This window comes from Cervus elaphus, chromosome 9 (genome assembly GCF_910594005.1).
Source record: "Cervus elaphus chromosome 9, mCerEla1.1, whole genome shotgun sequence".
Lineage (NCBI taxonomy): Eukaryota > Metazoa > Chordata > Mammalia > Artiodactyla > Cervidae > Cervus > Cervus elaphus.
In genome coordinates, this window is record NC_057823.1 from 43,667,407 (window position 1) to 43,739,495 (window position 72,089).

Below are 72,089 nucleotides of genomic sequence, written 5' to 3' on the forward strand. Positions count from 1 at the left end.
AGCCATTGTATTTGGCAATATGAAAAACATGTGTGAACTTAATAATAGTGATAAGGTCTACATGGGGGCTCATTGTTAAGATGGCTCATTATGTTGACCTCGGAAACAAAGAATAAAATCACAGTGATCCTTGAGACTGACCAAATTGCCCAAATGACATTTTGTTTTCTCACTGGTGCCTACCTTCTCACAGCTATGAGACCACTAGATTCCAGACCTCTGGCTACATGACCACAGACTCAACAACAGGCTAAAAATTAACCATTCCTTCAGAGAATTTTTCATTGGTGAGGTTTAAGAGAGACCCCGTCAGAAAGGGAGAATGCTAGTTCTCCTTAAGGGCCAGTCACCCTTTTGATTTCCCTCTAATAAATTTCCCTTTTCTTGCCTGACTACCTGGCTCACTCTCTTTTTCTCTGTACTCATCCACAAATAGCAAATTCAATATAACAGTGCTCAGGGAAAATTCAGAGTAAAATAGTAGGACTAGAAGTAGACAGCATGTGCTGTGCTGTGCTTTGTCACTCAGTCATGTCCTACTCTTTGCGACCACAAGGACTGTAGCCCACCGGGCTCCTCTGTCCATGGGTATGCTCCAGGCAAGAATACCAGTGTGAGTTGCTTTGCCCTCCAGGGGATCTCCCCTACCCAGGAGTCGAACCCAGGTCTCCCGCATTGTGGGCAGATTCTTTACCATCTGAGCCACTAGGGAAGCCCAAGAATACTGGCGTGGGTAGCCTATCCCTTCTTCAGGAGATCTTCCCAAGGAATCAAACCAAGGGGTCTCCTCCTTTGCAAGCAGATTCTTTACCAGCTGAGCTACCAGGAAAGCCTGAGACAACATGAGTAGTGTATAAATAAAGTTTGTCTCCTTTATTTTTTCTCGAAAATTTGATCCAAAAAATTGAGCAGTAGTTAGAAAGATAAAAAGCATATATGTGTTTTGTTAATGTTGTGAGATGTTTCAGGTATGTTTAAGGTAACAGTTATATACAAAAAGTAAATTGATGATAGACCAACAAAAAAAAAAAAAAAATAGAAGAAGCTTCTTCCAGAGTGATGGCTCTTTGAGATATTAAAGAGCATAGAAAGCTGTTTAAAAGTAGAGAGCCATTTTAATGGCTTTCATCTTCTGATATCTCTTCTGATAGCTTCTATTTTCTCAGTGTATTTAAAATCAGTGAGAACTTCTGTTTCACAAGAACAGAAGGATTGTTAAAAATTTGAGACGTGAAGAAGGCATTTTTGAAATGCAGCTCAGTAAATAAGAAAGGTAGAAATATTAAGATTGTAGTGTATGCTTAAGACCCTCAACTGGGATTGATTTATAGATTTATCATAAGTATGCTTGTCAGACAGTCCAATAAGTGTACCCCAAGGTAGTTCCAATAAGTGCAAGGTAATATGCAAATGGTAAGCATGCAATGTGCTACCTACAGTTAATTATGGCAACAATGACAAGGGAACAGAAAAAACAATTGCCATCACTATTTCTACAGACTTAGCAGTAACAATGTAAGTATTAATAAAACATATTGTACTCATCTATGTTGTTTAATGCTTAAATTTTGCAACATAGAATAGTGGTTCATAGTTTGTTTCACTGAATTGTTCTCTTTGTGACATTAAAGGCTTTATAACCAACATTTGTGTTCATCTAGAGCTTACTATAAAGCCTGTTGTGATTTGGAATTATTGAGTAACATCCTGTCCCATCAACATGACAATTATTTATCTTTAAGAGTTAACAACACACCTCAACACATCTAGGCATTAATCTGTTTCTTTTGTGATGGCCTCTCTAATGACAATTCGGATTCTCATTTGGTGCAAGATAGTGTCTCTACCATAAGCTCTAAGCTTTTTTTGCAGAACATTTTGTCCTGTTCAAAACATTAAGATGTTAATCTACACCAAAATGTTTATATTTGGTCCTTTCTAAAATATCCATTGGGATAATCAGTCCATGTCAAAAAGGTCCTTGAAATTGGATTCTGTCCAAAGCACCCATTGAGACATTTGGTCCATGATTTGCCAAATAATACATGAATTCCAGTTTATAAAAACTTTATTTACATTATTTTTATTATAATTCATGATAAATTTTACTTTTCACAGTTATTCTTGTTCTTCTTCCTCATGAAGTTTGGCAAGGCTTTTTCTAAGTTGATGAGGAATTGCTCGCAAGTATATGTAAAGCTGATTATTTGCTTTATATATTTGTTATATCTGTTAATAATTCCTGGTTCTGGTTACGCAAATTTAATTTTGTCAGTATCATCATAAAGTTGTAGGCTATATTTAAGTATGATCAACAAGAACATGAGTTATAATTTGTTTATCCTCTTGCTGTTTGTCTTACAATACTTTAAGAAATCTCCAAATTGAAGGGTGATTCATTATCATCCACTCTTAAAATTTTCTGTACCACCTTCCCCTGCATTGTTTATCCTGAGATTGCCACTCAGTGCCAGTATAATAATGATTCTAAGTTTCTGGTGGAAATCTTAGAGCTTCTGGTCATTTTTTGTTTATGCCATACCTGGCATAGACATATGCTTCCCCAAATCTTCAACATAATCCATTAGGTCATTGAAGTTTTCTTCTGCATTTTCCACAATGTACTCAAAGGTTTCATTGACATCTTCCAAAGGCACAAATGCAAAGACCAAACAGCAAGAATTCACACTTATTAGAGTTACTCTTTGTAACTCTAATTGTAACTTTTTACTCACATGTGTTGACTAAAATATATAGTCATAACCTGAAAGTAGAAAGTGTTTTATTTGGGGGCATTTTTGTTGTAGGAAGGAGGACCCCTTCCAGGGCCTGAAAACGGGCTCTTGTCTAGTACTCAGAAAAGAATTGTCCGAGGAGACACGTGCTGACAAAGCAAGAGATTTTATTGGGAAAGGGCACCCAGGTGGAGATTAGTAGAGTAAGGGAACCCAGGAGAACAGCTGTGTCCATGGCTTGCAGTCTCGGGTTTTATAGTGATGGGATTAGTTTCTGGGTTGTCTTTAGCCAATCATTCTGACTCAGAGTCCTTCCTGGTGGTGCAGGCCTTGTTCAGCCAAGATGGATGCCAGAGAGAAGGATTCTGGGAGGTAGTCAGACAGGTAGTGTCACCTTTTGACCTTTCCCGAACTCTTCTGGTTGGCAGAGGCTTATTAGTTCCCTGTTCCTTACCAGAACCTCCTGTCATAAAACAACTCATACAAATGATTACTATGGTGCCTGGCCAGGGTGGGAGGTTTCAATCAGTGTGTTTCCCCTAACAACTCCCCCCTAAGAGACTATATTCAAGATACTTCTTGGGAATTGGGGTGGAGGTCTCTTTCTTATGTAACTTCTTCCTGCTGTGCATGGGCATAGGCCTGACTAGTAGAGCAGAAGTCTCTCTCTACCTGATACAAGTCAAGGTATTTTTTTGCATTGACTGAAACCAGCATTCACCTTTGTAATAACAGCACTTTAGTTTGAAACTGTTGGCTCCTCTCAGAGATTAAATAGACAGGAGCCAAACAGGAGACCTAACAAATGGTCATCACTGGTCCCCAGAAACAGGAGGCAACATTTGGGGTGAGGGCTGCAGGGTGTGGGCATTATGAGTGACCCTGAGAGGCTTGTCTGAGGAGGGGTAGAAAGAAGTCAGGATACACAGAAGGTTGCAACAGGTGGGCGGGGTGGGGGGGGAGCAGTCTGTTAATTTAGAAAAACCAAATATCTCAAGGAATTCAGCACTCTTCTATGTATGAGAAGATTCAAGCACCTTAGCTCACCAAATTCATTCTTTTCATATGCATTTCAGCTACCTGGACCAAATCCTGCTTCTTGATTGTTCATAGCCTTAATTCCTTGCTTACTATAAGGGATGGCAGATGGGACAGATAGCTGCCTTTTGCCTTCTCACTATCGCCTGCCCTTCCACTCCTCAGACCTTACTGGGGGGAAGAGACTGATGGCTACTGGATAGTCAGTATTGCTTTCCCGAGCACAAAAATTTACATTTCTGTGCTGGAACCCCTAATGGCTGTGACATTCTTATTTACTGATATAGCAGGAAATATTTCATTTCATAGTCCCTCCCCATGGTCAGAAATTAAACCATATTTGGGAAACATTTCATGATTTTTTTTTTTTTTTTTTTTTTGTCTTTTAGTGCTTGCTGGGAGGTTCATCCCAGATCAGGCAAAAGTTCTTATTGATATGTCACTCCAGGTGTTAATCTCCAGATCAGGTCCATTGATAGTTAATAAAAGGTTCTCTGGATCCTCTATCTTCTAACCTATTAAGATCCAGGAGACAGTTCCCTTGTTGCTTCTTCCCATACCTAGAATTGTACTATTAAAATTATTGATAGCATACAGAAATATATTTTTTGATCAATTACTTCAAGTCACCTTGTCACCATTACATTACAACAAACAAAACCCAAAGTGAGCAGAAGGAAAAAAATCATAAAGATCAGAGTGGAAATAAATGAAATAGAGATGAAGAAAACAATAACAAAGATCAGTGAAACTAAAAGCTGTTCTTTTAGCAGATAAACAAAATCTATAAACTGTCAGCCAGACCCATTAATTTAAAAAAAGAGAGAGAGAAAGAGATAGAGAGGACTCAAATCAATAAAATTAGAAGTGAAAAAAGATTTTTATGATGGACATCGCAGAAGTTCAAAGCATCATGAAACTACTACAAGCAACTATACATCAATAAAATGGAAAACCTAAAAGAAATGGGCAAGTTTTGAGAAAGATACAACCTTTCAAGACAAAATCATGGAAGAAATCCAAAATATAGACAAATCAAAAGTACTGAAATTGAAACTGTGATTTAAAAATGCAAAAAAAAAGTCCAGGCTTCATAGGCTTCTATCAAATAGTTATGAAAGAGTTAGAACCTATCCTTCTGAAACTCTTCCAAAAAGTTTCAGAGAAAGGAATACTCCCAAGTACATTCCACAAAGACACCATCATCATGATACTAAAAATCAGACAAAGATATCAGAAAAAGAAAATTAAAGGTCAGTATCATTAATGAACATAGACACAGAAATCCTCAACAAAATACCAGCAAACTTAATCCAACAACACATTGAAAGGATCATACACCAAAACCAAATAGGATTTACCCCAGGCTTCCAAGGATTCTTCTAAAGATGCAAAGCAATTGATGTGATTGTTGCTGTTCCATTGCTCAGTCATGTCTGACTCTTTGCAACCTCATGGACTTCAGTACAACAGGCTTCCCTGTCCTTCACCATCTCCCAGAGCTTGCTCAAACTTATGTCCATTGAGTCAGTGATGCCATCCAACCATCTCGTCCTCTGTCGTCCCCTTCTCCTCCTGCCTTCCATCTTTCCCAGCATCAGGGTCTTTTTCAATGAGTTGACTATTCGCATCAGGTGTCCAAAGTACTAGAGCTTCAGCATCAGTCCTTCCAATGAATATTCAGGATTGATTTCCTTTAGGATTGACTGGTTTGATCTTGCAGCCCAAGGACTCTCAGGAGTCTTCTCCAACACCACAGTTCAAAAGCATCAACTCTTCAGCATTCAGCCTTCTTTATGGTTCAACTTCCACATCCATACACGACTACTGGAAAAACCACAGCTTTGACTAAATGGATCCTTGTTGACAAAGTAATGTCTCTGCTTTTTAATATGCTGTCTAGATTGATCAGAGATTTTCTTCCAAAAAGCAAGCATATTTTAATTTTATGGCTGCAATCACCATCTTCAGTGATTTTGGAGCGCAATAAAATAAAGTCTGTCACTGTTTCCATTGTTTCCCCACCTGTTTGCCATGAAGTGATGGGACCAGATGCCATGATCTTTGTTTTTTGAATGTTGAGTTTTAAGCCAAAAATAAAATCAAATAGGATCTAATGAAACTCAGAAGCTTTTACACAGCAGAGGGAACCATAACAAAAAACAAAAAAACAACCCACAAAATTGGAGAAAATATTTTCCCATTAAGCAACTAACAGGGAATTAATCTCCAAAATATGCAAACTGCTTATGCAGTTCCATATCAAAAAGTAAACGAACAACCCAATTTTAAAAAAGGGCAGAAGACCTAATTAGACATTTCTTTAAAGAAGACATACAGATGGCAATAAGCATATGAGAAGATGTTCAGCATCACTAATTATTAGCAAAACACACAGCAAAACTACAATGATGTATCACTATATAATCTAAAAACTATAAATGCTACAGAGGGCTTGAAGAAAAGGGAATCCTCCTACACTGTTGTTGGGAATGTTAAGTGGTACAGACAATATGGAGAATAGTGTGGTGGTTCCTTAAAAGACTAAAAATAGAGCTACCATGTTATTGAGCAATCCCATTCCTGGGCATGGACCTGGAGAAAACCATAATTCAAAAATATACGTGTACTTCAATATTTATTGCAACACTAGTGAGGACATAGAAGCAACCTAAATGTTCATCAACAGAAGAATGGATCAAGAAAATTTCTTACACATACACAATGGTATATGGCTTGGCCACAAAAAAATAATGAAATAATGCCATTTACAACAACTTAGATGTATCTAGAGATTGTCATACTAAGTGAGGTAATTCAGAGAAGGAGAAATATTGTAAGATATTGCTTTTAGGGATCCTAAAATAAATGGTAAATGAGCTTATTTACAAAATAGAAATAGATTTAAAGATATTGAAAACAATTTATGGTTACTAGGTGGAAAAGGTGGGGACTGATAAATTGGAAGATTGGAATTCACATATACACACTACTGTTAATAAAAATATATAACCTAAAAATTAGGACCTACTGTATAGCACAAGAAACTCTACTTAATATTAAGTAATGACCCTACACGGGAAAGAATCTAAAAGAGCTTGATATATGTATATGTATAACTGATTCACTTTTTATGCACAGAATATAACCCAATATTGTAAACCAACTGTATACCAATTTTTTTTTTTTTTCAATCAAGAAGAGGAAGAAGCTTCTTACACCTGAGGTTGTCTGAGTCTGTGACTTTTACCTAGTGAGATAATGGAACTCCTACCTTTGACTTCTGGTCCCAAAGCACTCTAGTGAGAGTTTCAGGTGGTGGTTTAGTCTCTAAGTTGTGTCCGACCCTTGCGACCCCATGGACTGTGGAGATCGCCAGGCTTCTCTGTCCATGGAATTTCTCCAGCAAAAATATTGGACTAGGTTGCCATTTCCTTCTTCAGGGGATCTTCCTGACCCATGGATCGAACTCATGTCTCCTGCATCACAGGTGAATTCTTTACTGCCAAGCCACCAGGGAAGCCAAGCATATCAGGAGGTTCTATTAATTTATTAAGTAGCTTATAGTCAGATAACAAACTAATTGTGTTACTTGCTCAGTTGTCTGACTCTTTGCAACTCCATGGACTGTAGCCCACCAGGTTCCTCTGTCATGGAATTCTCCAGGCAAGAATCCTGGATTGGGTTGCCATTTCCTTCTCCAGAAATAATAAACTAACAACTGTTTGTAATTGTATCAGACTTTTGTATGTCTCCCTGTTACATCTTGGCTTACTGATCTTTCTCAACAGGAAATAGATATAGATAATTTTTTTTTTAATTTCCAAGGAATTATTTTCAGATTCTATGGAGACCACCAAAAGGTGTTACTATGGGACCAATTTGGCATTATCTTTCTGCCACCTCATGGATAATTAACAACATGACATTATTCTAAAGCTACACCTTATATCCTTGATGTATTCCTTAAAGCAGGAAAATAAAATTTAAAAAAATAAAATAACACTAAGGGTATTTTTGGAAGATTGATACTGATTTTGCTTTACTTGTTTTATTAAATATTTTTCTGCATTAAGTAGATTTTTTGTTAACATCATCATTAGAAGAAGTAGTTTTCTGTCTTTCAGAGCATAGATAAGCATCTCAACCCCAACTTTACAGCTTGGGTATAGTAATACCCTATTTGTGATTCAGTTTCTTTATTTGCATAAGCATTAAATGTGTAATATAAGTAGATATTTTTCCTGGATCATAGTTCTTATTTGCATTGTTATCATCAGTGTCATCATCATTAGTAATGTCCCTAAGTCCCAGGGTTCATTTGAATTAAGGACTCAAGCTCTAGAGTGATATACAGAGTGTGAGTCCTAGGTGTTATGGACAGTGTACCATCCTCAGTGCCTGGATTCTTCACTGAAATAATTGACTCATTGTATGTCAACACACTGGGGAGAGGGAAAGATTAATTGGAATGATAATATTCTTAGTGGTTCTGAGTAAGAATCCTGAGCTGTGAGCTGTCAATAACCTATTAAAGTTATGGTCTAGCTGACCTCTCCACCAGGCTCTGGTCTGTTTCAATTTTGCTTCATATTACTCTAGAGGCAATTAGAAAGATACAATATATTTTTTTCTTTTCTCTTTTTTTCCAGATATATTTCTGTAATTATCAATGTAAGAGAAGTTTATTGGCTTAAATATATTTCTAAGGCAAGTTCCTTCTTTTTATTTTATTTAAAAGAAAGTTATGCAAAATACTACTTGGTAAAGGGATTTTTTTGGAGTAGATTTATTTGTGGCTCTGTTCTATAAAATGTTTGAGTGCTTCACATTTATTTTACCTGCATACAATTCCAGCATGCATATTTAAGACATCATTAAAAATTGCTTATAGTTTTAAAATGGAAGTATATGATTTCATTGCATGAATTCTATCTTGTTGTCACTAAATTTTTTTCTCATATGAACCTTTAAATTTACAAAATAATTTGCCAAAGTATGTTTTACTTGAACATACTACTTGATAAGCAAGTATCAGTGCCCCAATGTTTTATGCTCCTGATGCCAGGAAAGTCAGTGGCCTGGGATGAGGACTACGCTCTAGCTGATAACCAGTCTTGGAGAAAAAGATTAACAGAGCCAGCTGGAAACCTCTGCAGAGGTGGCATTGGGACAAGAGGGCTGAGAGACACAAATGCAGGCTGCATTTCCTCTAGCACACACTCAGATGGACAGATGGGTGTGTACAGAGCATATACCAAAGCTTAACACTTAGGAGAAAGCCAAGTTATAAGTCAATATCCTAATTACTTTTGATGACTCAATGGCACATGAGAAGAACTTCTGAGTGTTGGTAATATTTTCATTTTTTTTTTTAGTCAAGTGGTGAATAAATGAGAATATATACTTTGTGTTAATTTATGGTATAACCAACATTTTTGCATTTTTTCTATGCATTTTATATTTTGGTTAAACTTTACATATGAAAGGAAGTCCTTATATGAATGTATGTTTGATTGCTTAGTAAATTGTCTTGCATAAAGTGTGTAAGTATGTGTGTATGTGTATATGAATCAGGGAAAAGCAATAATAAGGGGTTCACTGGAATGAAGACATGATGGCAGGGATGAAAACGTATTTTTTTGACCAGAAAAAGGAATCCTCCACTCTAAAAATGTTTGGATAAAAGAAGGAATCAAATATTTTATATTAAATGATATCTGGACTACAAGAAGTAAGAGCTAAGAAATGACAACAGGAAACTAAGTGCTCTGGGAAGTCATAGAAATCTGAGACAAAGTACAGATCTCATTACAAATGTTGGGGATGCAGTGTTTTTAAGCCACCTGACCTAGATATCCAGAGTTGGTGTGGCATATGTTCTAACAATAGAAAAGATTCTCAGTTTCCAGGAGTTACTTTGTAGTAATCAGTCAATCTGTTGGTACAGGGTATTTTGAGGTTTTTATGAAAGCATTCAAAGAGTTTATGTATTAGTTGTATTAGTGCATTAGTCTGGGTTCTTTCAAGAAATAAAACCAATACAGGTTGGATAGATAGCTAGAGATAGAGATATTCTACACATATATACAGAAGTATTTCAAGTAAATATTCTCTTTATCTACTTGTCCAGAAAGAGAGAGGGAGGGAGAGAGCCAGATAAAGAAAGAGTTAGTTTAAGAAATTGGTTCACATGTCTACGGAGGCTGAGAACTCCCATAATCTCTCATCTACAAAGTAGAGGCCCAAGAGAGCTGCTGGTAAAAATCCTAATCCTAGCAGGTGAACACCAATGTCCCGCATCAAATATTCAGTCAGAGGGTGGGTTCTTCATTCCTTTGCCTTTCAGTTCTACTAAGGTCCTGAATGGATTGAATTATTCCCACTTTCATCATGGAAGGCAATATGTTTTACTCATCCACCAATTCAAATGCCAACCTCACGTAGAAAGACTCTCAGACAAACTCAGAAATATTTAACCTGGGCACCCCATGACCCAGTTAAGTTGACAAAAAAATTAAGTCATCACAATTGATTTCTATGCTTGCATTAATTTCACATAGAATTCTGTTCTTAAATCCTGAGGTTTATCAGAATTTCTAAAGCAGTGTTTACCCTGAAAGTCCATATGTATTCTCATTTCTGTGCCCAAATATTTATTCCTTCAACTAGAAATATGTGTAAAGAAATACATTCTAATACATTTAATCTCAATTAGATATCCATGCTATAATGATACACTCAAGAAATGACTTGATTATGTCATACTTAAAAGTAGATAGGTCCACATACACTAAATTTACAAATATTTATAAATCTACCTCATAAGATAAAACAGCAAGAAATGTAAACTTAGAGTGACAAAAATGTAAATGGTAACTTGGGATTTCTTATTTTATTGAAAAGCATGATTCATTTACTTGTCTTAAAGTTGTAATTAGCAATTATATACAGAAAGAGCATAATTATATATAATGTAATTAATAGTGATGAAACACTTTCTATGTTACTCTACAAAACCATTCATATAATTTTATTAACTATGAGGTACTGTACTGGGGGGTTACAGTACAGTGCAGAGAAAAAAAGTCTTTCCTTCACATGGCTTATAATTTAGTGTATACATAAACAATCTTTTTCAAAAAGAAGAAAATGGAATTGGTCATATAGGTGCTGAAGTGTTGAAAGAATAAGTTGGATGCAGAGATAACCACAGAACTTTCTTCCCTTGTCTTCTTTCCTTTTGATCTTTTTGGCACTATCTTTTGAGAGAATTTAATATGAAACCAGTAATGAATCCAGAGTAATGACAGTTGACCCTTGAACAATGCCCTTGTGAACTAACAGGTTCACTTATAAGTGGGTAATAATAGTAAATACTGCAGCACTGCAGGATTTACTGTTGTTGAAACAGAACTTACACACAGGTTGACTATAAATTATATTTGAATTTTCAGCTGCACAGAGGATCAGTGCTCCTATCTCCTGCATTGTTCAAGGATCAGCTATAATTCACTGAATCTCTGTCCCACCATCAAAGAGAAGAGTAAGCATGGTAGCTTTGAAGCTGTGTGTCCACAGACAAATAACTGGCACAAATTTGACTACTAGTGATATTGATTTAGGTGTCTTCCACTCATGACTGCTACACAGACATATGATTCTCCTATCAATAAAAATTATAACTCCACTTATTTCATTATATTAACATTCAATATTTATATTATTAAGATGGTATATGTATTGACATTAAAGTCATTTGTAGCACTGTGGTTATGTTTCCTTTCAATGCTGTTTTATTGCTTTTCTAACTTCTTTCCAGAATTAATCAAGTATCAGACTTGTTTATTTATTTTTCTGCCGTAAGTACCTTAATACTAATAAGTATTTTCTGGATATTGTGAATACTTTAGAATGCTTCTAATTTCTTCTTCCTAGGCCATCTGTTCTGTAGCCTCTCTCCTCCTGCTCTTCACCCAGACTGCTTGCCTGAGGCTCACCAGCACATAGCTCCTCCTGGGAGAATCCTCCACCGTTAATTCTCTCCCTTGGATCCCTTGATGTCTGTATGTTAAGCTATCCTCCTTTTTTTTTTTTTTTTTCAGCTCCCTCATTTTAGTTGAGCATATCCTTCAATAGGTTCCTAAACAAGGTGCATTGGATAAAATGTCATTGAATTTGCATGTCTGGAAATAACATAGTTTCATCTTCTTATGTGGCAGAAGTTTAGTTAAGTGTATACTTCTAGGATGAGAATCATTTCTCCTCATGATTAGGAGTGTATCCTTGCCCACTTTGTCTTTCAACATTCAGCATTACTACTGAGGGTTCCAGTGCTATCTCATTGTAAATATTTTGTGCTTAATGGACACTTAGGTTGTTGCCTTATCTGGGCTACTGTGAGAGATTTAATGAATATGGGCATACATATATCTCTTCAAACTTCCATTTTCATTTCCTTTTTACCCTAAAATAGAATTGATGGATCATATAGTAGTAGTTCCATTTTTAATTTTTTGAGGAACCTCAATACTGTTTTCCATGAATTTCCACCAATAGTATGTATTTTCCCATAGCTCTATATTTTTGCTAATTTTTTTTTCTCTTGTCTTCTTGATGATAGCCATTCTAATGGATGTGACATGATATCTCATTTGCATTTCCTTGATAACCAGTGATGTTAAGAGCTTTTTCATGGAATGGGGTCCATTCATATGCATTCCTTGGAAAAACTGTCTATTTAGTTCTTCTGCTCATTTTTAAATTAGATTGTTGGTTTTTTAAATGCTTGGGTTGCATGAAAATTTTATGTATTTTGGATATTATCTTCTTATCTGATATATGGATTAAAAATATTTTCTCCCATCCCATAGATTTGCATCTTGTTTTTTGTTATTTGCTGTGGAGAACATTTTATTTGCTAGTGTCCCACTTTTTATTATTACTTTTGTAGTTTTTACTTTTGGTGTTTTATATATGCATATATATGTGTATATATGTATATATAAATCATCACTTAGTCCAATGTAAAAAAGCTTTCTAAGTTTTTTTTCCAGAAGTTTTATTATCTCAGGACATTTAAGTCTATAATCAATTTTAAGTTAAATTTTGTGAGTTGTTAAATATAGGGATCCAATTTTCTTTTTCTGTTGTAGTTAACCAGGTTTTTTTCCAGCACTATTTGTTGAAGGGACTAATTTTTTTCCCTTTGAATGTTCTTGGCTATGCTGCAATATCAGTATCATGTTGAGGGGGTGGATTTATTTATCCTGGGCTCTTCATTCTATTTCTTTGCCCCACATATCTATTTTTATGTCAGTTTTTACTGTTTAATTACTATAGCTTTTCAATATAGAATAAAATAAGAAGCACGCTATTCTGTTTTTATTGTTTTTCTCTCTCATGATTCCTTTGGCTATTTGGATTGCTTTATGCTATGCTCAGTAGTTCAGTCATGTCTGATTCCTTACTACCTCATGGACTGAAGCCTGTTAGGTTCCTCTGCCCACGGGATTCTCCAGTCAAGAATACTGGAGTGGAAACCTATTCTCTTCTCCAGGGGATCTTCCTAAACCAGAGATGGAGCTCAGCTCTCCTGCATTGCTGGAAGATTCTTTACCATCTGAGCCAATTTTTTATGATTCTATATAAAATTTGGGATTATTTTCCCTATTCATCTGAATAATTTTGATAGGGATCATACTGAATATATAAATGAATTATAGTAGTATGAGCATTTTAACAATATTAATTCTTCCAGTGGATGGACATGCACAATTTTCTATTTTTGTATTCTTCAATTTTTTCATCAAGTTTCTATAGCTTTCACAGAGCCAGTCTTCCAATTACTTGGTTAAACTTAATTATAATTTTTTTAATTGCTTTTGACGCTATTGTAAATGGGTTAGTTTTATGTCTTTTTTCAGATTTTTCTTTTTTTAGTGTTTAGAAACACATCATATTTCTGTACATTGATTTAATATCTGTTAAGTTTACTGAATTAATTAAGTGCTCCTACCAATGTTTTGGTTGAATCTTTAGGATCTTCTCTATATAAATTCATATCAACTGTAAATAAGGATAATTTTTCTTCTCTTTTTCTGATTTGAATGTCATTTATTTCTTTGTGTTGCCTCATTGTTGTGGCTAGAACTTTCAGTATTATGCTGAATTAGATTTTTGAGAGTGGGCAGCCTTGCTTTTTTCCTGATCTTGAAGTAATTCTTCCAAGTGTTTACTGTTGAGTATGTCAGCTGCGGGTTTCTCATATATGATGTTTCACGTGTTGAGGTATATTTCTTCTACATATGATTTATTAAAGGTTTTAATTATGAAAGTGAAAGTGAAAGTTGCTCAGTTGTGTCTGACTCTTTGTGACCCCATGGACTATACTGTCCATGGAATTCTCCAGGCCAGAATACTGAGCTATCACATCTGTTGATTTGTCTATGTTAAACCATTCTTGTATCCCATGGATAAATCCCACTCATTATGTATAATCTTTTTCATATATTGTTGAACTTGGTTTGCTAATTTTTTTTTAATTATTTGCATGTATATTATTCAGGGGTATTGGTCTAGAGATTTCTTGTAGAGTCTTTATCTGGCTTTTGTTTCAGGGTAGTGCTAGTCTCATGAAATGGGTTTAAAAATGTTTCCTCCTCTTCAATTTTTTGTCCCGTTGGAAAATGTTGGTGTTTACACTAATTTTGCATAGTATTTTGTTACAGATTAGTGTCTTTTCATTTCAGCTCCAAGACTTCATTTCAAAATTTTTTGCCTGGTGGTTCTAGTGAATTTCTTAGCAGAAATCACAAAGGCCAAGAGAGAGTGGAATGTTTGTTTTGCCAAAAGTTTTACTTTTGTTTTAGGCTCTAAGGATTCACTAACAAAAGAAACCACTTGTTACACACAAAAAGCAACTTCAATATTTAATAGAGGATTATTTGACTTAATTTAAATATACAGTTATTTTTAAAAAGAAATAGAAGTAATAGAGTATACGTCACCAAGTTGGACTGAAATCTATATCCAGTCTTGAACAGTGCTGGGAAGTCCTGAGTAACAGCAGTCTGGAGTCCCAGTTGGAAAAAGGGTCCTGGGCTGTGTATCCATCCCATGAGTGAGACTTCAAATTACAGCCTTGGGAGCTCCTGCTACTAATCCCAGGTCACAGACTGATATCATCATCAGTTTGCATGCTTTCAAACTGTGGCATTGGAAAAGACTCTTGAGAGCCTATTTCTTCTTTTTATACTTGTATTTATTTACTTATTTATTGCTGTGCTGGGTCTTCATTGCTGCATGGACTTTTCTCTAGTTGCAGAGAATGGGGCTACTCTCTAACTGTGGTGTGCGGGCTTCTCAATGTGGTGACTTTAGTTGCAGAGCACAGACCCTAGGATGTGCAGGTGTTAGTAGCTGAGGTACATGGGCTCAGTAGTTGCAGATCCTGGGCTCTAGAGCCTGGGATCAGTAGTTGTGGTGCACAGATTTAACTGCTCTGCAGCATGTGGAATCTTCCTGGATCAAGGATCAAACCTGTGTCTTCTGCCTTGGCAGATGGATTCCTCACCTCTGAGCTATCCAGCAAGCCCTCAACTTTATTTATGTATTATTTATTATTTCTTTAAATAAATTTTCTGGTTCTTTCTCCTTCCCTTCTTATGGAATAGTATTTACTCTCATATTTACTTTTTGAGAGATTCCTATATAACACATAAGCATTATTCATTCCTTTCTATTCATTTGTATTTATTTGTTTTTCTCCACCTTGATAATTTCATTTTCTGTCATCTAACTCACTATTCTACTATTCATTTTCTGTACATTACTGTAGATGCTCCCTATTGCGTGTTTCATTTCATTCATTGAACTGTTTATTTTTTCAGAATTTCTGCTCTTTTTTTCTATGAGTTTTCCCTTTTTGGTAAAAATTTTATCCAGAAAATGCATTATTTTGTAATTTAATTAAATTGTCTTCTGAGTTTCCTTGTAACTCATTGAAAGTCTTCAAAAGAACAATTTTCAATGCTTTATCAGTAGATCTCAGATTCTGTTCTTTTTAGTTCAGTTATTACAGAGTTGCTGTCTTTCCCTTTGTGTTTTCTTTTTTTCTTTTTGGTCAGCAATGTGAAAATTATTTAGCATCCAAATTATATTTTACACAACAAAATAAGATCTATTTATTGTGACTAGTACTATTTACAGCATCAACAAAGATAAAAGCCAATGTGGTTTAGCATCACTTTATCACATTTGTTTCCTGAGAAAACCACAGGAAGCAAAAACCATTTATGTTAAACCATGCTTTCCCTTTGCCTTTTCAAAGATCTATTTCAGACTTGGGTAAAAAAAACAACCTAAGTACAAAAAAAAAAAAGAAGAAGAATTCTAATTTTCACTTAGCATATTCTGTTTTTTTAAATTCTTGTTTTCTTTCAGTATTTTATTTTTTTTAATCAACTTGTTTTAATTGGAGGATACTTTACAATATTGTGGTGGTTTTTGCCATACATTAGCATGAATCAGCCAAAGGTATATATGTGTCCACCCTGAAACCCCCTCATACCTCTCTCCCCACCCTATCCTTCTGGGTTGTCCCAGAGCACTCACTGGCTATGGGTGCCTTGCTTCACGCATCAAGCTTGCTTTGGTCATCTATTTTACATATGGTAATACACCATATTCTCTCAAATTGTCTTACCCTTACCTTCTCCCACTGAATCCATCTATGTCTCCTTTGCTGCCCTGCAGGTAGGATCATCATTACTGTCTTTCTAAATTCCATATATATTCATCAATATACTGTATTTGTCTTTCTCTTTCTGACTTACTTCATTCTGTAAAATAGGCCTCTGGTTTATTCACCTCATTAGAACTGACTCAAATGTATTCCTTTTTATAGCTGGGTTGTAATCCATTGTGTACCACAGCGTCCTCATCCATTCATTTGTCAATGGACATCTAGGTTGCTTCCTCTTACACAGTTGGTGGGAATGCAAACTGGTACACCCACTATAGAGAACAGTGCAGAGATTTCTTTAAAAACTGGGAATAAAACTGCCATATGATCCAGCAATTCCACTGTTGGGCATAAACCCCAGGAAACCAGAATTGAAAGAGATACATGTACCCCAATGTACAATGCAGTAATATTTACAGTAGCATGTTTTTTTTATTTTGATATTCCTTAGAGTTTTGCATTGCTGCTTTTATATATGAATCAGTAGACACCTACTTACATCTTTGCTATTTATTTTCAGCTGATGTGTTCTGTTTAATGATTTTGTTATTAGTTGGGGTTTTCTTTGTCACTGGTATTCTGTTGTACATTTCTGGGTTTCTCTTGTGGTAGAATCCTTAAAAATAGTTTCTTCTCTGGTTATAAAACTCACCAGACTAGCTACTGGAAACCTCTCTTTTCTTTTCCAGAAGGTGGCACATTGGACCACAGATCAATTCGTGGTTTCTCTCTGGGTCTGACATGACCCATTTTTGGCCCACAGGACTCTGCTTGTTGCCCAAGGCTTCCAAAGAAAGACTACAGAATTTTCTGGGTTCCAATGTGTGACCTGAATGTCATGTTTTCTGGGTTCAGAGATCAACCTAAGGAAGAAGTAGTCATTGTGACAACCTTCAATGCTTCTGAGAGTAACATGAAGTTGTCTTGTTCACAGGGGCTATCACCTTGCGCTCAGCAATGATGAGGAACATATTCTCCCAGGTCCTGCAGCAGAGCCATGTGCCCTCATGTGCAGAATTCTATAGGTAGCATCACTAGTTGTAAGATTATAGGGGAAATGGTAATTGTTACAGAAAACACTGGATTAATAGTGGGAGGAGGACACGATTACAAGCTGGTTGGATGTGCCCACTTAAAGGGGCCTTCACAGCATTCCAATCATTGCAGCTGTGAAGAATGACCATGTAGAGAAATTCTCAGGCCTCCTACATTGTGCATCTTGTATTAGCAAAGGGCATTATGAGAGAAAATAATCTGAAAATTTTGTGGTTTCTGTAGCCTCTCTGGACTATCCTCCTAAAGGCCATTTCTGTGCAGACAGAAAAATGAAGATAGAGAGAAGGGATATCTTTTCAGTGAATAACAGACTTCGTGACAATATTCCTGTTGAGTCATGTTGGGAACAGTCCTCATAGCTCACTTATATTTTTGACCACTGAGGCAAGGTGCCCCTCCCAAGTCATGAGGAAGAAAGTGATGAAGTCAATAGAGGAGATTTTTTAAAAATAGTAAGAAATGCAGATTTTATTTTGAATATATTAAGTTTTAATAACATAAAAATACATGCAACAAAATGCACATACTTAAAATACATATTTTGATAAGTTTTGACATTCATATAAATCCATGAAACCATCGTCACATCCATAGAAAACCTATCTACCTTCATATTTACCTTGTTTCTTTCATTGATGTCACTCTGACCTCTAGTCAACCATTGATTTGTTTTTCTTTAGATTAATTTTAATTGTCTAAAATTGTATATGATTAAAGTCATAAAGTGTTTATGCTCTTCCTCTCAGGTGCCCTTATGTGACATACTTATCAGTGAGTAGTTAGTTTTTTCTTATATTGATAAGAAATATGTTCTGTGGATATACCACTATTTGTCCATTCATTTGTTTATCCATATTTGAGTTCCCAGTTTTTGACTGCTGCAAGTAAACCTGCTGCAGACATTTGAATATATTAATAGCTCTTCACATGGATATGTTTTACTTTCCTGTATTAATACTTTGGGCTGCAATGCCTGACTTACAGACTTAGTGAATGTATGACTTTTTAAAGAACACTGTACTATGTTAAAGTAGGAGAGATTACACAAGGAAAAAATGAGAACTTAGCATTCTTCCTGAGCCAGGTGATAGAGGCATTAAGGAATTACACCAGTACAGACCCTGAGTCTGCAGAGTGGAGGACACTATATTCGATGAATTTTATGACCCAGGCTACTCCTGACATCCAGAGAAAATTACAAAAGCTTGAGGCTGGGCCCCAAACCCCATCATCAACCTTGGTAGAGGAGGCCTTTAAGGTCTGTAACTACTGAAACTTGATGGAGGAAGTCAATAAAGATAAGAGGTAATAAAGAAAATGCAGCTCTTGGCTGTTCTGATTCACCCACCACCTCGAGGGGACCTTGGAGGACCAAGAAAACTGGACAGACCGCCGAGAAGCCACCTAGACCCAAACCAATGTGCTTTTGTCAGGAAGGGGGCACTGGAAGACTGGATGTTCTGAGCGCCCTCCTAGGTGATGCCGAGGAGCAACCCAGACCAGACTCAGTTCTTTGTGAATAAGTTGGACGAGAAAGCCTACATACCAAAAGATGGGGCCCGAGTGCCTGCCTGGCTATAGATCCCACTTGATCCATTCTCATTACCCCAGTGGAGCCTTGGGTCCCCCTTGATGTAACAGGTAAAGCTAAATTTCTGTAGACATTAGAGCTGCTTGCTCTGTTCTGACTTGGCCAGCTAGCCCCCTTTCCATCTGTGGGTTGTATTGTGACATGAGTTGGTGGACAGCAAAAGGGAGGATGATTTACATCTCTCCTTGGCTTCCCAGGTGCCATAGTGATAAAGAATCTGCCTGTAATGCAGGAGACACAGGAGACTCGGGTTCAGTCCCTGGGTTGGAAAGATTCCCTGGATAAGGAAATGGCAACCCACTCCAGTATTCTTGCCTGGAAAACTCCATGGACAGAGGAGCCTGGTGGGCTACATTCCATGGGGTTGAAAAAAGTCAGCTACAACTGAGTGACTGAGCACATCTGAGCCACAGATTGTCGTCTGTTGCCTGAGTATGTTCCCTGTCTGCCAGAGTTCTCTCTTACCTCCTGGAAGTGTGCACCTCAAGCTACAAATTGAAGGGAAGTTTAGATTTAGCAGTCAGGGCATTGAGGGTACCTATAGGCCTTACAAATAGCTGTGAAAAGAAGAGAAGTGAAAAGCAAAGGAGAAAAGGAAAGATATTCCCATTTGAATGCAGAGTTCCAAAGAATAGCAAGGAGAGTTAAGAAAGCCTTCCTCAGCAATCAATGCAAAGACATAGAGGAAAACAACAGAATGAGAAAGACTAGAGATCTCTTCAAGAAAATTAGAGATACCAAGGGAACATTTCATGCAAAGGTGGGCTCGATAAAGGACAGAAATGGTATGGACCTAACAGAAGCAGATGATATTAAGAAGAGGTGGCAAGAATACACAGAAGAACTGTACAAAAAAGATCATGACCCAGATAACCACGATGGTGTGATGACTCACCTAGAGCCAGACATCCTGTAATGTGAAGTCAAGTGGGCTTAGAAAGCATCACTATGAACAAAGCTAGTGGAGGGGATGGAATTCCAGTTGAGCTATTTCAAATCCTAAAAAATGATACTATGAAAGTGCTGCATGAAATATGCCAGCAAATTTGGAAAACTCAGCAGTGGCCACAGGACTAGAAAAGGTCAATTTTCATTCCAATCCCAAAGAAAGGAAATGCCAAAGAATGCTCAAACTACCGCTCAATTGCACTCATCTCACACGCTACTAAAGGAATGCTCAAAATTCTCCAAGCCAGGCTTCAGCAATACGTGAATTGTGAACTTCCAGATGTTCAAGCTGGTTTTAGAAAAGGCAGAGGAACCAGAGATCAAATTGCCAACATCTGCTGGATCATCAAAAAAAGCAAGAGAGTTCCAGAGAAACATCTATTTCTGCTTTATTGACTATGCCAAAGCCTTTCACTGTGTGGATCACAATAAACTGTGGAAAATTCTGAAAGAGATGGGAATACTAGACCACCTGACCTGCCTCTTGAGAAACCTATATGCAGGTCAGGAAGCAACAGTTAGAACTGGACATGGAGCAACAGACTGGTTCCAAATAGGGAAAGGAGTATGTCAAGGCTGTATATTGTCACCCTGCTTATTTAACTTCTATGCAGAGTACATCATGAGAAATGCTGGGCTGGAAGAAGCACAAGCTGGAATCAAGAATGTCGGGAGAAATATCAATAACCTCAGATATGCAGAAGACACCACCCTTATGGCAGAAAGTGAAGAGGAACTAAAAAGCCTCTTGATGAAAGTGAAAGAGGAGAGTGAAAAAGTTGGCTTAAAGCTATTCAGAAAACTAAGATCATGGCATCTGGTACCATCACCTCATGGCAATTAGATGGGGAAACAGTGCAAACAGTGTCAGAATTTATTTTTGGGGGCTCCCAAATCAGTGCAGATGGTGACTGCAGCCATGAAATTAAAAGACGGTTACTCCTTGGAAGGAAAGTTATGTCCAGCCTAGAGAGCATGTTAAAAAGCAGAGACATCACTTTCCCAACAAATGTCCGTCTAGTCAAGGCTATGGTTTTTCCAGTGGTATGTATGGATGTGAGAGTTGGTCTGTGAAGAAAGCTGAGAGCTGAAGAATAGATGCTGTTGAACTGTGGTGTTGGAGAAGACTCTTGAGAGTCCCTTGGACTGCAAGGAGATCCAACCAGTCCAACCTAAAGAAAATCGGTTCTGGGTGTTCACTGGAAGGACTGATGTTGAAGCTGAGACTCCGATACTTTGGCCACCTGATGCGAAGAGTTGACTCATTGGAAAAGACCCTGATTCTGGAGAAGATTGAAGGTGGGAGGAGAAGGGGACGACAGAGGATGAGATGGCTGGATGGCATCACCAACTCGATGGACATGAGTTTGAGTAAACTCCGGGAGTTGGTGATGGACAGGGAGGCCTGGCGTGCTGAGATTCATGGGGTCGCAAAGAGTCGGACACGACTGAACAACTGAACTGAACTGAACTGATGGACTTCATAGTCTATCCTCTTGATGTTATATTCCCACAGGCATCTGGGTGAACTTCCTGCTGAGCACAATCCCTTTAGTGCATTCTTTTTCCCCTAGTGGAGACTCTCCAAAAGTTACTCTTATGATCACTGCTTCCACTCAACCAAAGTTGTGTGTATATATATGTATATATATTTTACATATAAATGTAAATATATTATAAACACACACATGCACTGTAAGGTATAGTTCGAGACAAGGCAAGGAAAAAAGGAAGACGACCTCAATGGAGACAGGTTACCTTTATTTAGGCAAGGTGGGGCAACAGTCAGTCTAGAGACCAGGTTGAGCACATAGGGGCTCAGGAAGGCATCATATTTAAGGGGGGTTTTACGAAAGCAATAAGGGAAGATTTAGTCAAAGGGATGAACAGGAATGAGGGGTCCCGGGCCGGGGGTGGAGGGTGCTGGGCTGAAGCAATCTGCCCAGAGTCTCAAGGTGGGACTTAAAGTTCAGTTTTGTCATCCCCGAAGTCAGATGATTTAGCAAGGGCCCTTGAGATCATTATCTTCTTTTTCCAGGCCCAAAGCCTTTGAAGTCTTTATCTTCTTTTCTAGGCCCAAGGACTCCTTCATGCACACACACACACATATACATATATATATAATCCCAGTGTTATACTGGAATCCACCATTTGGATGGTTAAACTTTTTTCAGATTCTCCCTTATGTGTGGAAATATGAAATATGCCCAACTGCACACTTTTCAGATTTTATCCTGACCACAGAGTGAAGGGTCTGGGCAGATTTCCTTACTCTTTAGTCTTCTCAGTACATACTGAACTCTGTCTGTTATCAGTTTCACAGGTAGATAAGAATCTTCCCAGACACCTTGGTGTATGGTGCTATAACTTGCAACATCCGCAGACGTTCTTTTCTTTGTGAATGGATATCCAAATCATTTCTTAAAAGGGAGGATAAGAGGAGGAATGTATTACAACTCCATGATACTGACTCACTGGAACCTCTAATTCTTTTTTTTTTTTTAATAACTTATATTAGCTTAACAACTATTCTTACCTCTTTGAGCAGATAAATTGTAGTTCAATTTTGATTTATTTTTAGTTTTTTGCTCACTGTGTAGTCTGTCATCTTTTAAAAAGTATTATTGTTTGTTTTGAATTCTGCTATTTGTTTTAAATGCTTTTCTCCAAAGACTAGTGATCCCTGACACTTGCTGGGAAAGTCTCTGGGTCAATTATTATTGGTAGAGTTCACTGAACTATGATCTCACTCTACATTGATCTGGGGTGCCAAATGTCAGTATTTCTAGATATTTTCTTCGAAATTATCTGCCTCTTCTGAAAGGAATCTTTCTGGGAGCTACCAGCATTTTCAGAACTAAAGTAGGAAAAGCAAACTGGGACTTCGCAAAACTGTGTATGGACTTTCAACTTACATACCCATGCATCAGTATTTTTCCTTTCCAAAACAGAGATCCTTTTATTCAACATCTACATAAATGAAGTGTTAATGTTATGTCATGTAAGGGAGGGGTAAATTTTCAACTTCATGAAATAAGTCTGAGGATCTTGGAACTGCTAGATTTTTATGCAGATTTTTAGCCAAGTTTCAGTTTTAGATCTACCTGTAGTGTTGAGTTATACCTGGTTACTCTAACTTCAAACTATTGAGTGTTCTTTTAGCATGATTTAACTTATTTTCTGAGCTGATTAGATTGCTAGCTTAGCATTCTACATTTTAGATATAATAAGTCAAATATTGATTATCCTTTTTCTTTCCAGACTCACAGATTTCAAAAACAAACTTATGATTACTAAAGTTGATAAGGGGGAGGAGGCATAGGCTAGGAGTTTTGGGTTAACATATACACAAATATTGTCAGTCATGTCCGACTCTTTGTGACTCCATGGGCTATAGCCAGGCTTCTCTCTCCATGGGATTTCCCAGGCAAGAATATTGGAGTGGGTTGCCATTTCCCTCTCCAGGGGATCTTTCCAACCCAAGGACCCTCATCAGCAGGCAGACCCTTACCACTGAGTCACCAAGGAAGCCCCCATATGCACACGTGTGAATGCTAAGTCACTTCAATCATGTCCAGCTCTTTTTGACCCTATGGACTGTAGCTGCCAGGCTCCTCTGCCCGTGGGATTCTCCAGGCAAGTAAACTGGAGTGGGTTGCCATGTCCTTCTCCAGGGGATGTTCGCAATGCAGGAATCGAACCAGTGTCTCTTGTGGCTCCTGCATTGCAGGTGGATTCTTTACTGCTGAGCCAGCAGGAAAGCCCCATATGCACACTACTATATATAAAATAGATAATCAACCAGGACCTACTGTATATCACAGGGAACTCTACTCAATATTCTATCATAACCTATAAGGGAAAAGAATCTGAAAAAGAATGGATATGTGTATAACTGCTGTATACCTGAAACTAACACAGCATTGTAAATCAAATATACTCTAATATAAAATAAAATTAAATTTAAAAATATAATGTATCAGCTTGAGATTGAAAGTGGCAAATTGTAATAATTTTAAATTAATTTAAAAAACCAGTTGCCTACTTGCAAGATGTCAGATACTGTTCTTAAACATGGGGTAAACATGAACGGAAAACTGTTTCCATTTTTCAAAACACATTTAATGACATTATTTGACTTTGATCTTCACAAAGTTCTGCCAAGTATTTTGAGAAGGAATTAGCCTCATGGGAGATAGAGAAATTTATAACCATATTTTATGACTTCTGGTCTTGTGATTTTGTGCTAAAACTTGCTATTCTTTGATAGACAATTTCCAAAAGCAGGGAAGCATGTGGCACAGTACAAACCTGGACGCTTGTTAATCCTGATAATGACCTGGGGAAAACATATCCCTCCGGGAGTAGCATGCAGATAAATCTATGTTCAGCTTCTGTTGTGTGTGCCATGTAGGCTTGTCTACCAAGGACCTGATGTTCCATGCTGAGAGGCAGTCAGACCCTATTTGGGGTCTTTCTACAGGTGAGGGATATGGGCATAACGTTAGCTGAACCATTTCTTCCACATACTTATTTCATTTACACAATAAATTAAAATATATATCTATATAATATGAAAATTATAATAATGGATGATATAAAGTCTACTTGTTAAATAGCCCATTAAATCTTTTACTGAATACCAAGAAACATTCAGACATAAAAGGATGTTTGTCAATACTGAAAATATTTAGCGAAGGATTTGGTGTGGAGAAAAGAGTTCAGAACTTTGTTGCCAAAAAAAAAAAAAAAATGACAGTACATCCCTGACAACTTAAACTACTGTTCACTTCGAATGAAGTGGAGTCCTGCTAACAGTTCTATTAACCAAGTGAAACCAAACATTTAAAACTTCAGATACTCAGTCAAGAAGATTTAAATGAGACAGGGTAATTGTAACAATGGAAAATTTCATGGCATTGAAAGTTTAACTCAAAGAACAGGTTGACATATATAATTATCCCAAACCAGAAGTATTTCTACTTTTTTCTATTTTTTTGTTTGTTTTCTTTTTTTTTTTTTTAAGTTGGGATTATGCTGAGAATAGATCTGATTAACAGAAGATGAGACAGTTGTATGGCATCACTGACTCTGAGCAAGCTCTGGGAGTTGGTGATGGACAGGGAACCATGGAGTGCTGCAGTTCATGGGGTTGCAGAGTCGGACACGACTGAGCGACTGAACTGAACTGATGTCTAATTAAACCAGCATGACTATAATGATCTTGCCAAATATTTACCAAAGACTCAGTGAGTGCTTCTTTCAAAAATCCAAGAGAATTAAAATTTAGGAAAATACTTAGAGTTTCTGTTCTACTGTATCATCTTGATTTGCATACTTAGATAAAAATATATTTGTGTTGAATCAGTATATGTAGCATAAATTTGATTATCCCACTTTGCTTTATTAATGTTACTAGAATTTTACATTTATTCAGCTATATTAGATTTTAGTCATTACATGACTAAGAACAAGGATCTTGACTTGCTCCCTGATACATCCCAAGTATCAAGAAATCTTCCTAATGCAAAATACAGTTAATTTGAATGAAAAAATGTCATTTCATTTTAGAAGAATTCACACTTGAAAATACATATTTTAATGTTTATGCAATTCTTTTTTCTTTTTCCTGGAAAATCAGGTTTGAAGAGTTACAGTGAAAACTGAAAATCAAAATGAATAGGTACCTTCTGCATGTTTGCACAGAATTGCCTGCCCAGGATAAGAGTGGAAGCAAAAGAAATATACTTAAATTCTTTCCAAATTCACCAGTTCAGATATCATTTCTACTGAAGCATTTTAGAACTGTGGCTCCTGCAAAGAAACATCATTTGTTTTTGCTAGATTTGTCATAGATATCTGTCCCCCTTTGGAGCCAATAAGAGGTAGGTATCATGGGTAGGCATTTACTCAGATATAGAGATAGAAACTTGCATTTTTTCCATATTGACTGAAAACTTACATGTTAGAACAAGGCTTATGATTGTATATATGAGCTGGCATTATCAAGAATTATCCTTTCCCTGAATTTCCATAGCATTTACCTACATTGGGCAATGGTTTTAATCAGTAGTCAATAACCTTAGGAAGATAAAATGAGGAAACAGGTTAGAACATAGTTAAGTCCATGTCTTTGGACTTCATCTACTAACATCAGTTCAACTAATAGAATTGATAAAGCTGCAACAGAGAGCTGTTTCCTTGCATCCCTGGAAATATTGTGAGAAAATTTCTATGAGACAAAAATGAATATAGAGTTGAAGGAAGTCAAGACTCCCTGTAAATAATGGTCCTTTGTAATCTGAAAGATTAAAACAATCTTTATATTTGAGTATATTTAACAACAAGATAGCAACATATGCAGTGCATGTCTTCAATGGTCTCAGTCTTAAGACAGAGAACTTGTCCAGTGCTATTTTAATTGAAAATAAATGTTTTTATAAATTTATACTTATAATCCAAAAATTATATAATTATGTTTACTATCATGTTTGCTTTAAATACAGTGAAAATTAGGCTAAAAGGATTAAAGGTTATACATACTGGCCATTTTCAAATTCAGAAGTTAATATCTTCTCATTCTGGAGCCTGTTGTTTCCACAATTGCCAAATTAAAAGGTTCTTTAATTTGAATGAAGGGAGAGTCTAAACATTTCCATAATATTATTAGGTGCCAGGTACTGTTATGAGAGCCTTACACAACATCCTCCCAATAACCCTGAGGGCAGGGGCTGCTCTGATGTACTTTTGGCCAGTTACAAATTTGAAGAGGGACTTTCCCACTATGGCTAATAAATGGCAGGTCTTGGATTTTCACCCAAGGCAATTAGGTACAGGTTTTACATAATGATCAGGAAAAAAAGTAAACTGACAGGGTTTGAAGTGATTATAGAAAACTGGGAAATTTAACTATCAAACCAGAGTTGTTTATACCAATGCATAAATCTATCACTTATGGGAATTATTTTGTATATATTTATTCTCTTTGATAAAATGTTATTTTACTTTTCTAATAATAAGTTACATGTTTACAAGTTCACATTTTCTGATTATTTTGATGTATGTATGTTAGTGAGTCCCTTCAAATTTAACATGCAAAGACTAAAGTGCACATTTTAAGGCCAGAAGCACATACTTCAGGTGACATCTTGCAGTATGGAAGCTTAAGAGTCAGAAGGAAGCAGATGAATTCTGTTTTAGAATGCAGGATCCAATTTAAGCAGGATTCTGGTGTAAATTTGATACATCTTAGTGAACCTACCGATACTGAAAGACTGAGAAATGGAAAATCATAGGTATTTATTGCCCAAGTTGTGAATAGGAGGCTTATTCTTTAACTTGAAGTTAAATTATTTTTACACACATAATCTATGATGTAGGAAAACAGAAAATATAGTGAAGATAAACTGATGTTCTTGAGACTCGACCATCAGTGAAATTTTACTTCATAACTCTGTGTGTGTGTGTGTGTGTGTGTGTGTGTGTGTGTACATATATACATACACATACTTAAAGTAAGTAAAGTCGCTCAGTCGTGTCTGACTCTTTGCGACCCCACGGACTGTAGCCTACCAGACTCCTCTGTCCTTGGGATTTTCCAGGCAAGAGTACTGGAGTGGGTTGCCATTTCCTTCTCCAGGGGACCTTCCTGACCCAGGGATCAAACCTGGGGTCTCCAGCATTGCAGACAGACACTTTACCGTCTGCACCACCATATGTACATTAAAATATATGTATATATGTTTTTGTGTATAGCTCTTTACCACAGGTATACTAGTGATACATGTACCCTTATCACATATGTATTATAAATTTTATGTGTAAAACATTTTTTATCAAGAAGGAAAAATATATACACAATAGCATCTGTTCTTAGACACATACAAAAATTTTATATGTATTATGATAAGATATTTATATTATATATAAAGAATATAGGGGGTTTCTAACTGCTGGATTTTTCACTTAAGAATGCAGTGAAACTGTCATACCATAATGATTTTCAGTCTACCTCATATCCTAAAGGATGCTTGGAATCTTGTTACTAATTCCAAAATCTAAATAATTTTGTAAGTGTCCAATAGCAGATGCTTAAGCTGCCTCTGTTTTCTTAGTAATGCAAAAAATACCAAGATGAATAGTTATATAAAATTGCTCACTTATTTCTTAATTTCTATATAAAATTTGCTAGGAGTAGAAAATATATGTTATTTTTAAAGTCCAGATATTGGTTTGCTGCTCTAACAAAAATAATGCCTACTTCCATTCTCACCAGCAATATATGACAGTATTCTCTGGATACTCAGTGTTGATACAATCTAACTTTCAAATAGAGGTTCAATTTGAGTAAGACTGGCAGTTCCAACCCCATTTCTATAGCCCGAGTCCTGTGCAACCGAGGAGAATGCAACCAGTGCCCTCCAACATCAGTCTTGTTGAGGAAGCTTCGTTCAGCCTGTACAAACAAGAAGAGTTAGAGCAGGTTAATCTTATGCTCCAACTTTTTCACTTTGAGCATGCAGTGCACAGCTGAGTACAATCAGATTAACAGCTTCACATTTCATCACATCTCATAGCCTCGGAGTTAAAGGAATATGGCATAAAAGATTCAGTGACTCATCATACATATTCAGGAGAGAAAGTAGTGGGATTTGTTCTTCTAAAATCACCCAGGAAAATACAGAGGGGACAACCTGGCTGGAAAAGAAGTTTGGGAACACATTTAGTTTTCAAATGACATTCTTTAATAATAAATCTGATCCAGCTCCAGCAGGGAATACTTGTTTTGGAAACATCTGGTCTGATGTAACCGCTTATCCTAGATTCAGAAATCAGTGAACTTTCAAAGTACCAGTGCCTGGAGGGAGGCTTTGCTGTAAAACAATGATGTACTGTGTTTCAACAAAAATTGCACGTAACCATAAAATATAGAAGTCTAATTGCAGAGTTCACATTTGACGGAGTCTTGAAAAATGTAATTTAAAATGTTATGTCTGCTCCCCATTTGGGAGCACCTGTGTTTAGGAAAATATAGTAGAAGATAACTATAATTTTAAAATACTTGCAAATTTGTGGTTTTAGATTTGTATATCACTGACAGGATAGTTCTGACGACATTTCAGTTTATTTCACAAGGATTTAAAATGGATTCACGCGCATGTGTTTGTTCTCAGTCGCTCAGTCGTGTCCACCTCTTTGCAACTCTACAGATTGTAGGCCACCAAGCTTCTCTGTCCATGGGATTCTCCAGGCAAAAATATTGGAGTGGGTTGCAATTTCCTACTCCAAAGTGGGTTCATAACTCTATGCAATATTTTGAAATGGCTCTGTTGTTTATTCTTTACTCAACTTCATGTAATAGTCTTGTCCTCAGGGGTTTTTTATCCTTAAGTGAACTCTGCTACTTTCCTCTGATACACATTAGCAGAAGATTTAATTCAATTCTGTATTCCAAAGGAAATTTGGGACAATCTTTACTGAGCTGTATTTGTAATGGTGGTTATACTGATCACAGCCTGACAGCAGGATTTTGGATGGGACATTACTAGGTCTGTTTGGAGATAATAAGCTGTCCTTGGCTGTGTATGCTCAGCAGTGAGATTTGTGATTTGTGAATCTGATGTTTGCAGGATCTTTCTCAGCATCCATCTGGTGAGGACTTTTTTCCCCCCTGGACATCATTAGAAAGCCACAGGTATGTGATGACTAGAGATTGCCCAGGAATTAGAGAGAATTTTGAATATCTAGAAATATTTAACTTCATATGTTACTTTGTAATTTGTTGACAAGTTTTGACCAGAAATTCAAGTTTTCCTTGATTGTGATTATGGCCTTGCAGATGGTATTATTCTGACTTTTTTTTAGCTGGTTGAAGTTACTGATGATTCAAAGGATACTATGGATTTAGGGGCCAGTTGAGTGTAGCTGTGGAGTGTATGGAAAACAAAGCTTTAGATTTGAGCTAGGACCCAGCTCCGCTACTTATTCTTTATGCCTCACTTTCTCCAACCATAAGATGGTAATAATTACAGTAATTTGCCCCATAGAGGTGCTGTGAAGAGGAACTACATCAAACACTAGAGAATTCAAAAAGATGCCTGGCATAGAGTAAGTACTGCATGGATGCTGGATATTTTATTATTAGCAATATGACTCCCTCATGTTATACTTATGTTTAAAATCTGGTAAAATTATTTATGATATATTAATTTCCTGTGGTTACTATTCAAATAGAGCAAATTCAGTGCCTTAAAATAACACAAATTTATTATCTTATTATCTTTAGTCCTGAAGACTGCAACTCCAAAACTGGTCATGCTGGGCTAAAATTAAGATGTCAGGAGGGCTATACTTCTTTCCTAAAGTGTTTGAGAAGATTCCATTTTCAGATTCTAGAGACCACCCAATTCCTTGCCTCATAGTCCCCTTCATTTTCAAAACCAGCATTTGTATTACTTGGACCTTTGTTCATAATGTCACATCTCATCTTCTTATCCCTGCCTCCTCTTTCCTGTCTCCCTCTTATAATGGCCCTTGAATATAGATTGGGTATAATGGGACATTCCAGAGTAATCTCATCTCATCATCTGTAACTGAATCACATTGCAAAGTCTCTTTTGCCAAGTAGGGAAGATATTTATAGGCTGGGGATTAGGATGGAGGGTTCTTTGAATTGGGGTGGGAACATTATTCTGCCTTGCAAGATAGGTTTTGTTTAACACTAAATTAATCTATTGGGCTTCCCAGGTGGCACTAATGGTAAAGAACTCACTGGCCAATGCAGGAGACATAGGAGACACAGGTTCGATCCCTGGGTTGGGATGATCCCCTGGAGGAGGGTATGGCAACACCCTCTAGTATTCTTGCCTGGAGAATCTCAAGGACAGAAGAGCCTGGTGGGCTATAGTTCATAAGGTCACAAAGAGTCAGACACAACTGAAGTGACTTAGCATGCATGTGCACAAGTTAATCTATTACAGACTTACTATTTTAATAAGATACCAAATTAACAGTAGCATTTACTGCACAATTTTTCTGATACTAGATGGAAACTTGTTCCTAAGAATAACACATAATGATTTTCTGTGCTTTTACCTGTGGAACATAAGGTGATTTCAAACTATATTAACTTTCATAAAACAATCACTGTATGAATAATAATATCTGAAGTTAAATTTATCTTTTACTTAATAATTGATACATAATGAATGAACAGCTGTCACAAAAAATCAGATTCAAAAGAAAGATAAAGATGTGAGTCTCGTTTTCTAAAAGAATGATGCTTTTAACTCACAGTGATTGTTTCAAATTTGTATACATGAAACTTCATTAAAATGTAATATTTGTGTTGATCTTGGATCATAATGTAGTTCTGTTTCTTATTATTAAGTTTTTTTTAATTAGAAAGTATGAGTGAATCCTATTTTATGATGTTATTTTAGATTGAAGATAAACAGAAAGACCTGGACTATAATTTCATTTTGGCATATTTTATAGAACATACTGGGGTGAATTTTAAAGAAATTCTACTAAAAATGAATCATATTAATAGACCAAAATTGCATTTTAAGGAGTGCATATGCCAAATAATCATTCATTTAAATATTCAACAAAATTACCAGATGCTAGACATTATTTTATATTTTGAAAGTGCAAGCAAGCAAAATAAGCAAATATCCATGCTCATACTGATCTTACTGTCTGGTGGGCAGGACAGAAACCCAAAATAAAATGATTATGTACGACAGATTTTGTTAAGGATAATGAAAAATAAAAAGTCATCAAATCTTACAGAATAGATCCTTCTGAGAAGTGGATTTTGAGGAAAGACCTGAGGAGATGACCACATACAGTTATGAGGGCGAGAAACAAGCCTGGGTTAGGGCAGAAGCAAAGGACTTGGGCTGGGAAACTCCCACGAAGTGAGGACAAAGGATCAGCAAGGCGGTCATAGGAGCTGTAGCACCAGAGCAAATGCATCGGAGGCAGAAGAAAATGACTTCAGAGGGTGAAACTGTCACAACACAATGGGCCTTAAAGTGGCATGTGAAGCTCCACAACAGAGTTTTGAGGATACAGTTACCTGGTCTGATGTAGATTTCTCAAAATTACGGTGCTCTACTGAGATCAGAATAAAAACATACAAGAAAGAACAAGTAGATGATGGCAAAGCTACTGAAAAAACTTAGAAAACAGCTTTAACATTTTACTCATGATGCCCAAACTAGTTTTTCTAACATTTTGTGATATTGTGGTGTGTAATAAGAAATATATTTGGTCTTTGTCTGAATTCCTTGGCAGAGATCTTAAATTCCTCAGAATTTCCTAAATGAAATGAGGCTTTCTCAGGTATCTTATTCATAGGGAATCCCTTCTAGCAGCACCTGAATTTATGTTAATGAGGTTACTTATGGAAAGCCCTAAGGATGGGAGCTGGTTACCAGGAAACTAACCATACCTTCAGTGGTCTGGAACTTCTAAATCTCTACCTCTTACATCTCCAAGGGGAGAAAAAGCGTAGAGATTTTATTAATCACCAGTGACTACTGGAGGCAGGCTTCCACAGTGGCTCAGCGGTAAAGATTTCACCTGCAATGCTGCAGACACAGGTTCAATCCCTGCGTCGGGAGGATCCCCTGGAGGAGGGCATGGCAACTCACTCCAGTATTCTTGCAGAGAGAATCCCATGGATAGAGGAGCCTGGCAGGCTTCAGTCCATCGTGGCACAAAGAGACACTACTGAATCGACTTAGCATGCAAGCACAAATAATGGAATCTTTCTACATATTCCCCTGTATATCTTCCACTTCTGTTGTTCCTGAGTTATACACTAGTCAGTTAATATGTTTTCCTGAGTTCTATGAAATACTTTAGAAAATTTAATTGCACTCTTGGAAAGAGTCATGGGAAACTCCAATATACAGCCAGGAGATTAGCAGCACAGGTGATGACATGTACTAGTAATTGATTTCTGAAGTGGGGCCAGTCTTAGGGGACTGAAACTATGGGATATTGGGCTCTATCTAGGCAGATAGTGTGAGAACTGAATTAAGTTGTAATATGCCAATCTAGTATCTGGAAATGTGCTGGTTGCTTCACAAGTGGGGAAAACCCCACACATTTGGTTATCTGAAGTGTCAGAAAGTGTTGATGAGAGTAGACACACAGGAGGTGTCTTCTCCTTCACATTCTTCACTTCATCAGCTATTCATTCTGCCTATCTTTGGCTATCCAAATAATCAATTTTATTTAATTAACCTACTATTGGCTGGACAAGATTCTGAAGGCCACTAATGCAGAATAAACAGGGCAGGTAGTGATATTTAAAACTCCAATCAAGATATAGCAAACACCAGCTTTATTATGCAATTTGCATTACCTATGTAATGCAGCACAATATAAAAAGGGTTGTGCTCCAAAAAGAAAAAAAATAGATCTATAGTTCCTAATTTATAATGTCTCTTGGTCTGCTTGTTTTTCTCTAGCTTTATAACTTGGAAAATCTTACCTGAACCAGTAGCCTCTGAGATATTATCTCCGTTGTGAGTTTCTTTTTTTCCATCACATTTGTGGCTCCCTTTTCCCTGGAGCTGTCAACAGAAATGTCAATGAAGAATAGAACTGCTTCCTCTGATTTTATCCTCCTGGGACTTCTAGTAAACAGTAAAGCTACAGGGATTGTCTTTGCAGTTATTTTGGCTATTTTTGTGGTGGCTGTAACTGCAAATCTGGTCATGATATTCTTGATTCACATGGACTCCCACCTCCACACCCCCATGTACTTTCTGCTCAGCCAACTGTCCATCATGGACACCCTTTTCATTTGTACTACTGTCCCAAAGCTCCTGGTGGACATGGTTTCCATACAGAAGACCATTTCCTTTGTGGCCTGTGGCATCCAGATCTTTCTGTACTTAACCATGATTGGATCAGAGTTCTTCCTGTTGGGCCTCATGGCCTATGATCGCTATGTGGCTGTCTGCAACCCTCTTAGGTACCCCGTGTTGATGAACCGCAGAGTGTGTCTTCTTCTGGCTGCTGGTGCCTGGTTTGGTGGATCCCTGGATGGCTTTCTGCTCACCCCTATCACTATGAATGTCCCCTACTGTGGATCCCGCATCATCGATCATTTCTTCTGTGAGATCCCTGCTGTTCTCAAATTGGCCTGTGCTGATACATCCTTGTATGAAACCTTAATGTACATCTGCTGTGTGCTCATGTTACTCATCCCCATCTCTATTATCTCAACCTCTTACTCCCTCATTTTGTTAACTGTCCACCGCATGCGCTCTGCTGAGGGCCGGAAAAAGGCCTTTACCACTTGTTCTTCCCACTTGACTGTAGTCAGCATTTTCTATGGGGCTGCCTTCTACACTTATGTGCTGCCCAAGTCATTTCACACCCCTGAGCAAGACAAGGTAGTATCAGCCTTCTATACGATTGTCACACCCATGCTCAATCCTCTTATCTACAGCCTCAGAAACAAGGATGTCACGGGAGCATTTAAAAAGATATTTGCACAATGCTTATCCGCACAGAAAGTATTCACAAGTGATGCTTAGAGATTCAATAATCTGGGAATAGTTTTCCCAGTAATATCCTCAGTGTGTTTTGTTTCACAAGAGACTATCTGCAGCTATTAAATATTTTTTTAAGAGGTGACAATTAAAGAGGATTTACCTAGCTTGGTTTCTTCCTCTTAGATGAAAGGAACCCAAAATATTTCATTAGTTATTCAGAGTCTACTTAGCTAACTGTCAAAGCTATGTATTATTAATAAGTAAGGTAAAAGTTCCTCTGAACCTAGCAGTTATCTCTAGGGGGAAAAAAGAGGAAAAAAAAGAGCAGATATTAGAGTTCAAATGGACAAAGAAACAAACAAAAATTTCCAAAACTTTACAACTTTGTTTCCAAATCTTCTGTGCTTGTCACTGTGTCAATAAGAAAGAAAAAAAAAAAAAAAAAAAAAACCAATTCCCAAATGACAAAGGAGACAAACCACAATTTAATCCTGCCTTTAATTATTAGATTTGCCTAAATGGATTGTAAACTCTATAATCACATTTATATGAGCTGAAAAAAGTGGAATATGGTTTTAGAAGGATCACTCTATCTGTAGTTTTGAGAAGAGAAGAGGGATTGGATACAGGAAGACAGCTTGTATTATGCTATGCTAAATTGCGTCAGTCATGTCCAACCTTTTGTGACCCTATGGACTATAACCCTCCAGGCTCCTCTGTCCATGGGATTCTCTAGGCAAGAATACTGGAGTGGGTTACCATGACCTTCTCCAGGGGAGCTTCCTGAACCAGGGATTGAACCAGTGTCTTTTATGTCTCCTGCATTGGCAGGTAGCTTCTTTACCACTAGCACCATGGCCAGATACAGGAAGAAAACTTAGGAGACTTCAAATGAGAGACAAAGTTGGGATTGAATAGGGAATTGACAAAATGGATTAAGCTCCTGGAAAGAAAGACTGTTAGGAAAGAATGTGAAATAAAAGATAATATTTTGGTTTCAAGTGAAAGGAAAACAGAATTTCTATTTACTGAGTCTTGAAAACTTCTAGATTGGCAACTTTCAACAGGAGAAATCAAGAATTCAGTTGTTGAGACTCTTTTGGAATGTCTATTAGATATGTGAATCACTTGGGGTTCATATTAGAGTTTTGGAGTTAGATTTATATCTGGTATTATTCAGAGTAGCAAAGATATTTGTAGACATAAAATGAGTTGAAACCATTATGGTAAGAGTAAAAGTGTGAGCCAGATCTAAAGCATCTGTGCTCAGCAGGAAGCAAGTGAGAAAAGAGATAGGGATTAATGGAATAAGAAGTAATATCTCAGATACAGATGAAGAAATGATTCAGAGATGCAGCAAGTGCAGTCTCTTTTTGAAATACAAGAACTGAGAATTGACCATTGGGTTTGGCAACATAGAAATCACTTGTGAACTTAATAATAGCAATGTCAGTGAATTTGTGCTCAGAGAAGTTTGAGTAAATTAGAGAGACATAAAGAGGACAAGAGGAGTAGAGTAGAGTATAAATATGGCTTTTTTTATTTACTTATTTTTTTTTGAGAGGAAATCAGGGAAATGGAGAAGTAGCTAGAAGGCTTTATGGGATCAATGTGTTTTGTTGTTTGAGTGATATTATAGATATGTTTAAGGAAACAATTCTATACAAAGTTTAAATAGATGATGGACAAAAAATAAAGAAAAACTTTCTTCCAGAGGGATGCTTTTTGAGAGTGACACAGAGCATAGAAAGCAGTTTAAAACTGAAGAGGTTGATCTTTGCTGTTAGCATTACCAGTTCAATGTCTGATCATGTGATACAAGTAATTTCTCTTCTGACAGCTTCTATTTTCTCAGTGTATTTAAAATCAAAGAGGTTTTGTCTGAGGAAGAATAGGGAGAATTATTAAAAATTTGAGAAAGCATTTTTGGAAAGCAGGCCAATAAATGAACAACACAAAGATATTAAGATTGTAAGGTAGTCTTATGACTCCCAGCTAAGATTGATTCATTAATTTATCACTGGTACTATTGTAATAAAGTCCAATAAATGTACCCAACATGAAGCACAGCAAATGGTGAGTGTGCAGCGTATTACCTATAATTAATAACAGCAACAAAAATGACAATAAGAGTGACAGGAAAAACAACTATTACCATCGTTCCAACAAACTTAGCATGTTCTATATAGACAAAATGTTGTATTCATTTATGTTTTTCAGTGCCTCAAGTTTGCAGCATATAATAGTTGTCCTTAGTTTGTTTTAATGAGTTGTTCTCTTTGTACAATTAAATCTTATATAACCAATATGCTTGTTTATGTGGAGTTTATGTTAAAACCTGGTGTGATTTGGAATCATTAACTAACATCCTGTCCCTTCAACATGATAATTATTTATATTTTGGAGTTAATAGCATACACAGACATATCCACGCTTTAATCTGGTCCTTGTGATGGCTTCTCTGATGACAAGTGGATTCTCACTTAGTGCAAAATACTGTTTCTATCATAAGGTCTAAGTTTTTGCAGGACATTTCATCCTATACAAAAAATTAAGACTTTTGGTCTGCCTCCTAAGATCCTTAATATTTGCATGCTCAGTCACTTCAGTCATGTGTCTTTGTGAACCTGTGGACTGTAGCCCACCAGGTTCCTTTGTCCTTGGGATTGTCCAAGCAAGAATACTGGAGTGGACTGCCATGCCCTCCTCTAGAAGATCTTCCCACCCCAGGGATCCAACCTGTGGCTCCTGTGACTCCTGCATTGCAGGCGGATTCTTTACCCTCCTGCCTAAAATGTCCATTGTGATATCTGGTCCATGACAAAAAGTTCTTGAATTTGAGTTCTGTCTAAAACATCCATTGAGACATTTGATGCATGATTTGCTGAATAATACAACATTTCAGTTTGTTAAAATTTTTATTTATATGCTGAAGAGGGTGTGGAGAAAAGGGAGCCCTCTTACACTGTTGGTGGGAACGCAAACCAGTACAGCCACTGTGGAGAACAGTGTGAAGATTTGTTAAAAAAAAAAAAAAAACAACTGGAAATAGAACTGCCATATGACCCAGCAATCCCACTGCTGGGCATACATACTGAGGAAACCAGAATTGAAAGAGACACATGTACCCCAGTGTTCATCGCAGCGCTGTTTATAATAGCCAGGACATGGAAGCAATCTAGATGTCCATCACCAGATGAATGGATAAGAAAACTGCCGTACATATACAGAATGGAATATTACTCAGCCATTAAAAAGAATACATTTGAATCAGTTCTAATGAGGTGGATGAAACTGGAGTCTATTATACCGAGTGAAGTAAGCCAGAAAGAAAAACACCAATACAGTATACTAATGCATATATATGGAATTTAGAAAGATGGTAACAATAACCCTATATATGAGACAGCAAAAGAGACACAGATGTATAGGACAGTCTTTTGGACTCTGTGGGAGAGGGTGAGGGTGGGATGATATGGGACAATGGCATTGAAACATTTAAATTATCATATGTGAAACAGATCACCAGTCCAGGTTCAATGCATGAGACAGGATGCTCGGGGCTGCTGCATTGGGATGACCCAGAGGGATGGGATGGGGAGGGAGATGGGAGGGGGGTTCAGGATGGGGAACACATGTACACCCATGGTGTATGTCTTACCAGTTCAGTTTATTTCAGTCACTCAGTCCTGTCCAACTCTGCGACCCCATGGACTGCAACATGCCAGGCCTCCCTGTCCATCACCAACTCCCAGAGTTTACTCAAACTCATGTCCATTGAGTCGGTGATGCCTTCCAACCATCTCATCCTCTGTTGTCCCTTTCTCCTCCTGCCCTCAATCTTTCCCATCATCAGGGTCTTTTCAAATGAGTCAGCTCCTCACATCAGATGGCCAAAATATTGGAGTTTCAGCTTCAACCCCAGTCCTTCCAATGAATATTCAGGACTGATTTCCTTTAGAATGGATTGGTTTGATCTCCTTGCAGTTCAAGGGTCTCGCAAGGGTCTTCTCCAACACCACAGTTCAAAAGCATCAATTCTTTGGCTCTCAACTTTCTTTATAGTCCAACTCTCACATCCATACGTGACTACTGGAAAAACCATAGCCATGACTAGATGGACCTTTGTTGGCAAAGTAGTGTCTCTGCTTTTTAATATGCTGTCTAGGTTGGTCATAACTTTTCTTCCAAGGAGTAAGCTGCAGTCAATTTCAAGGCTGCAGTCACCACCTGCAGTTATTTTGGAGCCCAAAAAAAAATCTGTCACTGTTTTCCCATCTATTTGCCATGAAGTGATGTGACCAGATGCCATGATCTTAGTTTTCTAAATACTGAGTTTTAAGCCAACGTTGGGTCTACTGTTGGGTGTGGTTATACTTCCCACTTATTGATTGTTTCATCTGAGGTGTTCCAGCACTTGGAGCCTGCAGGCTGTTGGATGGGACCAGGTCTCAGTACTAAAATAGCTATCTCCAGGATAGCTTATATCAATCAATATGCCCTGGGCCCTCTGTTACCAGTTTTCTTGCCTCCACACTGAGCCACAACCAATCCCCATCTCGCTAGGAGGCATTCCAAGACCCACAGATAGGTATAGCCAAGGTATGGAGTCCCTGTCTTGTGCTGGGTCCTAGTACACATGAAACCTTGTGTGTCCCCTTTAAGAGTGGTGTCTGTTTCCTCCACCCCTGTGGAGCTCTTGGACTCAAGCCTTATCAACCTTCAAAGTCAAATGATCTGAGAGCTCCTCCTCCCAGTGCCAGTCCCTCAAGCTGGAGAGCCTGATATGGAGCTCAGAATTCTCATTCCTGTGGGAGAAACTCTATGATACAATTATTTTTCAGTTGTGGGTCACCCACCTGGTGGGTATAGGATTTGATTATACCACAGAAGCATCCCCCTCCCCTCCACCTTCTCACTGTGGCTTCTTCCTTGACTGTGGACATAGAGTATCTTTTTTGGTGTGTCCTGTCTTTTTGTTGATGGCAGTTAGTTATTATTTTGTGGTTTTCATGAGAGGCAGTGAGCTCTAGTCCTTCTACTCTGACATTTTTTTTTCTGGAATTGAGAGACTGTTTTAAATTTGGATACTTGCTGCCTCTCCTCATCATAAGCTGGTCATTATCCCCTAGATATGGGATGTTTAGTGTGGCAGCGTACATGCTCCCAGTACTATAAGGGCAGCAATTGGTACATGCCCATGAGATATCCAGTGCCATTGGAAACCTGTGTGCCCCTGGGACAGTGGGGGCAGCAACTGGCAGCTGCTCCCGGGTCTCTCAAGAGTGGTGGAAGTCCACACACTCCTGGGCCAGTTAAAGTGGTGCCTAGTGGGTCTCACAATAGCAGTGGCCTGCACAATCCCAGGACAGCGGGGGCAGTTATTGGCATCTGCTAACCACTCTTCTGTTCTCCTTGGATGGCAGGCGAACAGTGACTAGCCCCTGTTCCTGGTTCTCTTAGCAGCAGGAGTGGCTTGAGTAGTCCCGGGACAGTGGGGAAAGCAACTGACGACTAATCACCGCCTGTACATGCTCCCCAGATGATGGGGGCAGCAACTGGCACCTGTTCCCAGTTCTCCTTGTGGTGGAAGTGGCCCATGCCCACCTTTGAAGCCCACAATGGCAGTGACAGCTAACACCTCTCCTGGAGTTCATGTAGGTGATGCCCTGTTGCCTGAGAACATGCTCACTGGGAAAGAAGCTCCTAGGCAATAGAACCCCTCTCCTCACACACTCCTTAAAATGGTACCTTGCCTCTCTGTCCAGCGAAGGTTTTTCCAAGTGCAGCTTCAATTGCCGCACTCCAGCCTCTTCAGGCTGTCTCTGCACAGCCAACACTGGTCTTCTTCCTGGATCTGAGCTTTAAAGCATGAGCTTTAGCACCCTGTCCCTGCTTACATCAGTGGACGAGAATGTCACCTCCACTTTGCCATCCATGAGCTTCCCTGCTGGCTCAGATGGTAAAAAAAAAAAAAATCTGCCTGCAATCCAGGAGACCTGGGTTTGATCCCTGGGTTGGGAAGATCCTCTGGAGAAGGGAATGGCTACCAACTGCAGTATTCTTGCCTGGAGCATATCATGGCCGGAGGAGCATGGTGGGCTATAGCCAGTGGGGTTGCAAAGAATCATACATTACTGAGCAGTAAACCAACTTCCACACTCTCCTCTGAGTCCCCCACGTTGTCCAGACTAATCTCCCTGTTGGTGAGGGGAAGTCCCAGGGTGCTAAAACACTTCCTCCTTCACAGTTCCCTCCTTGGGGTACAGGTCCAATCCTGATTCCTTTCTCTTTCTCTCTCTCTCTTTATTTTCTTTTCCCCTAACAGGTTATATGGAAGTTATCTGGTCTGAGATCTCCTGCCAGTGTTCAGTAGATATTCTGTGTGAATCTGCTACTTAGAGATTTATTCTTGATATATTTGTGGGAGGAGGTGAGTTCTACATCTTGTTTCTCTATCATTTGATTTTTCCCCCTTTTTTAGTTTATAAAACTAAAATAAAAATAGCTACCCAAAGTACTTCTATATCAGTGAAGAAATTATTTTGGGCGTACATTTATTTGTGGCTCTTTTCTATTAAATTTTTCTTGATTACTCAATTTTATCTGCATACAATTCCAGCATGCACATTTAGGATATCATTAAACATTACTTATAATTTTAGATGGATGTACATTATTTCATTGTGTGACAAATATATCTGATAAGCTATTACTAAAGTTTTTACCTCATAATATGAACACTTAAAATTATAAAAAATTGCCAATGGTTAAAATGTTTTTCTTAAGCACTCTATTTGAGAAGCAAGTATCAATAACTAAGTATCAATGATCAATGAAGGAAGTATCAAAGTTTAATGTTCCTGATGTCAAGAAAGCCAGTGGTCTAGGATGAAGACTATGCCCTAGCTGATAACCTGTAGTATAGCAAAAGATCAACAGAGCCAGTTGCCACAACTGATATCATCTGTAGGAATGGAAATGAGACGAGGGCTGTGAGACACACATGAAGGCTGCATGGGTCATCTCCTCTAGCATACACTCAGATAAACAGGTGTACAGAGAATATGCCACAGTGTACCACTTAGAAAATCAGAATTCTAATTACTTTGGTGACTAAATGGCACATGAGTAGAATTTTTGAGTGTTTGTAATATTTTATTTATTCAAGTGGTGAATGCATGTTTTGTGTTTATTTACATACATAACCAACATTCTTTTATTATTTACTATGAATTTTGTATCTTAGTTAAATTTTTATATAAAAAGAAGTGTTAATATGAATGTATATATGATAGTTAAGTAAATTTTGTTGCTTACTTGACATGTGCAAGTATGGTACATGTGTATGTGCATCATGGAAAAGCAGTGAATATGCTGGAGTTCCTTGGAATGCAGCTGTCTTTGCTAAGAAGAGGAATCCTTGCTCCAAAAGTGTTGAAAAGGAAAAGAAAAATAATATAAGCATATTAGTTAGGTGGTATCTGGGTCACAATAAAAGCAATGTCTAGGAAGTAACCACAGGACTCTAAATCCTCTGGGAAGTCACAGAAATCTAAGAGGATGCACATATATAGTAAATGTTGAATAGCCAGTGGTTTTAAGCCATCTTACCTAGATATCAAGAGTTGATAAGGCATCCATATCTAACATGACTAGAAAAGATTCTTGGATCCCAGGAATTTTTTGTAGTAATCAGGTAGTCTGTTAATAGGGGCCATTTTGAGAGTTTTACGAGTGTAATCAAAGATCCTTAGGTATTAGTTGTATTAGTGCATTAGTCAAAGATTTCCAGACAAACATAGCCAATAGGGGACAGATATATAGATATAGCCAGAAATAGATGGGGCTTCCCAGGTGGCACTAGTGGTAAAGAACCTGCCTGCCCCTGGGGCCAGAAGATTCCCTGGAGGAGGACTTGGCAGCCCACTCCAGTATTTTTGCCTGGAGAATCCTCATGGACAGAAGAGCCTGGTAACTACAGTCCATAGGGTCACAAAGAGTCAAGCATGACTGAAGTGATTTGGCACACATTCATAGATATAAGTACAGGTGAACATAGATATAAATGGGGCTTCCCAGGTGGCGCTAGTGAAGGAGGAAACAGAACAGTCTATTTCTTGAAAGCAGGACTCCATCTTGGGCCGGACTGTGGACTTTGAGCTATATGCTATGGAAACATGGAAACACATACCAACTGGAAAACCAGGCCCCCAGAGGAAAGAGCCCTAGGGCTCTCCGTTGCTAAAAGAATACCCTAATTATCTGTGTAACCGAATAGAATCATACATTCTATTATGCTTATTAGGGTATGACCACAGGCTTACTGATAATTGTCCACTGTTAACAACCTAGGCTTAAGGCATATGATCATGGGCTAACTTTGATTGTATCTTTCTTTTTCCTTTGTTCAGACTTGTTTCAAGGAACCTTACACACTTAGGGTATATGAGGTTTTCACAAAAATTTGTGGGGGTCCTTGGCTAAGATGAGACTCTGCCTTGGGCCTGCTGGTATAACAAACTGCACTCCACTATGTGCATTGTCCTTCTGAGTGAGTTTGTTTCCTCGAACACATGGCCAAAACACTAGCGGTAAAGAACCTACCTGCCAATGCAGGAGACTTAAAGAGATGCTGGTTCAGTCTCAGGGTTGGGAAGATTCCCTGGAGGAGAGCACAGCAACCCACTCCAGTATTCTTGCCTGGAGAATCCCATGGGCAGAGAAGCCTGGCAGGCTATAGTCCATAGGGTCACAAAGGGTCAGACATGACTGAAGTGACTTAGCAGAGCATAGATATAGATATAGATTCTGTACATATAGAGAGACATTTGATAGATAGATAGATAGGTAGATAGATAGATATTTTCTTTATCTGTCAAGGGAGAGAGTCAAAAAAGAAAGAGTTATTTTAGGACATTGGCTCACATGACTAAGGAGACTGAGAAGTTCCATAATCTCTCACCTACAAACTATAGGCCTAAGAGAGGTGCTAGTAAAAAGCCTTGTCCAAATATAGGTGAACACCAATGTCCTGGATCAAATAGTTGGCAGAGACCGAATTTTTCATTTTTTTTCCTTTCTATTCTACTTAGGTCCTGAATGGCTTGGATGATTCCCATCTTTATTATGAAACGCAATATGCTTTACTTATCCACAAATTCAAATACCCATCTCATCTGCAAACACTCTCACAGACAAACTCAGAAATAATGTTTAATCTGGGCACCCCACAACCCAGTCAAGGTGACAAAAAAGTTGAGCCATCACAGTTGATTTCTATGCTTGGTTAATTTCATATAGAACATTGTTCTTCAGTCATAAGGCTTACAGGAAATTCTAAAATGGAGTGTTTACCATGAAAGTCCACATGTATCTTCTGTTGTGTATCCTTAATATTTATTCCTGCAACTAGAAATATGCATCACAGAAATACATTTCAGTGCATTTATTTTCAATCAGATAGTCACACTCTAATGATACAGTTAAGAAATGACTTGATTATGATATATATGTATGATACATATTATTATATGACATCATATGTGAAAGGTTATTGCTGAACCACGAAAGACACTGGGATTATCGGCCTAAGGAGGAGAAGAATTCAATCCGGGGCCAGAGACGAGGCTTGATCGCTCAGAGCTTTTGTGTAATAAAGTTTTATTAAAGTATAAAAGAGATAGAGAAAGCTTCTGACATAGACATCAGAAGGTGGCAGAAAGAAGATCCCTCTGCTAGTCTTTAGCTGGATGTTATATAGCTACTCAGAGAAGGCAATGGCACCCCACTCCAGTACTCTTGCCTGGAAAACCCCATGGATGGAGGAGCCTGGTAGGCTGCAGTCCATGGGGTCGCGAAGAGTCAGACATGACTGAGCGACTTCACTTTCACTTTTCACTTTTATGCATTGGAGAAGGAAATGGCAACCCACTCCAGTGTTCTTGCCTGGAGAATCCCAGGGATGGGGTCGCACAGAGTCCGACATGACTCAAGTGACTTAGCAGTAGCAGCAGCAGTATATAGCTACTAACAGTTTGCCAATTAAAGAAAGGAAATGTTTCAAAACTCAGAGAATGGCACCAGACCCCTCACCCACAAGATGCATTTTGAGATAATCTTGGCACCAAGTGAGTCATCCCAGGCCATAAAACAATTGACATGAATCTTGAAGAAAGGCAGATTCCCTTACAAATATATAGTTTCATTAACATAGATTAAGAGAACAGTGTATGAGTATAACATACTGGTTTGTCAAGTCAGTTCTGAGCCTTTAGGTGAACTGGAACCAGACAGAGCCTGGGGTAAATGCATAGTACATTAACATAGCTTAAAGACAAACATTTCCATAAGAAAAATGCATTGGTTAGCTCAAGGTTTGAGAAAAGTTAAGTTCAGGTGGGACCAGGTGTCATTATGGCAACACAGAGTTTTAAGAGAAATCTCTTTAAATTTGTATAGAGAAGGGGGAAAAAAAATATAACACTAGTTTGTTTCTTCCTGCCGCTTAAGAGAGAGATAAAAAAATGTCTTACACTTACAGCCTATTTCCTCCATTTGGAGACCCCTGGCCTTCCTGCCTGTTACCCTCTCATATACTTAAGAGTAGATGAGTTTACAAATATCTTCTACTACTTCACAACACCAAACAGCAAGAAACATAAACTTAGAGGGCCAAAATGGTAAATCATAGCTTTGGGTTTCTCATTTTATTGAAGAGTATAACTCATTAAATTTACAATTAACAATTATGTATAAAAAAGGCATTACTGCCACAAGTGTATATAATATAATTAATAACAAAGAAACACTTTCTATATTATTCTACAAATGCAGCAGGATTATAGCGTAGTGGAAAGAAAGCCTTTCTTTCACATAGCTTATACATAAATGTATAATGTAAATGTAAATATAAATGTAAAATGTAGCATGCTTATACATAAACAATCTATGTTTTTACAAAAAGGAAAATCATTAAATACAAATAATTGGTTACATAGACGTTTAAGTGTTGAAAGAGTAAGAAGGAAGTATTGTACTTTTTCCTTTCCGATCTCTTCTTGGTGCTTTTCTTTTAAGAGAATTTTGCATACTGGTAATGAATTCAGAGTAATTATAGTTGACCCAGGAACAATGTCAACTTGAACTGCACAGGTTCAGTTATACATGAATAGCTTTCAATAGTAGATAATATATTACTACAATATTTGCTGCTGATGTACATAGATACAGAACCATGCATGCAGAATGCTGACCATAAATTATACTTGGATTTTTTACTGTATAGTGAGTCATGGATCCTAGCTTCTGCATCATTTAAGAGTCAACTATAATTTTCTAAACCCCTGTTCCAGCATCAAAGCAAAAAATAAACATGGTAGGTTTGGAGCTGAGAGTCCATAGAGAAGTAACTGGCAGAAGTTTGACTACCAGTGATGTTGATTTGTATCACTTCCACTCTCCTGACATCTACATACACTCACCTCAAAAAAACAGTAACTCTACTGATTTTTATATTATATTCAATTTTTATATTATTAAGATAGTATAAATATTGACATTAAAGTCATTGCACCACTGTGATTACATTTCTTTTAAGACACTGTTTTATTGCTTTTCCACCTTTTTTCCCAGAATTAATCGGGCCTCAGACTTGTTTATTTGCTTTTCCCTTATATGTATAAGTTACATCCTGGTAAGTGTTTCCTGCATATTGTGACAACTTCATAATTCTTCAGTTTCTTCTTCCTAGGCCATCCTTTCTGTAGCCTCTATCCTCCTGCTCCTCACCCAGATTGCTTGCCTGAGGCTTACCTGCACAGAGCTCCTCTTGGGAGGATACTCCACCACTTACCCTCCTCTTTGGATACCTTGATGTCTATATCCTAAGTCTACTTGTTATTTTTATTTTGATTTTTTTTTTCACTCCCTCATTTTAGTAGAGCATATTCTTCAAAAGTTTCCTAAACAAGGTGCATTGAAGAAAATTTCATTGAGAACTTGCAGGTCAGAAAATGACATTTTTTTTTTTTTCTCACTTGGTGGAAGTTTTGCTAAATGTATACTTCTAGGCTGAAAGTAATTTTCTGACTCTTTTGTCTTTTAACATCCAATATTACTACTGAGGGGCTTCCCAGGTGGCCCAGCAATAAAGAACCTGCCTGCCAATGCAGGAGATGTAGGAGACGTGGTTTTGATCCCTGGGTAAGGAAGATCCCTTGGAGGAGGAAATGGCAACCCACTCCACTTCAAATATTTTCTTGGGTTCTTTCTCTGTCTCTTTTCTCCTTCTGGGACCCCTATAATGTGAATGTCCAGATTCTCTTAAGCTATCGTACTTTCTTTTCATTCTTTTGTCTATATTCTGTTCTGTAGCAGTGATTTCCACCTTTCTGTCCTCCGGGTCATTTATCCATGCTTCTGCCTTAGTTATTCTGCTAGGGAATCCTTCTAATATTATCCATCTCTCTTTGTTTGTTCTTTAGTTCTTGTAGGTCTTTGATAAACATTTCTTGAATCTTCTCAATCTTTGCCTCCATTCTTTTACTAAGCTCCTGAATCATATTCATTATCATTATCTTGAATTATTTTTCTGGGATGTTGCCTATCTCCACATCACTTAGTTGTTTTTCTCGGGTTTTATCTTGGCCCTTCATCTAGGACCTAACTTTCTGCTTTTTCATGCTGATTAACTTTCTGTAATGTGATTTTGTTTTAGTTCCTCTGGGATTGTGGTTCTCCTTTCCTTTCCTGTCTGCCTTCTGTTGGAGGAGACTAAGAGACTTGTGTAAGCTTCCTGATGGGAGGGATCAGTGGTGGGAAAAACTGGGTCTTGCTCTGGTGGGCAGGGCCATACACAGTAAAGTTTTAATTTAATTATATGCTGATAGATGGGATTGCACTCCCTCTGTGATAGTTTTTTGGCCTGAAGTGACCCAGCCCTCAGGTCTACAGACTCTGTGGTGGCAAACTCTTTGAGAGTGTTTATCACAAAGTAGACCTTCCTGGACAGCTGCTGCCAGTCCCCCCATCCCTGTGGTGAATCCCTTCTGACCCATGCCTTCACAGGAGACCTTCCAACACTAACAGGTAGTTTTGGGTTTTTTTTCCTGTGGAGTCACTGCTCCTTTCCTCTGAGACTTGGCACACACAAGGTTTTGTTGTGCTCTCCAAGACTGGACTCTCTGTTTCCCCCAGTCCTATGGAAGTCTTATACTCAAATCCCACTGAGATTCAAGGTCAAATTCCATCTCTTTGTCTGGTCCCCAAGCCTAACGTAGGGTTCTGAACCTTCACAACAGTGGGAGAACTTCTTTGGTATAATTGTCATCCAGTTTGTTGGTAACCCACCTGGTGGGTATGGAATTTGATTTTATTGTGATTGTGCCCCTCCTACTGTCTGGCTGTGGTTTCTTTATCTTTGGACATGGGGTATCTTTTTTTTTAGCAGGTTCCAGCACCCACCTATTGATGATCATTCAGCAGTCAGTTTTGATTTTGGTGCTCTCACAGGAGGAGATGAGTACATGTCCTTCTACTCTGCCATCTCAAGCTGGTAATTTTAATTTTTTGAGGAACCACCATATACTGCTTTCCATTCAGTTTAGTTCAGTTGCTCAGTCATGTCTGATTCTTTGAGACGCCATGGACTGCAGCATACCAAGCTTCCCTGTCCTTCACTGTCTCCTGGAGTTTGCTCACATTCATGTCCACTGAGTCAGTGAAGCCATCCAAACATCTCATCCTCTCATCCTCTGTCATCCACTTCTCCTCCTGTCTTCAGTCCTTCCCAGCATCAGGATCTTTTCTAATGAGTCAATTCTTCACATCAGGTGGCCAAAGTATTGGACCTTCAGCTTCAGCATCAGTCCTTCCAATGAACATTCAGGACTGATTTCTTTTAGAATTGACCAGTTTGATCTCCTTGCAGTTCAAGGGACTCTCAAGTCTTCTCCAACACCACAGTTCAAAAGCATCAACCTTCAGTGCTCAGCTTTCTTTACGGTCCAACTCTCACATCCTTACATGACTACTGGAAAAACCATAGCTTTGACTAGATGGACCTTTTTCAGCAAAGTAATGTCTGCTTTCTAATGTGTTGTCTAGGTTAGTCATAGCTTTTCTTATAAGGAGCCTGTGGGTTTTTTGTTTGTTTGTTTGTTTTAATTTCATGGCTGCAGTCACCATTTGCAGTGATTTTGGAGCCCAAGAAAATAATCTGTCACTGTTTCCATTGTTTCCCCATCTATTCACCATGAAGTGATGAGACCAGATGCCATGACCTTTGTTTTTGAATGTTCAGCTTTAAACCAACTTTTTCACTCTCCTCTTTCACTTTCTTCAAAAGGCCTTATAAGGGAGGTGTCATCTGCATATCTGAGGTTATTAATATTTCTCCCAGAAATCTTGATTCTGGCTGTGCTTCACCCATCCTGGCATTTCACAGATGTATTCTACATATAAGTTAAATAAGCAGGGTGACAATATACAGCCTTGATGTACTCCGTTCCCAATTTGGAACCGATCTGTTGTTTTTCATAGACTTAACCAACTTAAATCCCCACCAACTCTGTACATGTTTTCCCATAGCTCTACATCTTTGCAACACTTCTCTTTTCTTCTTCTCTTGGTGATAGTCATTTGAATGATTGTGAGATATCTCATTTGCATTTTCCTGTTAAATAGTGGTGTTGAGGACCTGTTCATGTACCTGGGGCCATTGATTGTATTCCTTGGAAAAATATATGTTTAGTTCTTCTGCCCATTTTTTAATTGGATTTTTCTGTGTGATTGTGTTGCTTGGAACTGTTATGTATTTTGGGTTTTATCTTGAGTATGTGAATTGCAGATATTTTATCCCATTCCATAGTTTCCTATCTTATTTTTTATTTTATTTATTTTATTTTTTTTTTGCTGTGCAGAAACTTTTGCATGATATTGTCCCACTTGTTGATTTTTTGCTTTTGTTGTTTTTGCTTTTGGTGTTATATTCAAAAAAGTCAATTGCCCAGTCCAAAGTAAAAGTTTCCTCCCTATGTTTTCTTCTAGAAGTTTTGCCATTTTAGGTCTTACATTTAAATGTATAGTTTATTTTGAATTCAATTTAATTTTAAAAATTAAATTAAATTTAATTCAAATTTGAATTAAATATGAATTAAATTAAATTTAATTCAAATTTGAATTAAATATGAATTAAATTAAATTTATTTGAATTACACAAATTTTACATAATTTATTTTGAATTAATTAAATTTTATAATTATTTAAATTAAATCTATTGTGTAATAGAGGGATCCAGCTACCCTTTTCTGCAGTGGTTGTCCAGTTTTTCCGGCATCATCTATTAAAGAGACTCATTCTTTTCCCTTTGAGATTTCTTGGCTATGTTGTCAATATAAGCATGTGTGTGTATGTGGCGGGGGGTGGGGGGGATTTATTTATCCTATTCTGTTCCATTGCTCTACACATCTAATTTTAAGCCAATCTTTCAATTACTTGGTTAAATTTAATTCTGACTATTTTATTGGTTTTCATGCTATTGTGAATGGGATAGTTTTATGTCAGTATTTCTAAATAATTTCTCTGAAATTATCTGTTCCTTCTGAAAGGACTCTTTCTGGGAACTCCCAGCATTTGCAGAACTAAAGTAGAGAAAGTAAACTAGGGCTTCCCAAAATTCATTGTGTGAACTTTCAACTTATACAACCATTCATAAATATGCTTTTTTTTTTTTCCCCAAAACAGGATTCTTTTTGTTCAACATCTATATAAATAGATGTGCTAGTGTTATATCAGGTAGAGTAGGGAAAGCTTTCCAGCTCCATTAAGTGAATCTGAGGTTCTGGGAACTGATAGATTTCTCCACAGATTGTTAGCCAAACCTCAGTTATAGTTCTACTTGTAGTGTTTAGATATACCTGGTTACTATAAATTCAGGCTATTGAGGGTTCTTTTAGCATGATTTACCTGTTTCTAAGCTGTTGAAATTTCTGACTTAGCCTTCTGCATTTTAGACATAATAAGTCAAATACTGGTTATACTTTTTCTTTCCAGACTCACAAACTTATAAAAGAAACTTATGATTACCAAAGTGGAAAGATGAGGAGGGGAAGAATAAGTTAGGAGCTTTGGATTAACATAAGCACACTGCTATATAAAATAGATAATCAACAAGGACCTACTGTATAACACACAGAACTCTACTCAATATTCACTAATAACATTTTTGAAAAAAGACTGAAAAAATGTGTATAGGTATAACTGGAACACTTTGTTATATACCTGAAACTAACACAACATTGTGAATCAACTATATCCAAATATAAAATAAAAATTAAATTTAAATTATAGTGTATTAACTTAAGAATGAAAATGATAAAGTGAAATAATTTAAATTAATTCAAAATACCAACTGCATACTTGCAAGATGTCAGGTAGTGTTCTTAACCATGTGGAAAACATGAAGGGAAGACTGTTCCCAATTTTCAAGGCATATTCAACTTCATTATCTGGTTTTGATTCTGTTTCACAAAGTTTCTACCAAGTATTTTGAGAAGGAATTAGCCTCATGGGAGATAGAGAAGCTGATGTCCAGAGCAAATTGTTGCCTTTCCCAAGCAATATGCAGATGAGAGCCTCAGAACCATATCTTCTGACCTATGGTCATGTGATTTTGTACCAAATTTTGCTATACTTTGATAGTTTCCAAAGGAGGGAAACCTATGGCATAATATGCAGCTGCCAGCTTGTTAATCCTGATAATAAGCTGAGGGAAAAAAATCCCTTTGGGGTTTAACATGCAGATAAAACCTATATTCATTTCCTGTTGTATGTCAGCGAGGCTGACCTACCAAGGACTTGGTGTTCCTTGCTGAGAGGAGGTCAGACTCCATGTGGGGTCTTTCTACAGGTGAGGAATATGGGGCAAAAATTATCTGAATTCTTTCTTCCACATACATATTTAATTTATACAATAAATTGAGATCAATATTTATATAATATAAAATTATAATATGGATGATATAAAATTTACTTAGTAAATACTGTTTTAAGTCCTTTATTGAATACCTAGTAAGGTTTTACACCTAAAGAAATGATCATCAGTACTAAAAATATTTAGAGAATTATTTAATGTGGAGAAGAGAATGCAGACTTCTGTTGCTTACAAAGTATAGCACATTCCTGATAAGTAAGACTACTCAGTTTGGACAAAGTGAAGTCCTGCTAACAGTTCTGATAACCATGTGAAAACAAAACATTAGGAACTTCAGATAATGACTCTATTAATATAAAGAAGAGATTAACATGAAGTAGGATAGGTGTAATAATGGATAATTTCCTGGTGTTGGAAGCTTATTTAGCTCAAACAACAGGCTGATTCATGTATAATTACCCCAAACCAGAATTATTTCAATTTTTTTTTTTTTAGTTGGGAATTTGTTCATGGTACATCTGATTATATCCACATGATCTCACCAAATAATTATCAAACAACCAGTGGGTGCTTTTTTCAATAACCCACAGAAATAAATTTCAAGAAAATATTTAGAGTTTCTGTTCTACTATATAATCTGGATTTATATGACTAGAGAAGGATACAATGTTGATAAATAACTATCTATAGTATAAACTCTTCTTTATTCACATTGTTTTAGTTTATTATATTTTTAAGATTACTCAGTTACATTAGATTTTCCTGATCACATAAGTAAAGACAAGGATCTTGAAATTTGTTCCCCTGGTGTATTTCAAATGCCAAGTTTTCTGATGTAAAGCATTATTAGTTTGAATGAATGAATGTCATTTTATTTTAGATGACTTAACATTTGAAAATACATATTAATATTTATATAATTCTATTTTTTCTGGGAAATCCATATTTGAAGAATTTCAGTGAAAATAAAAGAAATGAGGGAGTTTTACAAATTTACGCAGAGTTGCCTGTCAAAGGTGAAATTGGAAGCAAAAGAAAACATACTTAAATTCTTACACACTTCACCAATTCTGATGTCTTTCCATTTAAGTATTTAAAAATTTGGCTCCTGCAAAAAAAAAAAAAATTGGTTTTTGCTAGATTTGTCATAGATATTTGTCCTCTTTTAGGGCCAATAAAAGGTAAGTGTCATAGGTTAACATTTGCCCAGGTGTAGAGACAGAAAGATCCTTTTCCCATATTGACTAGAAACTTAAAATTAGTCTTATGATTACATATATCAGTTGACATTATCAAAATTGTCTTTTTCTTGAATTCTCACAGTGTTTACCTGCAATGGGCAGTGATTTTAACCAGTAGCCAAAAATCATAGGAAGATAAAATGAGGAAACAGCTTCAAACATAGTTAAATCTGCATCTCTGCACTTCACCTTCTGTAGAACTGATGAAGTTGCAACAGAGAGCTGTTTCCCTCTATCCCTGGCTAAATTGTGGGAAAATTTACATGAGGGAAAAGTGAATATAAACTTGAAAGAAGCCAGGACTCCATGTAAACAAAGGACTTTCTGATTTGAAAGACTGAAAGAAAAAAAAAAAAAACTTTATATTTGAATATATTTAAGAACAAGATCACAATGCATTCAATACATGTTTCCACAATTACCAAAGTAGAGAGTTATTTATTCTGAATGAAAAGAGAGTTCAAAAATTTTTATAACATTATTCAGTTCAGTTCAGTTGCTCAGTCGTGGGTACCAGCTAATAATATAAGGGCTTACACAAAATCCTCCCAATAACCTTGATGACAAAGGCTGCTTTAATGCACTTTTTGACCAGTAACAAACTTAAAGAGGGATTTCCCCACTGTTATATGGTTAATAAATGGTAGGCCCTGAATTTTTATCCAGGGCAGTGAGGTACAAGTTCTTCATAAAGACCAGATTAAATTGTGTGAGGAGCAAAGGGTAAACTGACATCTTAGAGTTTGAACTGATTGTAGAAAACTGGGAAATTCACTTAAAACAAACTGGAGTTGTTTACACCAATGGATTAGTCTCTGAAACTTATGGGCATTCTTTTGTATGTATATCTCTTCTTTTTTCTAAAAAAGTTATTTTCTTTTTCTAATATGTTATATAATTACAATTTTCATAATTTCTATGTTTGATGCATGTATGTTAGTGAGGCCCTTCAAATTTGACTTATGAAAACTTAAGTGCATATTTTAAAACTTGAAGCACATGCTTCAGGTGACATCATGAGGTATGGAGACAAGATTTGGAAAGAATCATGTGAATTTTGTTCTAGAATTCAATAACCAATATCAGCAGGATTTTGTTCTAAATTCAATGCATCTTAGTCACCCTACTGACATTTAAAAACTGAGAAGTAGAAAATTATAATTATTTAATACCACATTGTGAATAGGCTTATTCTTTGACTTAAAATTAAATTATTTTTACATATATAATTTACAACTGTAGGAAGACAGAAGATATAGTCAAGAATAAGCTGATATTCTCAAAACCATCAGAGAAACTTTGATTCACTTTATAATTACATATATAGACATATATGTGTACACACATGCACATTTAAATATATATATATGTCTGTGTATATACCCTCATCACATATAAGTTAATCAAAATATATATAAGGATATTTTAAATATGCCACATTTTTCACTTAAGAATACAGTGAAACTGTGTCATACCATAATGATTATAGATCCACCTATGTTCTCAGCCAACGGAAAGATTGGCATCTCTAGGCCACTGAAATGGTTCTTCCCCTGGCCCCAGGGACCAGGCCAACCCTCCTGACATGGATTGTCCTGGAGCTGAGCAAGTGGTCCTTCAGCTCTGCTCTGTCTCCTGTCTCTCCAAGTGGTGATGCTCTTGTTCCCTGCTGCCTTGCCCCTCCTCACCAGATGCTTGGGCTGTGTGTGTGATGTTTCATTTGTGGCAAAGCCAAGCCGTGTCTTGAGGGTTCACCATGTGCTCTGTATGGCTCAGAAAGCTCATCATGTGGTCTTCGTGCTCTCAATCATGTGGCCAGGGAGAGCACTGTTCCTTCCAGTGTGGGAGGACTAGATGGCCTTCGTGCAAATGTAATTCTGCCTTTTAAAGAATGCAATGTGAATTTTCCAGCACTATTGGCAATACCTGGATTTCATGCTTTTTTTTTAGTAATATAGTGAGCCTATGTATGTAAATTTTTGGAATTGGTATTAGAAGTTGAGGGGCTTCCCAGGTGGCGCAATAGTAAAAGAACCCACTTGCCAATGGAGAAGATCTCCAAGAGACATGGATTTGATCCTGGATTGAGAAGATCCCCTGGAGTAGGAAATGACAACCCACTCCAGTACTCTTGCTGGGAAATCCCATGGACAGCGGACCCCGGTGGGCTCAGTTCATGGGGTTGCAAAGCATCGGATGCAACTGATCGACTGAGCACATGTATTAAAAAGGATGCTTGGAATTCTCTTACTAATTATAATACTACAAACTAAATTATTTGGAATGTGTCCGATTATAGACCCTTCAGTTGCCTCTGCTTTCTTACTAGTGTAAAAAAAATACTAAGGTGATTATTTGTACAAAGGTGCTCACATTTCTTAATTTTTATATAAAATTTCCTAGGAGTAGACATTTACACATATGATTTTTAAAGTCAGATATTGACTTGCAACTCTCTAACAGAAATAATATCTACTTCCATTCTCACCAGAAATGTATGATAGCCCTTCCTAGATATTCAGTGTTGATACAATCCAGCTCTCAACTAGAGGCTCAAGTTGAATTAGGTTGGCAGCTCCAACCCCATTTCTATAGTCTGTAGTCTGTGCAGCAGAAGAGAAAGTAACCAGTGCTCTTTAGTATCTATCTTGTTGAAGAAACTTCTTTGTGCTTATACAAAAGGGAAGAGTTGCAGAAAGTTAAACTTATGCTGCAACCCTCTATCTTTAAGCACCCAATGCATGACTGAGTACATTCAGGCTAGCAGCTTCATAATTCATCATGTCTCTTAGGCTCACACTTCACATGAATTAGAAGAATGTGGCACCAAGTTTTTAGTGATTCATACATATTCAAGGGAGAAAGTGGTAGGAGTGATTTTTTTTTATGAAATCATTCAGAAAAATGCAGAAGGGACCACCTGGTTGGAAGAGAAAGCTGAGAACACCTTTAGTTTTCAAATGTTATTATTTAATAACTAAATCTGAGCAAGCTCCAGCAGGGAAATTGTATTGAAAACTTCTTGTCCCATGTAGCCACTTGTCCTAGATTCACAGTGGGGTAGCTCTCAATGTACCACCACCTCTAGGGAGGTGTTGGTTTAAGACAATGATATATTATGCTTCAACAAAAAATTTAGACATATTATTTTATATTGAGATCTGTTTATAGAATTACCATTTGACTGAGTCTTTTTAAAAATGATGTTCATAAAAGATGATCTCCCATTCCTATTTGGGAGCATCTGTACCTAGGCAAATATACTAGAAGAAGGGAATTATATTTTTAAATGCTTGATAATTTAATTTATGATTCTACATTTGTACACTACTGGCAGGATGGTTCCAGGGACATTTCATTTCATAAGGATTTGAAATGGGTTCACACCTCCATGCAATATTTTGAAATGGCTTTGTTGTTTATTCTTTATTCAACTCCATGCTCTACCACGTCCTTCTGACACACATCACAGAGGACTTATTTCAATTGTGGATCTAAAAGGAAATATGGTACCATCTTCACAGGAATGTACATATAATGGTAGTTATACTAGTGAAAGTCTGATGGCAGGACTTTTGGATAGGACATTATTATGTCTGCCTGGAGATAAAATTGCCTTCAGCAGTGGATGCTCAATAGTTAGATTTGTAAGTCTGGTTTTCTCAGGATCTTTCTCAGGATACATTTTGTGAGAAATTTTGTTGTTGTTGATGATGACCTCAATATGAAGCCAGGCATCTGCATGTAGGTATGAGATGACTAGAGATTGTCCAGGAATTAGAGTATTATGAATTTCTGAAAATGATTAGTTTCATTTAGTTACTTTGTAACTTTGTTGACAACTTTTAACCATAACTTCAAGTTTTTCTTGAGTTTGATTATGGCCTTGCAGCTTATATTCTCTCGACTTTGTTTTTAAGCTGGTTGTAAACTTACCTAATACTTAAAAGGGACCAGTGGAGTATAGTTGTGGAATGTACAGAAGAGAAAGTTCTGGTTTTGAACCAGGACACAGCTTCACTACTTGTCCTCTCTGCTTCAGTTTCTCCAACCATACAATGATGATAATTATGGTAATTTATCCCATAGAGTTACTACGAAGAGATTGTATCAAAACGTTAGAGCATGTAGAAAGATTCCTGGCACAGAGTAAGTACTGCATGGGTGCTTGCTATTTTATTATTAACAACATGCTTTAATTATACATATGTTCAAAATCTGATAAAAAATATTAAGTATATTAGTTTCTTATTGCTACTATTCAAATATACCAAATTAAGTGACTTAAAATGACACAAATTTATTATCTTAGAGTTCTGGAGGCCACAAGTAAAAAACTGGGCTAAAGTTAAGATGTCAGGAGAGCTATGCTTCTTTCTGAAAAGTGTTTGGGGAGATTCCATTTCCTAGCATTTTTCAAATTCTAGAGATTAGTCAATTCCTTGTTTCATGGTCCCTGTGACTTTCAAAGCCGGCATTTGAATCGCTTCATGTTCAATGCTGTTCATAATGTTACATCTCATCCTCTGATTCCTGCCTCTCTCTTTCCTACTTCTCCCTTGTAAGAACCTTTGTGTATAGATTAGGCACAATGGGACACTCCAGAATAATTTCCTTTTGTGGCCATCCCTAACTTAATCACAGTTGAAATGTCTCTTTTGCCAAGTAGGGGAACATACTTCTGGGCTGAGGATTAGGACAGAGGGATTGTTGAGTTGGGGTGGGAACATTATTCTGCCTTTCACAATTGGTTGTATTTAATGTTAATGGAAATCTACTACAGACATTAATTTAATAAAATATGGAATCAATAGTTAGTACATTTTTAATATGCAGTTTTTCTGACAATACATGGAAATTTGCTGCTAAGAAAAATCATTCATAATGATTTTCTGTGGTTTTTACCAGTAGAACTTAAGATGATTTCAAACTGTATTATTAACATCTACAATAAAATTTCTGCATGTATAATAGCATCTGAAGCTATAGTTATCTTTTACACAATATTTGAGACAATGAATGAATAACTGTGACAACTAATCTTATTCAGAGGAGAGATAAAGAGGTGAGTTCCCTTTTCTAAAAGAATGTTGATTTTATGGCACAGAGAATGATTATCTCAAATTTGTATGCATTAATGCTCAATGATTAATATGTAAAATTTGTATTGCTCTAAGATTTTAATTATTTTTTATATATTTCTGTTTCTTAGCAATAAATTTCTTATATAAAATGTGGGTGAATCCTACTTTATGATGATGTTATTTTTTGTTGAAGATAAACAGAGGGCAAGGTATTTAAGTTTTTATTTCACATCAGCACATGTTACAGAACACACTTGGGTGAACTTTAAAAAAATTCTACTAAAAATGGATTATCTTAAAAAGCAAAAAATATATGCATTTTATGGACTGCACATGCTAATAATCATCATTTAAATATTCAAAAAAATTACCAGGTGCTAGATAACATTTTCTAATTTGGAAGCACACAGTGAACAAAATAAGCAAATATCCTTGCTCATACTGACCTTACTGTCTAGTGCACGGGAGAAAAAGCCAATAATGAATATGTATTACATAGAATGGTAAGGAACATTAAATATGCAAAGTCATCAAGTCCTACAAAATAGATCCTGCTGAGAAGCTGGATTTTGAGGAGAGGTCTGAAATACATGAGGGAATGACCACATACAGATGTGAGGAGGAGACCAAGCCCCAAATTAAGGCAGAAGCAAAAGACTAGGGCTGGGAAATTCCCACAAAGTGGGAACAAAGGATCAGCAAGAAGGTCATATGAGCTACAGCACCAGGACAAATGCATTGGAGATGGAAGAGAATGACCTCAGAGGGTGTGAGTATCACAGTATGATTGGCCTTGGAATGGTAGATGAAGTTCCATAGCAGGTTTTGAGCATAAAGTGAACGAGTCTGATGTAGATTACTCAGGATCACTTTGCTTTGCTGAGATCAGACTGAAAGAATGGAAGAAAGAGTAAGTAGATGGTGGGAGAGCATACCTAAAAAACCTTGGAAAATAAGATAGCATAAACTTTTTTATTTGTGATGCCCTAATAGATTTTTTAACACTTTGTGTTATTGTGATGTATAATAAGAAGTATATATTTGGTCTTTGTCCCTGTTCTTGTCACAGAGATCTTAATATCACCAGAATTTCCTAAATGAAAACAGCCTTGCAGATGTCTTTGGTTATTTATAAGTAATCCCTTCCAGCCAAATCTGAAATTATGGTGAGTAAGTTTACTTATGCAAAACCCTAAAGATGGGGGCCAGTTACCAGGAAAGTAATCATGCCATTAGAGGTTTTGAACTTTTAAATTTCTACCTCTTACACTTCCAAGGGAGATAGGTGTTAGGTATGTTTAATCACCAATGACTAATGGAGTCTTCTTAATACATATTTTGCCTCATATATTTCTTCCACGTGGATTGTTCCTGAGTTAGATACTCAACAATTTTGTAAGTAAAAGGTTTTCCTGAGCTCTGTGAAACACTCTAGAAAATGTAATTGATTTCATGGAAGGAATCATGGGAAACTCCAATAGATGGACAGTAGTTTAGAAACACTGGAGGTGACCTGTACCATGTGAATGGCATTTGAGGTGGGGTCAGTCTTATGGGATTGAACACTTAACCTGTAGGGTATTAGACTGTTACACGGGTAGATAGTGTGAGAATTGAATTAAGTTGTAAGACACCAAACTAGTATCTGTAGAGTTGGAAATTGTTTGGTAAGGGGAGAAAATCATGCAAATTTGGTAACCAGAAATGTCAGAAATGAAAGTATTGAGAGTAGAAAAGACATGAAGGGGTTTTTGTTGTTGTTGCTATTGTTTTCTTTACACCCTTCACATCCTAAATTATTCATTTTACTCACCTTTAGACACCCAAACAATTATCAATGATCAATCATTCTATCCTCCAACCAGTATTTACTTAGCCCTACTATGAGACAAAAAACAAGATTCTGAGGGCCAAAAATTCAGAATAAATAAGATAGGTAAATTAAAACTCTAATCCAGATATAGCAAATACCAATTTATTATGCAATTAGCAAATAGCAAAACCTATGTATTGCAACATAAACATGAATACAATATAAAAAGTGTTGTTCACCAAAAAGAAAAAGAATAGATCTAGGGTTATTGATTTATGATGTGTCTCTTGGTCTTTTTTTTTTTTTTTTCTCTAGCGTTATAATTTGGAAAATTTTACCTGAACCAGTAATCTCTGAGGTGTCATCGCCATTGTGAATTTCTCACTTACAAGAAGTGTTTTCCTCTCCTTCTTTCCCCTGGTATTCGTGGCTTCCTTTCCCCTAGAGCTGTTGTAGGAAATGTCAATGAAGAATAGAACTTCTTTCTCTGACTTTGTTCTCCTGGGGCTTTTGCTAAACAGTAAAACTATAGGGATTGTCTTTGCAGTTATTTTGGTTATTTTTGTGGTGGCTATAACTGCAAATTTGGTCATGATATTCTTGATTCACATGGACCGTCGCCTCCATACACCCATGTACTTTCTGCTCAGCCAACTGTCCATCATGGACACCCTTTTCATTTGTACCACTGTCCCAAAACTCCTGGTCGACATGGTTTCTAAAGAGAAGACCATTTCTTTCGTGGCCTGTGGCATTCAGATCTTCCTCTATGTGACCATGATTGGATCAGAGTTGTTCCTGTTGGGCCTCATGGCCTATGACCGCTATGTGGCTGTCTGCAACCCTCTTAGGTACCCGGCCCTGATGAACCGCAGAGTGTGCCTTCTTCTGGCTGCTGGTGCCTGGTTTGGTGGATCCCTGGATGGCTTTCTGCTCACCCCTATCACCATGAATTTTCCCTACTGCCACTCCCACAGCATCGAACATTTCTTCTGTGAGATTCCAGCAATTCTCAGATTGGCCTGTGCTGACACATCCCAGTATGAAACCTTGATGTACATCTGCTGTGTGCTTATGTTGCTCATCCCCTTATCTATTATCTCAACATCCTATTCTCGAATTTTACTCACTGTCTACCGCATGCGCTCTGTCGAGGGCAAGAAAAAAGCCTTTACAACTTGTTCATCCCACTTAACTATAGTTAGTATTTTCTATGGGGCAGCCTTCTACAATTATGTATTGCCCCAGTCATTTCACACCCCAGAGCAGGACAAGGTAGTATCAGCCTTCTATACCATTGTCACACCCATGCTCAATCCTCTCATCTACAGCCTCAGAAACAAGGATGTCATGGGGGCATTTAAAAAGATATTCATACAATGCTTATCTGTACAGAAAGCATCCACAAATGTTGCTTAGAGATTCAATAAACTGGCAACAGTTTTCCCTAATAGCATCACCAGTGTGTTCTGTTTCACAAGAGACTATCTGGTGAGCTCTGAATGATTTTTTATTTTTGGCAATTAAAAGGATTTACTGTGGCTGATTTTTTCCTCCCAGAAGAAGGAAACCAAAATATTTTATTAGTTATACAGAACCTTTTTTATCAAACTATCAAAAACAATGCAGTAAGTAAGTTAAAGAATTCCTTTGATCTTAGTTCTTAACTCTATGGGGGGAAAAAAGAGCAGATATTAGAGTCAAAACAATACTTATTAGCTCCCTTCACACTTGCCTCATGGTCAAGTGGGATTCCCAGTTGACTCAATGATAAAGAATCCACCTGATAATGCAGGGAATACAGGAGATGCAGGTTTGATCCCTGAGTTGGGAAGATGCCCTGGAGACAGAAATGGCAAGCCACTCCAGTATTTTTGCCTGGAGAATCCCCTGGACAGAGGAGCCTGGTGGGCTATGGTCCGTGGGTCATAAAGAGCTGGACACAACTGAATGACTGAGCATGTGGTCAAGCAACCAAAAAACTTTTCAAAGCTACAAAATTAAATAGATTGCCAGTCCACATTCGATGCATGAGACAGGGTGCTCAGGGCTGGTGCACTGGGATGACCCTGAGGGATGGGATAGGTAGGGAAGTGGGAGGAGGGTTCAGGACGGGGAACACATGTACACCCATGGTTGAGTCATATCAATGTATGGCAAAAACCACTACAATATTGTAAAGTAATTAGCCTCCAATTAAAATAAATTAATTAATTTTTTTAAAAGCTACAAAATTTTGGTGTCAAAAATGCTGTGATTATTTTTCAATCAATATAAAAATAGTGGTTCCAAATGACTAAGAAGACAAAGCACAATTTTAGTCCAGTCTTTAATCATTGGATTTGCCCCAGTGAATTAGAAACTCTATGGTCATTTTTGTAGCACTTGTGCTGAAAACAATGACTTTCAAGTAGAAGATCATAATTAATAGTGGATGAGCTGAGCTGAACTTAGTGTGAATTTACAAAATGTCTGAGCACTACATACTTTCTCAAATTGAGTACACTCTACTCTTTAACATCAAAGAATTCTGCCATGCTTCCTTTCATGTTAACATCAGAATTCTAGGAAAACTGAAGTATATGGGAAGAAAATTTACGTAGCCCACATCTGGGTGATTCAATAAAAGGTTTTGAAAGTATTTTTAGTTTTGTTCACCGTGAGATAAAGTGCTCTTAAAGAATTTCCTGTAAAAGTATAACTTGGTAAGATGTACATTTTTACTAGGATCACTATGTCTATATTTTGGAGAACAGAGCAGGGAACTGTGAGGCTGTCACGGCTAATGCCATGGCAGGCAGCCTAGATTAGGAGTAGGCCTGGTTTCCCGGGGTAACATAATTATCAGGCCTCCTGGAGCCAGCCAATCAACATATGCCTAGCCAGAAAAAAGGGAACCTATCAGGGGAAAGCTGAAAGCCCCACGTTGGGCCAACAAAAATTACCTTGCAACTGTGCAACCAATCCGCTTATGCCAACTACCCACTGTGTAACCAATCCGATTGTGCCAACTACCTGCTGTTTATTTTGACCTAATAAATACCGGAGAGAACTGGGGCTCGGGGCCTCTCGTCCTCACACACCTGGTGAGGGCGGGAGGCCCTGGCTCGAGTCAGTAATAAATTCCCCTATTGCAAGTTGCATTGTTTTGAGGAGTCTTCTTTCCCTACCGGGGACTCAGACTACGGGCAGAACAGAACTAGGTTGGATACAGGAAGACAACTTAGGAGGCTTCAAATGAACAACAAAGTGGGATTGAATAGGATAGTGACACAATACAGGTAAGCTTCTGGAAAGAATTACTGTTAGGAAATGGTGTGGAATAGAAGATAATGCAATAGTTTGGTCTCAGGTAAAAAGAAAATATTTCTGTTTACTGAGTCTTGTAAAGTTCTAGAGTGGCAAGTTTCAATAGGAGAAATCAAGAATTCAGCTCCTGAGACTCTGTTGAAATGCCTACTAGATATGTGAAGTACTTGGGGTTCACATTAGAGTTTTGAACTGAAGGTTTACCTCTAGTAGTCTTCAGAGTAGAAAAAAAAAAATATTTATAGACTTAAAATGAGTTGGAATCTCTTAGGCAGAAGTAGAGGTTTGAGACTGAGACATAAAGCACCTGTGCTCAGTGGGAAGCTGGTGAGACAAAAATAGGGACTAAGAAGTAATATTTTAGATACAGATGAAGAAATCATTCAAAAATGGAGAATGTATTCAAATGCAACAAGCACAGATTCTTGCTGAAGTACAAAAACAAAGAGTTTACCATTGAATTTGGCAATATGGAGACAACTTTCAAATTTAATGAGAGCAATTTCAATGAATTTGTGCTCAGAGAAGTTTCATGATAAAATATAGGGACAATAAGAGGACAAGATGAGTATATTAGAGTATAAATGCAGTTTGTCTTTTTTCAGATGATATCAGACATACAGAGTAGAAGCTAGAAGGACATATGATATCAATGTGTTTTTTTGTTGTTGGGAGATTTTACAGAGGTGTTTATGAAATAACTGTATACATACAGTAAATTGATGATAGCCAAAAAATAAAGAAAGTTTCTTCTAGAGGAATATCCTTTGAGAGTGAAAGAGAGCACAGAAAGTAGTTTAAAATTGGAGAGGTTGATCTTTCCTGTGAGCCTTGCCAGTTCATTGTCTGCTTGTGTGATACAAGTAAGTTCTCTTCTGACTGCTTCTATTTTCTAACTGTATTTAAAATCAAGGAGAGTTTTTGTTTGAGGAAGAACAGGAAGGATTGTTAAAAATTTGAGAAGAGAAGAAAGGCATTTTGGAAAGCAGGCCAATATATGAACAGTGTAGAGATAAGATTGTAAGGTAGTCTTATGACCCCCAAGTAGGATTGACTTATGAACTTATAAAAATCATGTTTTTCAGATATTCCAGTAAATGTACTCAACGTAGAGCCATGCTAATAATAAGCATGCAATCATTGTTGTTGCTGTTCAGTCACCAAGTCATGTCCAACTCTTTGTAACCCCATGGACTGCAGCACCAGACCTCCCAGGCCCTCACCATCTCCCAAAGTGTACCTAAGTTCACGTTCATTGCATCTTATCCAGCCATCTCATCCTCTGATGTCCTCTTCTCCTTCTGCACTCAATCTTTCCCAGCATCAGTGACTTTTCCAATGAGTCAGCTGTTCACATCAGGTGACCAAAATACTGGAGCTTCAGCATCAGTCCTTTCAATGAGTATTCAGGGTTGATTTCCCTTAAGATTCACTGGTTTGATCTCCTTGCTGTCCAAGAGACTCTCAGGAGTCTTATCCAGCACCACAGTTGGAAGGCATCAATTCTTTGACACTCCACTTCCTTTATGGTCCAGCTTTCACAACCATACATGACCACTGAGAAGGCCATAGCCTTGACTACACGGACCTTTGTCTACAGAGTAATGTCTCTGTTTTTCAACACACTGTCTAGATTTGTCATCACTTTCCTGCCAAGAAGCAATCATTTTCTGATTTCATGGCTGCAGTATGTTACCTAAAATTAATTATGGCAACAAAAATGACACTGGTAATTGGAAAGCAATTGCTTTCAACATTTCTACAGATTCAGCATGTCTTATGTAAGCAAAACATGTTTTATTCATGTATATTTTTTCAATACCTAAAATTTGCAATATGTAATAGTTGCTCATAGTCTGTTTCAATGAATTTTTCTCTTTATTCAAATAAAGTCTGTATAAACAACATATAGCTGAGAAAAGAAGAGAAGTTAAAGACAAAAGAGAAAAGGAAAGATACACCCATTTGAATGCAGAGTTCTAAAGAATAACAAGGAAAGGTAAGAAAGCATTCCTTAGTGATCAATGCAAAGAAACAGAGGAAAACAGTAGAATGGAAAAGACTAAAGATCTCTTCAAGAAAATCACAGATACCAAGGGAACATTTCATGCAAAGATGGGCTCAATAAAGGATAGAAATGGTATGGACCTAACAGAAGTAGAAGATATTAAGAAGAGGTGGCAAGAATACAGAATAACTATACAAAAAAGGTCTTCACAACCCAGATAATCACGATGGTGTGATCATTCACCTAGAGCCAGACCTCTGGAATGAGAAGTCAAGTGGGCCTTAGGAAGCATCACTACGAACAAAGCTAGTGGAGGTGATGGAATTCTAGTTGAGTTATTTCACATCTTGAAAGATGATACTGTGAAAGTGCTGTGCTCAACATGACAATAAATTTGGAAAACTTAGCAGTGGCCACAGGACTGGAAAAGGTCAGTTTTCATTCCAATCCCAAAGAAGGGCAATGCCAAAGAGTGTTCAAACTACCACACAATTACACTCATCTCACATGCTAGTAAAACAATGCTCAAAATTCTCCAAGCCAGGCTTCAACAGCACGTGAAACATGAACTTCCAGGTTTTCAAGGTGGGTTTAGAAAATGCAGAGGAACCAGAGATGAAATTGGCAACATTTGCTGGATCACTGAAAAAGCACGACAGTTCCAGAAACACATCTACTTCTGCTTTATTGACTACACCAAAGCATTTGACTGTGTGGATCACAACAAACTGGAAAATTCTTCAAGAGATGGGAATACCAGACCACCTTACCTGCCTCCTGAGAAATCTGAAAGAAGCAACAGTTAGAACTGGACATGGAACAACAGACAGGTTCCAAATTGGGAAAGGACTACTTCAAGGCTGTATATTGTCACCCTGCTTATTTAACTTATATGCAGAGTACATCATGAGAAATGCTTGGCTGGATAAAACACAAGCTGGAATCAAGATTGCCAGGAGAAATATCAATAACCTGAGATATGCAGATTACACCACCCTTATGGCAGAAAGGACAAAAGAACAAAAGAGCCTCTTGATGAAAGTGAAAAAGGAGTGTGAAGCCTTTGGCTTAAAACTCAACATTCAAAACAAACAAACAAAAAAAAAACTCAACATTCAGAAAACTAAGATCATGGCATCTGGTCCCATCACTTCATAGCAAATAGATGGGGAAACAATGGAAACAGAGACTGTTTTGGGGGGCTCCAAAATCACTGCAGATGGTGACTGCAGCCATGAAACTAAAAAACGCTTGCTCCTTGGAAGAAAAGTTATGACCAACCTAGAGAGCATTTTAAAAAGCAGAGACGTTACTTTGCCAACAAAGATCCATCTAGTCAAAGCCATGGTTTTTCCAGTAGTCATGTAAGGATGTGAGAGTTGGACCATAAAGAAAGTTGAGTGCCTAAGAAATCATGTTTTTGAACTGCGGTGTTGGAGAAAACTCTTAAGAGTCACTTCAACTGCAAGGAGATCCAACCAGTCCATTGTAAAGGAAATTAGTCCTGAATATCCATTGGATGGACTGATGCTGAAGCTGAAACTCCAATACTTTGGCTGCCTGATGTGAAGAACTATCTCATTGGAAAAGCCCCTGATGCTGGGGAAAATTGAAGGCAGGAAGAGAAGGGGACAACAGAGGACAAGATTGTTAGATGGCATCACTGACTTGGTGGACATGAGTTTGAGTAGGCTCCAGGAATTGGCGATGGACAGGGAAGCATGGCTTGCTGCAGTCCATAGGGTCTCAAAGAGTTGGACATGACTGAGTGACTCTGTTGAGCTGAACCAACATTCTTGTTAATGTGGAGCTTATTGTAAAACATGGTGTGATTTGGAATCATTAAGTAACACTCTTCCCTTCAACATTATAATTATTTAAATATAGACATTAATAACACATCACAACACATTCATACTTTGAGTTGAATTCTCATTTATTGTGAAATAGCATCTCTAGCATAAACCATAAGCATTTTTCAGGACATTTAGTCCTGTTCAAAATATTGGCATTTGGTCTGCCCTAAAATGTCCTTAATATTTGATCCTGTCCAAAATGTCCACTGAGATATTTGTTCTATGACAAAAAGGCCCTTGAAATTAGGTTTTGTTCAGTATGTTCATTGAGATATTTGGCCTATGATTCACTAAATAATATAAACATTTCAAATTGTTAAAATTTTCATTACCTTATTTTTACTATAATTTATGATAAATTTTGAATTTCACATTTATTCTTGTTCCTCCTCATGAATTTTGGCAGGGTTAATCTTAGGGCAATGATCAGTTGCTCTTAAGTGTCTATCAACCTGATTATTTGCTTGATATATTTTTTATATCTGTTAACAGTTTCTCATTATACAAGTTTGATTTTGTCAGTACCATTATGAAATTTATGTCCATATTTTAGAGTGATGACCAAGAACCTGTGCTATAATTTGTTTATAGTCTTGCTGTTTCTTTTTTTAACACTTTAATAAATCCCTGAATTGAAGGATGATGCAATAATCATCAGTTTTTGAAATCTGCCATGTCAGTCTTCCACTGATTTGTTTATCCTGCAGCCACTCAGTACTTATGTACAACGATTCCAAGTTTCTAGTGGAAGTCTTGGAGCTTCTGGTCTTCTTTCTTGGCCATGCTTTTCATGGCATAAGCTTCTTCAACCTAGTCCATTAAGTCATCTAAATTTTCTTTGGCATATTCTACAGTGTACTCAAAAGTTTTATTGACATCTTCCAAAGACACCAATACAAAAAACATGGAAGCACACTTATTGCTGTTACTTTGTTGCTATCCTATACTTCCATGTTAGACACAAAGAAGATATTTGTTGCCACAGTGATTATGAAAAGTGAAACAAGCAGCTTTTTAATTTATTCATTTGGTTTTTGTTGTTCATTCCCTAAGTCGTGTCCAGCTGTTTGCGACCCCATGAACCACAACACACCAGCCTTCCCCGTCCTTCATTATTTCCCAGAGTTTGCTCACATTCATATCCATTGAGTCAGTGATGCATCTAGCCATCTCATCTTCTGCCACCCCTTTCTCCTTTTGCCTTCAGTCTTTCCCAGCATCAGGGTCTTTGCCAATGAGTCGGCTCTTCACATGAGGTGGCCAAAGTATTGGAGTTTCAGCTTCAGAATCAGTCCTTCCAATGAATAGTCAGGGCTTATTTCCTTTATAGTTGATTGGTTTCATATCCTTGCAGTCCGAGGGACTCTCAAGAGTCTTCTCCAGCATCACAATTTAAAAGCATCCATTTTTCATTGCTCAGCCTTCTTTATGGGCCAACTATCACACCTGTACATTACTACTGGAAAAACCTAAGCTTTGACCATATGGACCTTTGTCAGCTGGAGAAGGAAATGGCAACCCACTCCCGTATTCTTGCCTGGAGAATCCCATGGACAGAGGAGCCAGGCTACCGTCCATGGGGTCACAAGAGTCAGACATGACTGAGCAACTAAACCACCACCACCTTTGTTGGCAAAGTGATGTCTCTACTTTTTAATACACTGTCTAGGAATCCCCTTCTTCATTTGGTAGAAATAAGTAAATCACATTCATTTCTGGAATCTCAAATTCCATCACGCTTAATGAAGGGTTAATGTTTAGATTTCTTTCCACCACAGATGCAGACTTTCTCATATATATATGTAAGTATCTTTTCCCTCTTTCATTGTTAGCAGTGTAGTATAACCCAAAACTACACCATGCACAGTAAATGTCTGAGGGGACCGTGTTGGTGTTGTCTTAAAGTTGTCATCACTGAGCAATTTGATTACTGAAACTTAAGTATTGAGTAATGTCATAAATTGTATAAATAAGAATTCTTTCCTAATCATGAGTGCCAGAAAGATGAATAAGAAACTGTTGTCTGTGTCTGGTCACTTTATATCTCTCTGGAATTTCAATTTAATGCAATGAAATTGGCTTTGGAAATAGATATCTGTTTTGACTTTTATTTATTTTCCTCTTTAGTGAGTTTCTTTCTGGCAACATTAAGAGGACATCTTTATCATGCATATCAGAGAGTTCTTCAAAGTACCTACGATGATGTTGCATTTGGTTTTCCTTTTCGAAGGTTGTTTTTTTACCTAATCGGTATTTTTATTTCTCCTTTAATATCAACATTGTGCAGATAATTGTTCCATCTTGAATGATTGTAATATTATCCAAATCCTGACTGGTTTTATATAGGTATTACAGATTTTCCTCTCTCCACTGTGCCAGTAACTATTACTCCACCTCTATTGTATGTGTGCCATCTGGGTCACTTCAGCCATGTCTGACTCTTTTTGACCCCATGAACTGTAGCCTACTAGGCTCATCTTTCCATGGGATTCTCCAGGCAAAAATACTGAAGTGAGTTGCCATGACCTCCTCCAGGGAATCTTCCTGACCCACGTATTGAACCCGTATCTCTTATGTCTCCTATTGGCAGGCAGGTTCTTTACCACTGGGGCCACCTGGGAAGCCCTAATGTACCACTGACTTGTCTTTTTGTGAGTATACTACTTCTGTCATATTCCACTGAGCATTTAAAAAGACAGTCACAGCGCCAAACAACAGAAGAATTTTTGTTTCTTGGTTTTTGTTTGATTTGTAGCCTTACTAATGTCTTGGGAATTCAACAGCCTGTTCAGTCAGTTCAGTTCAGTCGCTCAGTCGTGTCTGACTCATGAATCACAGTACACCAGGCCTCCCTGTCCATCACCAACTCCCGGAGTTTACTCAAACTCACATCCATTGAGTCGGTGACGCCATCTCATCCTCTGTCATCCCCTTCTCCTCCTGCCCCCAATCCCTCCCAGCCTCAGGGTCTTTTCCAATGAGTCAACTCTTCACATCAGGTGGCCAAAGTATTGGAGTTTCAGCTTCAGCATCAATCCTTCCAATGAACACCCAGGACTGATCTCTTTTAGAATGGACTGGTTGGATCCCTTGCAACAGCCTGTTAGAGCAAGCTGAATCAGCCAGTAGGTAGTCACCAACCAAGGTGTGGTGATTCACACTACTTGGTAGCTAAATGTGGGAGTCAAATCCACTAAAACCTCTCCAAATAGCAGTATATACTTCTTACAATCTATTGCGATTATATGCCCATAAAACATTGATCCCAGGAAAGCGTTGCCTGTTAATCCTGGGTGATGGGATAGCTGTACATGCAGTCACTCAGTCATGTCCAACTCATTGTGATCCAGTGGGCTATAGTCCTCTAGGTTCCTCTATCCATGGGATTTCCCAGGCAAGAATACTGGAGTGCATTGCCATTTCCTCCTCCAGGGGATCTTCACGCTCCAGGAATGGAACCAGCGGCTCCTGCATGTCCTGCACTGGCAAATGGATTATTTTACTACCAAGCCACCTAGGAAGCCCCTGGGATAGCTTTAGGGGCATTAATTAGGTGTCTGGTATCCTCCTCATGCTTAAATGGTAGTAGGTGAACACTTTCTGTGTTCCAGCACTTTTTATTAAAATGTTCATAGTTCTGTCTTTGTGTATGCCTGATAAGTAACAGTTCTGCTTTGAACTGATTGCTTTTTATAAGTTTTATTTCCTCTTTTCATTTAAATATATTTTTTAAAGTCCTTTCAATCCATACACCAATTTCAGCTGCCAATTAGAGTGACCTTAAGATCACAGGCTTGTAGTAAAACTCATTGGTGTTTGAATTCCAGATTTTTAAATTCTGGGATATCTATCTTTGTAAATAAGCTGGGCTTCCCAGATGACTCAGTAGTAAAGATCCACCTGATAATTCAGGAGATGCAGGAGATGTGGGTTTGAGCCCTAATTTGAGAAGATACCCTGGAGAAGGAAGTAGCAACCCACTCCAGTATTCTTGCCTGAGAAATCCCATGGACAGAGAAGACTGACAGGCTATAGTTCATGGGGTCGCAAAGGAGTTGGACATGATATATTGACTAAACAGCAACAATGTCCCAATTATTGTGCAGGATATATACTGTTTTCTGTCTTATTAAGATAATTTAAAAAATAAAGAAGAGGGAGAAACTTCTTACACCAGAGATTGTCTGAGTCTGTGACTTTTACCTTTTGAGCTAAAGGAAGGTTTGCTTTTGTCATCTGATCATTATCTTTCTGCCACTTAAATTAACAGCATGGTATTCTTCTAGAAATATGTCATATGTCTTTGGTGTATTAAAGCAGTATGTATGATTGAAGGAATAAAACAAACAAGAAACACAACAAAATGACATTAAGATCATCTTAGAAACATTGATGTTGATTTTTGTTTTACTTGTTAAATATTTTCCACACTGAGCAGGTTTTTGGTTAGCATTGGTTAACATCATTATTAGTAGTAGAGGGGGTATTCCATATTTTAGAGCACAGATAAGCATTGCAACCCCAACTTTACCACCTTTGGCTTTGGGTTCAGTGAGTTGGGCTTCCCTGGTGGCTCAGATGGTAAAGAATCCACCTGCAATATGGAAGACCTGAGTTTGATCCCCGGGTTGGGAGGATCCCCTGGAGGAGGGCATGACAACCCACTCCAGTACTCTTGCCTGGAGAATCCCCATGGAAAGAGGAACCTGGCAGGCTATAGTCCATGGGGTCTCAAAGATTCGGACTCGGCTGAGCAACTAAGCACATAGTAAGTTAACCTCTTTGTGATTCAGTTTCTTTATCTGTATAAGCATTAAGTGTATAATATAAAAAGACTTCTTTCCTGGCTCACTGTGCTTGTTTGAGCTATTATCATCAGCACCGTCATCATTATTATTGATCCCAGGACCCACAGCTCATTTTGGATTAAGGACTCAATGTCTAGAATCAGATACCTAACTGAGTCCCAGGGAATATGGACAATTCACTATTCTTAGTGTCTGGACTCTTCATAGAAACAATTGGCTCAGCATGATATCACCTAACTGGATAAGGGGAAGGATTTGTTGGAACAACAATATTCTCAGTGATTCTGTGTAAAAATCCTGAATTGTGAAACGTCAGTAACCTATTAGAGTTATATGTGGAGATGACTTTTTATTAGGCTCCAGTCTTTATATATTCTGTCTTATTTTTGCTCCATATTTTTGCTC

The 72,089-nt window shown here is 37.5% G+C and overlaps 2 protein-coding genes across 2 annotated transcripts; both read left to right on the forward strand.

The window, feature by feature from the left end:
- The first annotated feature begins 33,702 nt into the window (after positions 1 to 33,702).
- LOC122700962 (olfactory receptor 2T11) lies at positions 33,703 to 34,689 on the forward strand. The gene has a single exon (XM_043913984.1). It carries the CDS (start codon positions 33,715 to 33,717, stop codon positions 34,672 to 34,674), a length of 960 nt encoding a protein of 319 aa, XP_043769919.1. The 5' UTR covers positions 33,703 to 33,714; the 3' UTR covers positions 34,675 to 34,689.
- Positions 34,690 to 60,168: 25,479 nt separating this feature from the next.
- Positions 60,169 to 62,271, forward strand: LOC122700781 (olfactory receptor 2T11-like). Its single transcript, XM_043913834.1, has 2 exons — positions 60,169 to 61,071; positions 62,191 to 62,271. Exons 1-2 carry the CDS (start codon positions 60,169 to 60,171, stop codon positions 62,269 to 62,271), a joined length of 984 nt encoding a protein of 327 aa, XP_043769769.1.
- The last annotated feature ends 9,818 nt before the right edge of the window (positions 62,272 to 72,089 follow it).

What these genes read in the sequence shown, in the direction of transcription:
- LOC122700962 (XM_043913984.1), top strand. Translation starts at nt 33,715, where the DNA reads ATGTCAATGAAGAATAGAACTGCTTCCTCTGATTTTATCCTCCTGGGA.
- LOC122700781 (XM_043913834.1), top strand. Translation starts at nt 60,169, where the DNA reads ATGAAGAATAGAACTTCTTTCTCTGACTTTGTTCTCCTGGGGCTTTTG. An exon ending in TCATGGGGGCATTTAAAAAG is followed by an intron (nt 61,072 to 62,190) that starts ATATTCATACAA and finishes AGCACTACATAC; the next exon opens with TTTCTCAAATTGAGTACACT.